Raw genomic sequence first — 72,089 nt, forward strand, 5'->3', positions numbered from 1 at the left:
TCTATATGGAATCTAAAAAATAATACAAATTAATCTAGATACAAATAGAGCATCATGAATTCCCAGGACTGGGGCAGTTCACAAATACAAAGCCCCTTGAATGATGAGAGCTTGATCCCCTGGAGGAAGGACCCTGTTAAACCATAACAATTTATACTGTGTTTCTTCCCCTTCAGTCTTCTCCAAAGGGGCTGTGGCCATTTACCAGAGTGACTGTGCATTGAGCAAGGGAATTACCGGACAACAGCTCTGAACTGGACACTAATTCCTGAAGACTCAAAATGCCCGTCTATAGGACACCAGTCAAAGTAGCGGCTTATGGAGGTCAGATGATCCACGAAGTCTGGGCTCAAGTTCAGACTACTGTGGATACAGAGTGATCTACAGTGATCCACAGTGACCCACATGCTCTCTACAACAAATGACATGTGTGTGTATGTGTGTGTGCGTGTGTGTGCATGAGCTAGTATGTGTTGTCAGCTGGTGAATGCATCCACATGTAGAGTGCATTTTTTTTAAAATAAGAAGAGTATAAAGCATCAAACACATGGTTAGTAGATAACATTATATTTAGTCAAGCACTCATGATTCCAAATTTCTAAATAATGAACTTGGTACTAGGAAAACCTTTTAGGTGTGATGCCCTGTATTTTTCACCCCCCAACCAAAACTTCTGGTGATGAGAAGCATCTGACTGATAGGAGATCCTTTTCAGGGTGCAAAGGGAAAGCAGCAGAAATCACAATTTCAGAGCTTCACCCATATTTCACTGTCACAAAGATACTGAAATATGCCAAGGATAGGAAATAAGATTCTAATTCTCTAACAAACTATAGTGTGAGAGATGAAACTTGCTCCCTCCTCTTCCATGACTGTACAGAAATACCATGCCTAACAGCAGTAGTGATGTTCAACGGTGATTCCCAAATCTATTGTTTATTTTAAGGCACAATTTGAAATTTTACTTTATTTCCTCAATTTTTTTCTCTTTATGGTAACTAGGATGCCTATATATCCTGGCATCCTGCATTATGCCTATGTCCTGACATCTCATCCAAACTGAGCACCCAACACTCTTATCAAAAGTATCTCTGTCTCAGGGGTAAACAGTCGCCCTGTATAACTCAGGGGAAACTTTATCCATGTGAATTTTCATGATCCTTTTTGAAAAAAGGAAAATAAGAAATGCAGAGTCTTTGCTTTGAGATTGATAAAAGATCAAATGTCTTTTCAGTCAAGTAAGATAAGGTGAAAGACCTACTCTTATCTTCATGCTTTTGAGCCCATAAAATCTGACACAGGATGCAACTCTCACCCCAGTTGTCCATAAGAGTGATTTCTTATTGCAAGAGATGGACTTCAACCTCATGGCAAATTAGAAAAAACAAATGCTAAAGTCTGTTTTTGCTCTCACTTTTAAACCAGCATGGCAATAAATTAATCCCATGCTTGGCCTTTTGGTAAGTTATCTCCAAGTCAGAAGAGTGAGGGCTCTTAAGTGCTGCAGAGGTGCCAGGGGTCCGTGTTCAAAGGTCTCCTTTTCGCTAATCTGTTGTAGGTATTGAAGTGGCATTACAGAGAACCCATCACTGCCCATGTCACAGACTCTCGTATATCAACATCTGGAGCAGAAGCAGTAAGGTCAGATGTTTCTGCTGGAAAGGCAGCTACCAGGTTCAGACTAGAACACTTGTCAGCTCAAACATTTCAATACATGAGATGGAGACCTTCAAACTGAGAGCAGCCGAAGGGTAGTCCTATCAAACTTGGCTTCGTTTTCCTTCTATAGTAATGTGTCTTTCTCCCCATCCATTTTCTCACTTACGTCAGTGTCAGGGTCTCACTTCCCATCCTTCAAGGCTCAGGAAGAAAGCTACCCATCCTGAAAGGCTTCCCCCATCTTCAGTTATGCCCCTGTAATATTTTATGCTTCTCTCCTAGCTCTTACCCTCTCTTCCTTAAATGATACTGAGTCCTGTGCACACCTGTTTCCCATGACCAACAAGTGTAAGCACCTTGAGAACAGGAGCATGTCCTATTCATCTCTGAATTACTTAACTCCTACAACCACGGCCTACTGTAAAAGTAAGTAGTTGATTTGACTGAATTGATGTTCACCATCTGACACTCTTCTTTTTATTAATTTCTCTTTCATTTTGTAAGTGGAACCAGTGTGCTCACAGTTAGGGAGTAGGTGCCAGCCTGCTGTCAAACCCTTTGGAAAGATTCTCTTAGGTACCTAGAGAGTCCTCAAGCTAAAGGCATATCTTAATGTGTAGAGCAGCTATTCCTAGATTTTCTTTACAGTGTATTATGCTCTTCTATACACAATCCACAAGACATCAGAAGAAGTAGAGTTATCAAAAGGTAACACCCAGTGCATTTAAAACATTGCTGTTGAGACAATTATGAAACCCTTGATTTAAACAGCATGATACATGATAAGTAAAATGATCAGGTTCTTCTCCATTCACTGCCTAGGGCAAACTATTGTTTTTGCCTTTTTCTATAATTGGCAATAGACGGTAGAATGCACTATCCTTAAGTGTGTAACTGGATGAACTTTTACATATGAATATACACATGTAACTATGACCCTAATCAAGATGGAGAATACTTCCAAGATTGTAGAAGGCCTTCTTATATTCCTTCACAGTCAGTAACCACCCCTCCCCTAGAAAGATAACCACTATTCTGACTCATCACCATAGATTAGATTTGTCTTTAATTTATATGAATGAATTAACAATATGTACTCTTTTTTACCTAGCTTCTTCCATTCAATGTTGTCTGTGAGATTCATTCATATTGTTGCATGTAGCTGTACTTAATTCATATATATATACATACACACACATATATATATATGCAGATACTACCAAGCAGTTTTTCAAAGTAATTTTTATCACTTTACACTCCCTCTAGCATTATATGAGAATCCCCTTGTTCTCCATCAACTTGCTAACTTGCTAACACTTGCTATTGTCAATTCTTTTGATTTTAGCCATTCTAATTAGTGATAGTTATCTCATTAAGATTTTAGTTTATATTTCTCTTAAATAATAAAATTTATCCATTTGCATTTGTAAATTATCGATATAGATAACTGTTTTTATGAAGTGCCTGTTCAAGAAATGTTGAGGGTTAGGGGACTTGAGGAAGGACAGGGAGGAGGGAAAGGGAATTCATGAAGCAGACAGCTGAGAGTACTGATCACTCACCTCACTGCACAAACTAAACAGAAGCAAATATCTGACTATTTAATTTAACCTGACTTTTGTAGGGGACCCTCATGACTGGGAATGTAAATTGGTACAGCTACTATGGAAAACAGTAAGGAGATTCCTCAAAAAATTAAAAATAAAGCTACAATATGATCCAGCAATTCTCCTTCTGGTTTTTATCCAAGGAAAGGAAAACACTAATTTGAAAATATATATGCACCCTTATGTTCATAGCACCACTATTTACAATAGCCGAGATAAGGAAACAACCTAAGTGTGCACTGATGGATGAATGCTTAAAGAAGATGTAGTATATATGCACAATGGAATACTATTCAGGTGTTAAAAATGAATGAAATTTTGTCATTTGTAACAACATGGATGGACCTTGAGGGAATTATGCTAAGCAAAATAAATCATATAAAGAAAGACAAATACTGTATGACTTCACTTATATGTGGAATCTAAAAAACAAACAAACAAACAAACAAAACAAAACAAAACTCATAGATACAGAGAACAAAATGGTGGTTGCCAAAAGGGAGGGGGATTGGGGAGTGGACAAAATGGGTGAATGGGGTCAAGAGGTACAAACTTACAGTTATAAAATAAGTTACAGGGATGTAATGTACAGCATGATGACTACAGTCAGCTTTTGTAGAACATACTTGAAAGTATGTTGAACATACTTGTATGTTCATACAAGTTCATACTTGTATGAACATACAAGTATGTAGAACATACTTGAAAGTTGCCCAGAGGATAAATCCTAAAAGCTAACTTTATATGGGGATGGATGGTATGTACAGTATGATGACTAGAGTTAGTTTTTGTGGAACATACTTGAAAGTATGTTGAACATACTTGTATGTTCATACAAGTTCATACTTGTATGAACATACAAGTATGTAGAACATACTTGAAAGTTGCCCAGAGGATAAATCCTAAAAGCTAACTTTATACGGGGATGGATGGTAATGTTCACCACAGACTTACTGTGGTGAAAATTTTGCAATGAATACAAATATCTAATCATTGTGTTGTATAACTGAAACCAATATAATGTCATATGTCAATTATCCCTCAATAAATTTTTTTAAACTCAACTTCTGCAAAGACAAACATGCATGACCACTTGTGCATAAAACTCCTGAAAAAGATGTTGTAACTGTTGCTGCTATTTCCAAAAAATTAAAAGAAAAAAATGTTCCTGGATTTGAACAGGTGGAGAAAGGAGAAGAATCTTTCAAGGAAAATATTGTGAATAAGCTTTTTAAAATAGTGGAGAAAGAGAGACTGGGACAAATATGGTATATGGAAGTTTGATGAGAGCAAATGAAAATGATTCTCCAGTGAGCCTTCCACCCAAGAAAATAAGTGAGGGTGGACACAGAATTTTACTGTGCAGTTTTTTTCCTGAACATCTCCTCTCTAACCCAATAATGGGTGTCTATGCTAATTAGAAACTCACTGGGTGTGATTTCTTACCAGTCATAACTGCCATTTAATAATTTCAGGCTGTAAGTGGGGTGTAGTAAAGAAATAAGCAGTATAGACTAGCAAACTGCTTTCCTAATTATTGAAGGAGAGAAAAATAATCTGTTCTGGGGAACAATAAGTTTGATTTCCAAGCTTGAGCTACATAAAAAGGAGCCTGCTTGAAATCTTGCTCTCTGGGTGTGTGGGCCTGTGTGTATATGTGTGTGTGTCTGTCCCTTGTACAGACTTGTCACCTCCTTGGCCATGACTTGCTCACAAGCTGCCTGAGCTGCCTCTTCTGATTAGATCTCCTCCCCAGAGTTCCACTGCTTGTCTGAAGGCAATGATGATTCCCTAGAGTCCAGCTGCCTGTCTAACGAGATGGTCACTTCCTCAGGCTCTGACACTCTCTGGGGTTAGCTACTTGTTCTCCTAGTTTCACTCATGAAAACAGACTTGTGTTTGAGGGAATGCTTGGTTGTAATCATTACCTGCTTTTATAGGATTGATCATTTCCCACAAAAATGTAGAATGTCATAGCCGGTAGGACCTGACTGCTCATCTGGTCCAAACCCTTCATTTAGGAAATGGAGAAACTGAGACCTGGAGAGGTGAAGCAAACTGCCTCAATGTTAGTGACAGAGCTAGGACTGGAGTCCATTTCTCCAGGTCCTCAGACCTCTGTATTTGCCTCTCACAACATGGTTACATTTATTTTTCTCTTAAATCCCTCCCACCCTTCCCAAGTCTTGTCCCAGCAACTTGTTTGCAGAAAGTAATGTGCATTGAAATAATCATTTTATGGTTTAGAGTCTGTTAGACAAACATGAGAAAGTATAACCCATGCTGGCAAATCTGAAAGTATCTCTGAAAATTTGCTTCCGATCTGGAGTGAGAGGTTTAGTTTCTTTATGTAGTTGCAGAAGAAAACACACTTTAAAACACTCATGTTTTATGCAAAAAATAGGATATATATTTTGCTAAGTTAGTTATTCCTTGAGTTTGCCTTGAATTTCTAGGCAGAGCAGTACTGCCTTTGAATTTCAAATTGGACAATTAATACAATTGGTAGCTCTGAAGGGGAAGTCTGAAGTACATCAGGATCATTTCAGTTGGTGGGGGAATTCAGCCTTTCTCTGAGATTCGATGCACACCAGCAAAGTGCACAGAGATAGTTGTCACCACTTTGTGTTTACTCATTGATTATTTACTCTGGTACTGAAGCTATTGCAGGGGAGGAAAATATGGCTTAGGGAATAGAGTTATTTTAATAGCTAAACTGGTTTTTAGATGCTCTAGCAAAATATTATAAGTCTGTATAATTAGAATCCAGCTATTACCTTCACTATGGTGAAGGTAATAGCTGAAGTGAGGAAGAACAGAGAGAAAGAAAGAGAATATTGAAACAAAATTCCATTCATCTCATTACCAAGCTTCAGTGTTACATGAGGTTTAAGTTTACACCTACAAACACTCCTGCCTCTCAATATTTTCTATAATATGACAAATAACTGCAGTTTGAAGGAGACAATGACCCGATTGGGAAAACATCTGCTGGCCTGTGTATGAGTAAGTAGGAGGATAACCTCCCTAAACAAAGACAAGAGGACACACTGAGTTCTCTAAGCCCAGGAATCTTGGGCCCAAAGGGTAACTATTAGCTTCCTTCACTGGCTAGATTTTATTTCCCACAGATGGCTCTGCATCTGGTTGCTCCCTAGTAGTTCAACACAGATATTAAATTAAGGCTGTTGGCGGCTATTTCTTGAAATGCTTTAAAGAGCTGTTCCCTAGTGAACAGGGCAAATGTCACCTATAGCAGATCAGGGTATAGGTTACTTTTTCTCCCTCAATTAAGCACAGACAATCTTTCCATTCCAGCTTCATAATGTACCTCGGGTAGTGGTACAGTCCAGGCCTCTCAAATAAAGGGATAAATAAATATCACTCTTGACTAAACTTCGAGTGCATTCATTGGATTTCTTTACCTGTATAAAAATATGTGATGTGTTAGTCACTTACAAGTATTGTTTCTATTTTCAAGATTATGGATTGCAACTTCAAAAATAAAGCAACTTCTCTCTCAAACAAATGAGACAGATCTCGTTGATTTTTTTTTCCTTAACACTCAAAGAAAATGAGAAAAAAATGCTAAGAAGCAAAGATGGCCACTATTGTTTTTTCTAAATATTGTTGTGATAGGCATAACTGATGTTCTGGTTTTCCCATGTGTGAAACTGCATTCCTGGTGCTGCATTAACACTCCCATCACATTTATCTAAGTGGCCAATCCATCAGAGAAAGGCTCCTCTACTCCATTCATTCCAGTGGACATATGTGCAGCTTTGTGCAGGACAGATTCTGATTGCTTCTATGGTTTTCTCCATTTAAGAACTGAGTCATTGGCATTTTGAATGTAAAACACAATCTCTGTTGTGGTATAGCTTGGAGCCCAGGAAAGAACATTGGATTGGGAAATAGAAGAATTTAAATCCCTGATCTCCTTACTACTACAGGAACATCAAATGTGATTCAAGGTCTCTGAGCCTCAGTTCCTTCATCTACGAAATGTGGATAAGAACATCTTTGAAGATTAAATATGTAGGTGACAATGCATTCTAAAGTTTAATAGTCTATAGAAAGGAAGAGTTAATATTATTTTTTTATTATTAATTATTTTTAGTACATTTCATTTTCCTAGTGATTATGATCTTCAAGTTCTCACTTTCATAAGTGGAAATAATGAAGTCCCAAGGTCAGTGATGTTTAGGGAGTTGATAAGTAACACTCAGGGATAAGTGCCCTGATCTTAATCTATAATTTTTCAGAAACCAGGCTGAATTAGAAAAAGGGAAAGGTTCAAGGTAAGGAAACCAGCTGGAAGTCTGCTGGGGTTGATCCAGAAGGTAGGCAATGGTTGTCTAAACTAGGAGAGTAGCAGTGAAGGTGAGGAAAAGGAGAGTACGCTAGAGTGGAAGGTAGAATTGACAGAAATTGTTGATCAACTGGATGTGAGTGTCGAGGAAAAGGAAAGAAGTGGGATATAGACTCTGCAGATCAATTTGGGGAGAACTGACATTTTTACAATAATTAGCTTTCTAATCCATGAATAGGGTATATCTTGCCATTTATTTAGGTTTTCCTTAATTTCTCTCAGCAGTATTCTGAAGTTTTCAGTGTAGAGGTCTTACACATATTTTGTTATAATTATACCTATTTCATATTTTTGATGCTGTTGTAAATGTACTTATTATTTCAATTTCTAATTTCTGTTACTAGTATATAGAAATATATTTGATTATTGTGTATTGCCCTTATATCCTGTGATCTTGTGTTATGTGTTGAATTGTGTCCCCAAAAAAGTTATGTTAAAATTTTCTCTGTCTGTATTTTGGATAGTTTCTATTGCTGTTTTAAAGTTCATAAAGTTTCCCTTTTCTCATGTGTTATCTGCTTGTTAATTTCCTCCAGTGCCTTTTTTTGAAATCAGGCATCGGGGGTTTTATCTTTCAACATTCTATATGGATCTTTTTTACATCTTTCATGTCTGTACTTAACATGTTCCATCTTGCCTCTAGTTACTTGATCATATGAAATATAGTTCTGGTAACTATTTTCATGTCCTTGAATATAATTTCATCATCTAAGTTATTTCTAGGATTTTTTTTATTGATTTCCTCTCCTCACTACGGGTTATATTTTCCTTTTCATTTGCATACCTGTTAATGTTTGATCGGAATGCAAACATTATGAATTTTACATTTTTAAGTGCTAGATATTTTTATGTTGCTATAAATATATTTGAAATTTATTCTGGGATACAGTGCAGTTTCTTGTAAACAGTTTGATCCTTTGAGATCTTGCTTTTAAACTTTGTCAAGCAGAACCAGAGTAGAGTTTAGTCTAAGACTAATTTTTCCTTCTGAGCATTCTCACTAATGCCTCATGAGTTGTGAAATTTTCTTTTCTGGCTCATGGGAATGGAATCAGAAACTATTGCTACCCCATATGCACTCTGAAGATTATTTCTTCTAGTCCTTCCAGCTGGTTCTTTTCCAAGCCTCAGGTAGTTTTGTGATCTGCACATGCTAACTAGTACTCAGCTAAAGATTTGATGGGGGCCCCCTTTAGATCTCCAGAACTCTTTCTCTGTAAAACTCCCTCCCCTTTGGTATTCTGTCTTATGACCTCTAGCTACCTTGGCCTACTTGGATTCCCAGCTACACCTTCTCAACTCAGAGAGATTACTGGGCTCCACCTAGGTCCCCTCTCCCTGAACTACAGCCTGGAAACATTCTCCAGGAAGTTAGCAGGGGAAATCATACAGCTTACCTCATTTGTTTTCCATCCTTCATGGATCCCTGTCCTTTGCTGCCTATGGGCTAATGTGTTGAAAACCACTATCTTTAATTTTTTCATGTAGAAGAGTAAATCCAGTCTCTACTAATTCATTCTGTCCAGTCAGAATATTAGGCAGCAAATGTGTTGAGTAAAACATCAATATCAAATTGAAGTCACCCAGAAAAACAGCAGGAAAGGGAGGGAGGAAAACGTCTGTAAGTTAGGTGCCCCTATTTTCAGTAAATAAGGAGTAATGGAATATTGGTAGGTGATAGTAATGGGAGACATAGAGAGTGGTTAAGCTGATAATACACATAACAATGAGCAGGGGTTTTTACCAGGAGGATGCTGAGCCTACCTCCTAATTCTGAGGCTCTTGGAGTGGGAGAAAAAGCAGCCTCTCCTTGAGAGGCTAATGGGACCCAAGTCCTCAAGGAGAAGCCAGGGTTTTGATGGGAAAGGAGGTGAGAGAAATGTTCAGTGAAGACGGCAAAGGAACTTCTTAATCAGAGAACAAGGTTCCTGAAATCACAGTGAAAAGATTGAGATGGAAGAAGATTGGATGCAGATGAAACATGGAAGGTGCTGGAGAAGATGGGTAGCCAGAAGACCTGTGCTCAGGGTAGCTACCTGTTATTCAGAAATGTGGAACATAGTGGGTGCAACCAGCTCAAGGTCGCCAACAGAATGAGTGCAGTCACCACATCTCTGGTGGACAGTGGGCATCCAGGCATCCCAGGAGTCATATGCAGATTGCAAATATTGTACTCTAAGAAGGGCTCAGGATCAGTGGGATAAAGTAACTTCAGTCTTTCTTCTAGGACCTGACTGAGTTCCAGCAAGAAAGCCTCAGCCTCACTCAGAGGAACTGACGTCTATTCACTAGTGACCATCCTGATCAGAGGGTAGAGTAAAGAGCTGAGTGGTCATAGTGGTCCAGGAACAGAGGGAGAGCACAGTCCAGCTAGTTGCTGAAAGCTGGCAAGAAACTTGACTCTAAGCTACCAGGGAGCAAAAGGGAAAAGGGAAACATCAATTACTAATTTACCTATAAGGACCAAAAAAAAGTTATTTAGGACAAACACAAATGTTCCTAATACTAAGACTGAAAAGAAGTATTTCACGTGTGTTTTCTCAAAATGAGAGACGTATATGATGACCAGGTATAGTCATGTATCTCATAGGACTCTTTATTAAATCATCTCATAATGTGGGTTGATTACTTGGCCCTTTAGGTCATACATATAAAGGGTACTTTCTAGTAATAAGAAATAAAGAGGACTCCATTATGAAGCAGTGAGTTCCCTATCAGAGACAGTTCATGTCAGCCTGTAGGGTCTGGCACACAGCGTGAGCTCTTCTATATATGTTTATTTATACATGTATAAACATACATAATACATATAAACATATATATCATATAACTATATATAAACACACCTAATATACAGATGATATAGATATTTACAGACCATTTCTTACCTATAAGGTTAGGAGGAAAAAACTTTAGCTAAAATCATAAAAGCCATTTCAATTCATCTTTGGAACAAGTGGAAAATATTATGAAAAAGTAGAATATATTAAATATAACTCAATTGACAATAAATTAGAATGAAAATGGTATTATAGCTCAAGTTAAAGGGAAAAAGGAATTTACCATATTTTATCAATTTAAATATGTGTATTTTTTTCAAACTTTATTATCTCTGACATCAGACTGCTTCTTAAAATCAACAAAGTCTTACAATACTGTCAGCATGGCAGTGGTTTGGTTGACATTGCTTATACCAACGGTTCTAAAAGTGTGTCCCACCAGCAACATCAGCATCACCTGGGAACCTGTTAGAAATGCAAATTCATAGGCCCCACCTCAGATTTAACTGCAGCAGAAAATTTGATTCAGGAATCTGTGTTTGAATAAGCCCTCCAGGTGATTCCAATGCACACTCAGGTTTTAGAACCACCGGCTTGCATGGTTGAAAGAACATAAAAGCACTAACACCAAACCTATAGAACAGGTATCAGAGCTTGGAAGAAAATCCAGGGGACAATAATAAGCACCCTAAAACCCAAATGGTTGTGTGGTGGGAAAGAGGATACATCAGACATGTTTAGGAGCATTCCCAAAGCTAAGCTAGCTCTACATAATTGCAAAGCCAGCCTAGAAGCCCTTAACAAATGGCTTTTATTTTATTTACGGATTTCCTTCAGAAATGCTATATCATCAATGTACTTGATGGCATAGAGTATGATATTGTATGGAAAAGCATAGTCATAGCTGACTGAGTAAAAAAAAGAAATTTAGGAGAGTAAGACTCTTAACTGTAAGCAAGTTTGAGACGTATCGACATTTTACAGTGTTTTTCTTTCCATGTATACATATGGATGATAAACTATAAAAATAATGTTCAGTGGAGTTTAAATAAGCTTTTTCAATAAGTTTAAAATTAAAATTCTAAGAGATAAGAAAACATAGTGTCAGTTTAATTGGCAGCCTTTTCTCCTTCCTAGTGTGAATGAAATAATGGTACATCACAAAATCGATGCTTCTTAGTTTGATGAAATACAATAATTCACATAAGTATTAGCCCCTGCTTGTCAGGTTCTTGTCTTTGCCAAGGACACTTTGTTTTTAGAAAAGGTTCAACTTTTACAGAACAGTAGCTTCCTGCTTTGGTCAGTTTCAAGGGGAAAATGCACAGGGTCAGAGAAGGAAAAATGAAAATTCTTAGAGAAGAAAAACAAATTTTCTAGGTTTCATAATGCTCCTATCACATTGCAGTATACTAGAAGAAAGTACAGCACATTGGCTGAAGGTATATGTTTTAGATTCTAATTAACCTCATTTCAAATCCTGGCCCTATCATTAGTTAGCTATGGGCTTTGGACAAATCATTGAACCTCTCTGAGACTCAATTTCTTTTCCTATAAAACAGGGATAATATTCATAGGGTTGGGGCAATAACTGAGGTAGATAATTCATATGAAGTGCTTACAGAACACCTGGAGCATAATAAATACTCAGGGATTGAGAGCTAATATAATTGCCTGCAATCTGCAATGTAACCCCACTCACAGGCTGTTTTCAGGGCAGCTGCCCAAAGGGGTTCTGCCCAAAAGAACAACAAAAGGAAGCCACTGGTGACTGGCTTAACTGTTTGAACCTGCACAGGAAGGGTCAACCCAGCTTTTATTTTGATGAATGAAATTTTCCTCTCTGAGAAAAATTTCAGAACCATTTCAAAACCTCCAGAAAGTAAGTCAATTAAAGAGTCTTTCTAATCACGTTACATTATCAAAATGAAAATACTTTTTCATTAGGGAAAAGCACTTCAGAGGTTGTAATTCTGATTGATGGTGAGGATCTTTGAAGAAAATGACTAGTAGTCAGAGACAGACATATTTCAAAGCGACTCATCCATCCCAGATTGAATCAACAAGGAAATTATTTTTCTTTCCTGAACCAGTGTCCAGATCATCACACATACAAAAAAAACTTGCATTGAATCCTCAGAGAGCCTTTCCATTGATAAATAATGTAGGTACAGAAAGATGAAGAGAGCAACTGGAAGGAGTGATGTCACACAGGTTTAGGATTTATTCTTCTTCTCTGTAGTATGTTGAATACTGTCATGAGGTTAAGAACTCAAGAGTTGTGGGCTCTGATCTGAAAGATAGGAAGCATATATCCCTTTATCCAAATAATATCTGCCTCTTGACTCTTTTGCTTTAGTTATTGATCTAGGAGACTCTGAACTATAATTTGAAGTCTATGAAGTCTAAAAGAAATGTGCTTAAATAAAGTACACTCAGGCACAGTAGACAATACATACACACAGGTACCCACTGTCCCTCACTGTGAGTGTTACTAGGTTTGTAGATTTTCTGGAATGAATTTTTATTTTAATACAATGTCCCCTGTTCTACCATTTCCTGTTTTGTTTCCTCATTCTCTCTGATTACTAATGAAATAATAGTCATTATGGAAAAGTAATTTCATTATAAATTTAAACCACGATGAAAAGTGAACTCCCCAGAATGTTATTATGTTCCAAAGTCAAATACAGATATATTTGAGAGAGAGAGTGTGTTTTGGGGTAATGACACCACTGAAGATGAAGCTGATTATGCTGTACTACAGTGATATTAAAGCGTGAGGTGACTTTCCTACTCTAAAGTGAGCTTTGGATGTGCCTATATCCTTCATAGGATCACCATGGGTTCAAGGTCTCACCTAGGCTTGTCAGGTTCAAAGACTTGTTTTAATTTGTTCCATTAGGAATGACCATATGCTCAATGCCTGACTCATGTTAACCAAACTCATAAGAGGTTGGTTTGTAAACCAACATGTCAAGTTGCTTACAATGTGGAACATCTTTCCAGTGTGGGGAACTGGAACAGTGTCCTATTTTCTGTGTTAAAGTACTCTACTGACCGAACAATTAACAGGAACGCTGTATCTACATTATGGAATCAGGGCAAGTATAATTGGATGGCACAAAGTTATTTTAATCCCTACAGTGCCTTGTCCAATATGAATAAATGTCTATTAAATTAAAGCTGTTGTATTTTATCCAATATATAGTCTATCTAAAAACACATTATCTATTGACCAGGACACACATTTCTGTGTCACATACACAGTTCCTTTACAAGTTTCAGGGCAGTGATTGGATACATGTTGGTTTCTGGTTCCATTAGGATCATATCTACAGTCTTCCAATGAAGGTCACCTCTGTTGACTCCTGATTTTCTTACCTACGTGTATATATTTTACTAGTTTCAAAATATTACCTTCTACCAATCTTGCCTCAAATTTTGATTCAGATATACTCTATCATACCTTGACTATATACAGAATCTTAGAATCAGGTCTGCTCTTGTTGGAAGAGACCTATTTTAAAGGCCAGTGGGTCCAACTTCTCATCTTATGCTTGAATCCTCTGTGTTATGTCAGCCTATTAGGTCATTTGGAGATTATTTATGTATACTTATGGAAAATCATCATTGAGATCTGATATTTCAACTGAACATAAAACCTAACAAAGATACAAACTCTCTTTTTTCCCAAATGACATCATTGTGAAGTCTCCCTCTCTTCTTTTTTTTTTTTTCCTCCTCTCTTCTTAAATGAGAGAGGAATCACAGTTTCTTTCCAGCTACCTGTCTTCATATGGTTTCCTGGTTTTGGTAGCTGTTCTAAAATGAAAAGTGTTCCGCTGCCAATATTTTCTCCCTGAAATTAACTGCTTTTGATGAGAAGGTGAGCACTGATGTTTGAACCCGCACTGACCTCCATCAGTCAGGCAGTCTGGTCAACTTATTATGTCCTGAGGGAAGTTTGGATTAGGGATAAGCAATACAGATAAACCAGAAGACAAGTCTTGTGTCCAGAGAGGAGGTAAAGTGATCATTTGCAAACAGCACACTACTAGAACTCCCTGCCTGAAGGGTCACCTAAGAGATCTTGGAAATGGAAAACATCAGTTCAAGGAAGAAGTACTTAGATGTTGGGCATACGGATTATTTAGAACCACTTTGATTTCTTAGATTGACATGCTATTACAGAAGACAGACACGAATGCAGATGAAAAGGCAGAAGAAAGTGTCAAAATCAGAAACCTATTGCTCAGTGGGAGATTAAAAAAAAGACAGAGGGTTTTAGGATGGGGAAATATTGCTTACTCTCTTGCTCTCTCTTTTTTCTTAGGTCCCAACAAAAGAAAGTACTTTGAAGAATCAAAAAGAGGATGATGTAACCATATTTAACATGTATCTGATTCTTTGGAATACTAACAAGGGAAACTATAAGTTACATAAAATATTTACATCAACTAATATTGAACAGTATGTTTCAATATAATATACACATATTGAGCAATTTTTATTAACAGAAGCAGTGCTGAGTACCAGGGATATAAAAATAAATATAGCCTGATTCCATTCTTGAAGGAGATGGTGGTCCAGTGGGGGAAGAAACAGATGATTATACCATGATAGAATACAGGAGAGAGCTGGATTAAGACCCAGGTGGTCTGCCAATCCAGAAGCTAACTGACTTAGCTTGGATGGGATCTGAGAAGGGGTTTATGGAAGATGTGATGTGCATCTTCCTCCTTCAACTTTTTAAAAAATAAACCTTATTCTTTAGAATAGTTTTAGATTCACAGAAAAGAAAATGCAAGCATAGGACAGAGAATTCTCACACATCTTGTACCTAGTATCCATTATTATTAACATCTTACATTAGCATGGTATATTTGTTACAATCAGTGATCTAATATTGATATACTATTAGTAAGTAAGGTCTATAATTTATTAAGATTTTCATAGTTTTTCCAAACATCCTTTTACTCTTCCAAGATTCCATCTAGGATACAGCATTACATTTAGTTGTTGTATCTCCTTAGGTTACACTTTTTAAAAAAAAAAAAAATGGGGGTTAATTTTTATTACATTTTGAAAATTTTTATATGTGTTTAAGTGGTAATAGAGCTTTTTTTTTTTTTTTTAACTTTTTTTTGCGGTACGCGGGCCTCTCACTGTTGTGGCCTCTCCCGTTGCGGAGCACAGGCTCCGGACGCGCAGGCCCAGCGGCCATGGCTCACGGGCCGAGCCACTCCACACGCAGCATGTGGGATCTTCCCGGACTGGGGCACGAACCCATGTCCCCTGTATCGGCAGGCGGACTCTCAACCACTGCGCCACCAGGGAAGCCCGGTAATAGAGCTTTTTAAAATTAATTTTTATTGGAGTATAGCTGCTTTACAATGTTGTGTTAGTTTCTGCTGTACAGCAAAGTAACTCAGTTATATACATACATATATCCACTCTTTTTTAGATTTCCTTCCCATTTAGGTCATCACGGAGCATTGAGTAGAGTTCCCTGTGCTATACAGCAGTTTCTCATTAGTTATCTATTTTATATATAGTAGTATATATATGTCAATCCCAATCTACCACTTCATCCTATCTCCTGCTTCCCCCCTTGGTAGCCATAAGTTTGTTTTCTACATCTGTGACTCTGTTTCTGCTTTAAATACAGCTTTTATACAAATTAAATTTAGCAATACCATCTGAAGGTAGAAAATAGCATATCTATAATGTACACATATAAACATATAAATAGACACAACCAGAGATCTCATAGTGTTCATTTTAAAACTTAAGTCTCAAATCAGGTACAATATAAAACTCACTAGTGTATAAATAACAGTTGGAATAAACTAAGTTTATTCGTTCAGATGGCTAAAGTCTTTTATTACTTGTGAAGGAGAGCTTTAAGACCTGTATTTGTCCTTGACAAGCAATTATTAAGGAGGCTGCAATTTAGAGTTTGGGCAAGAGAGTTCTTCTAGCAGTCTGTGTTTAAAAAGCCCTCTTTTCCTCTTTTTTTTAGTTTCAGATTGGTGACTGAGTTAATCCAGGCTCAGTCTCAGGTGATCGTGTAGGCTGTATTTACATTTCAAAGACATGATAAGATTCATAACTTTAAGGGACAGAGAAAAAAATTTGTCCTAGGAGTTTTGGAGTACATTTGTCTATTATCATAAGTCTTAAGGCGATTATTATTTAAATTTTGTTTCTTCTTAAGTACGGAACACTTTTGCTCCAATATCCTGATTTTTAAAATACCTACAAGTATTTCAGAGGAATAGGTGACATTTTGGGATTGGTAAAGATAAATGGGCATTGACTTATTTCTAGAGTTATATTTCTGGTTCTGTTCCTTCGGCTACTCTTTCCTCTGAGTTTCTTAGACTTTCCTTGTTTTTGATGGTCTTGAATGTTTCCAGATATATTGGTCATTTATAAAATGTCCCTCTATTGGGATTTGTTTAATGTTTTTCTTATTATTAGGCTGCTGTTATGGATTTTTGAAAGAAGGACCACTGAGTTAAAATGCCATTTTTATCACATCATACCAAATGTCTTACAATCAACATAATGTATCACTGTTAATGCTGACTTTGATCACCTGGCTGAGGTACTGTTTGTCAGGTTTCTCCAGTGTAAAGTGCCCCCCAACTCCCAGCCCCTTTCCATGCTGTGCTCTTTGAAAGGAAGTTACCTTGCACTGATTGTGCTTAAAGAACACAGAATTATGTTCCCCTTCTTAAGGGTGCAGTATCTACAATTATTTGAAATTTTTCTGCACAGGAGATTTATTCCTTCTCTTCCATATTTAATTATTCCATCATTTATTTATATCAGTATGAACTCATGAATATTTATTGTATACTTTGGGTTTTAATCTAATTCTATTTTCTGTATTTTCTTGCTCAAATTGTTCCAGCTTTGGTCATTGGGAACTCTTTCAATTGGCTCCTATGTCCCTTTAACGTAATCTCAGCATTGTGGAATATTTTCTTTTTTGAGCACTTTCTTATCTTCTAAAACTCCAAGATGCTCCAAGGCTCATTTTGTATATTTCCTTTCACTCTTCTATCTTTCGAAAGATAAGTATAGTCAGTTCTGCTATAAGGCTTACTTTGAAAACATGAATTTGTTTCAGCATGACTGATATATTTGGGAATAATTTGAGCATGACACCAATTTAGTACTTATGTATGCATGAGAACCACTAAGGAAACATACAAATCTGCTAACTCTACTAACATGAGCTACATAAAACTAACAAAATGAACAGGTGCAAATACTCAAACATCTAACAGCTTCCTCAGTTCACTGAGGGTGTTAAAAAACACATCCATCCACTTATGGTGTTACAACTTTCCTTCTGATTTCATGTAACCCTCCTTCCACCACTTCACAATAATTCACAGGCTGCAGTTCTGCTGCTGCCCACTTCCACAAGCAAGTTTCAGGTCTTTTTCAAGATGAAGTGCCATATCTATTGCAGCATTTGCCATTTAAGGTACATAAAACTGTGCCTCTGTTTTTATCAGGGTCCTATCTTGTTTTTACATGTGTCACTAACAAAGTTTTGGAGTTCTGTGCTCCTAACCCTATTTTGGTGGAAGTGAAGGGGAGGGGTTATTGTGCACTTTTGCACAGCATGGTGATTTTTAGGAATACACGTGTCATGTAATAGCAGAACAGACTGTGGGTGTTATTGATTGAAAAGAGGAGAAAAAGTATTTGGGCAGAGAAGGCATGCAACTATGAAAAAATATGATATGGGTGGTGCACTTTACCTCATTTTATGTTGGTAGAGCAGAAAAGGAAACGGTGAGTTGAGACCAAAGGAATAAATAGGAACAAAAACAACTGCAAAGCATTTGTTATGATAAAATTGGACACTAATTCTATAGTTGTTAGGACGTCCTCAAAAAGTCATGAGCATTGCAGTGACACATACAAATTGGCATTTTATGTAGACTTCCCTGTTCTGGCCACTAGGAAGAGGATGGATTGGAGAGCAGCAGGAATCTAGGCTGGAAGACCAGGAGGCTTTTGTCATATGACTAAGGCCCAGAATATGGCAGTAGTACCTAGAATGAACTGAAATAGAAAGACTAGTGGAATATTTAGGAGATACAGTTGACAGAGCTGGGTAATTTTTGAACATGGTGGGTGGGGTAAAATGTGGTTAGGGGTGGTGAGGAACAATAGAAACATCCTAGATTTCTGACTTGAACACAATGATGGATGGTCATACCACTAACTGCAATTGAGAATATGGCAAGAGAGAAAATCTGGCAGGGGTCTGGAGTGGAGGGTGGGATTGGTGGATTTGAGTTAATAAGCCTGGTATGGGACAACTTCCAACAAACAGGGATGTCTTACACACACCTATGCAAGTCTGAACTCAGAATTTATAATATCTGACTAATATCTTCCTAAGTTTGGAAAAGAACATTTAAGAAATAAATGCAACAAGGATTTGTTTTGCTTACTATGTTTTCTCATGACTAGCTCCTTCTCATCTTTCACATGTTAGCTTAAATTCACCTCTTCAGAGAGAGCTTCCTTGACTAAGTCTTCATCAGCTGACGCTAAGACAAGGATATGCAAGCAATTATTCAGAAAATTATTTATAAAGGGAGTGAGGGAGTTGGAACAGAGATGGGGGTAAACCAAGCAAAGCTGTCATCTCAGGCAAAAGGTCCTGAGGAGGGTTGATTCCCCCAGGGGAACTCAGTGTAAGTTTTATCTCAGACTGTTCCATCCTGAGGCAAGAAGTCTGGCCTTTCATAATCCCCAACTTGACAGTTATTGGTTAACCATTCCCCTGGGATGAAAACTTGCAGGCACTTTTGGCTCTAAACTGTGCCCAGAGCAAGGCAGCTCCATAGCCCAAGGACAGGCCTCCAAAGTTAGCTGCAAGTACACTGCTCACACACTGAAGGGGAGCAAAGCCAGAAACAAAAGGTAAAAACTGCATTCGAAGGGATGTGGGTAGAGCACAGACATTGTAGACCAGGGGTCAGCAAACTGGACTCTCAAAACAAATCCAGCTCGGTGCTTTTTGTTAACTTTATTGTGGTATAATTTACATACTGTAAAAGGCACCTATTTAAAGTGTAAAATTTTTAGCATATTTACAGAGCTGTGTAGCCATAACCATAATCTAATTTTAGAGCATTTTCATCACACTAAAAAGAGAGTTGCACCCATTAGCTGTCACTCTTCACTGCCTCCTCATCTGCCCCCAGCCCAAGGCAACCACTAATCTACTTTCTGTCTCTATGGATTTGCTTATTCTGAACATTTTATATAAATTAGATGATGCGTTACGTGGTCTTTCATCCATGTTGCAGCATATATAAGTATTTTATTTCTTTTTATGGCTGAATAATATTCCTTTGCATGAATATATCACCTTTTGTTTATCTATTCACCAGTTGATGGGCATTTAGGTTATGTCCACTTTTTGGATAGAAATAATGATGCTATGAACAGTTGTGCTCAAGTTTTTGCATGGACATATGTGTTCTTTCCTTTTTTCCCTAGCTTTATTTAGATATAATTGATGTATAATATTGGGTAAGTTTAAGGTGTACAATATGTTGATTGAATACAAATATATTGCAAAATTATTATCACAGTAGTGTTAGCCAACACCTCCATCACATCACATAATTATCATTTCTTTTTTGTGGTGAGAATATTCACGATCTACTCTCTTAGCAACTGTCAAGAGTATAATACAGCATTATTAACTATACTCATCATGCTGTACATTAGATCCCCATAATTTATTTGTTGTATAACTAGAAGTTATAAGACAATGCCAGATTTCCCCTACCCCCAGCCCTTGATAGCTACCATTCTACTTGTTGTTTCTACGATTTTGGCTTTTTTAGATTACGCATGTAAGTGATATGATATAGTTTTTCTCTTTCTCTGCCACACTTATTTCACTTAGCATAATGTCCTCAAATGGCAGGATCTTTCTTTCTCATGGCTGAATAATATCCCATTGTATACATATACCACAACTCCTTTATCCATTGAAGATATGGGCATTTCATTTGTTGACGAACATTTGATGGACATTTCATTTGTTGTTTCCATATCTTGGGCATTTTTAATAATGCTGCAATGAATATGGGAATACAGGTATTTCTTTGAGATCCTGTGTTCATTTCCCTTGGATGTATATATCCAGAAGTGGATTGCTGGATCATATAGTAGTTTTATTTAAACTTTTTGAGGAACCTCCATACTGTTTTCCATAGAAGCTGTACCAATTTCATGGACATATGTTTTTATTTCTCTTGGGTAGATACCTTGGAGTAGAATTGCTGGTTCATATGGTAATTCTATGTTTAACATTTTGAGGAATTTCCAGACTATTTTTCAAATTGGCTGCATAATTTTACATTCCCACCAGCAAGACATGAAGATTCTAATTTCTCCACTTCCTTGACAACGCTTGTTATTGTCTGTCTTTTTTATTACAGCCATTCTAGTGAGTGTGAAGTGATAACTCATTGTGGTTTTGGTTTTCATTTTCCTAATGACTAATGATGTTGATCATCAGTTCATGTGCTTATTAGCCATTTGTATGTCTTCTTTGGAGATTCGTCTATTTAAATCCTTCACCTACTTTTATTTTTTTGTTTTTATTTTTTTGGCAGTACGCGGGCCTCTCACTGCTGTGGCCTCTCCCGTTGCAGAGCACAGGCTCCGGACGCGCAGGCTCAGCGGCCATGGCTCATGGGCCCAGCTGCTCCGTGGCATGTGGGATCCTCCCGGACTGGGGCACGAACCCGTGTCCCCTGCATCGGCAGGCGGACTCTCAACCACTGCACCACCAGGGAAGCCCCTTCACCTACTTTTTAACTAGGTTATCTGCTGCTTGTTTTTGTAAATAAAATTCTACTGGAACACAACTATAATCATTTGTATACTTATTGTCTATGACTGTTTTTGTGCTACAATGGCAGAGCTGAATAGTTGCAACTGTACCATATGGCCCACAAACCTAAAATATTTACTATCTGGCCCTTTATGGCAATAAGCCCCATCTACCCTGCCCCCATCCTAGGAATGAATGTTTATGTGTGTGGGAGGTGAGGAGGGGACTGTCCTTTCACCTCTTGCCCTGTGAAGAAGTTTCCATGGAAATACTTGGAACTGCTTTCCCAGAATTCGCTAGGGCATGGTGTATGAGAGTGTTTCCTAAGGTGCAAATGTGGGGTGAACTAATTCTCACTCAAGAAAGTCACCTACATGAGGTGAGTTGGCTTCAGTAGGAAAAAGGGAGAAAATAGCACCAGATTCCCAGGGGCTGAGAAAGGAGCCACCAGCCTGGAACAGAGCTGCATCTACCAGAGTCAGAAACTGTGAGAGAGTAAACAGGGCATCTTCAAGAGCCTACCATCACTCCTGCCAAAGAGAGTCAGCTTCAATCACCTCCCCGGCCCAGAAGGTGAGAAGTCATCTAGCCTTGTACAAACTCTCCCACCCAGTTCTTCTCCCTGCCCATCCCCTCTGTCCACACAGACAGGGTGCAAAATATGACCAGCTAGAGCTAGGAACAAAGTGAGCAGAGTGGGGAGCCCACTCTCTCCTCACCCACTTCAGGTGCTCAGGCTGCAGCTGACCCCTGTGCAGGGACCATAACTTGCATTAGGAGATATTATTACTACATGGTTCTGGACATCTAATTTTCTGAATTGAGGCAGTGTTTGTGACTTGAAGGGACTCTGGGTCTCTCTATTACTTTAGACTGAGCTTCAAAATTTAGACACTGCCTGGGTTTCTTTTGGGGGCAGGGACTGGCTCCTCACATTGAGTTAAGTATACATGATACAGTGGGAAAAGAAAGCAGTAATCTTTTGATTACATCAGAAATTACGCTGTTCAACATACTGTCACACATGTATGTGAGACTCTGGCTTGAGATGACATACAAATGTTTGTCAAATAGGTTAAAGACCATTTGATAGTTAAAAAAAATAAAATTCAAGAGTTTCCCCATGGTGTATAACTTTTGTTTCATGTAGGGAGTCCATGGCTCAGTAGGTGTCCTAATGGTATATAACCTCTCCCCATATTTTGTTAAATCAGGTGTCACCTCTCTCAGGAAGTCTTCCCTGAGCACCCCTCAACCCTTACCCTGCTCCAAGGCAGGTCACAGTTCCTCCTCAGTGTTACTGAAGCACCTAGAACTTCCCCTTATCAAAGCTCCCACATTTTATAATGTAATCTATTTTCTTGTTTATCTTTGCTGCCAGTCCCAGAATTCCTTGAGGGCAGAGAGCATATCTCCTTCACTGATATATCATAGCATAGTGCTGACAAAGAGTAAGTGTACTCAATCAGTATTATTTAAATCAAATACTGCTTAATAAACTCATTTATGTCAAATGAGGTATGACTAAGTACAGCCACTCACCATAATGCAGCCCAAGGAGGAAAGAGTGAGGAATGGGGACCAAGTAGCAAAAATCCACTCCTTTTCCTAGTAAGTCAGAAAGTGGCTCATTAGAATCCTCTTCATAGTGAATTGACAGATGATGGATCAGCATACTTCATATTCTGTTGAAAGTCACACAAAAACCTTTTCCCGCTTTAGCTGCTCCTATATTTCTGATGTGAAGTTGGATAAAGCAACTTCTCTCTGTACCTTTGAGAGGCTTTAATAGATGTGGATCACTGAATGATAGATGTGGATGCAGCCATCAGTATCAATTGGACGGCAGCTGAAGTAAGAGGATCAGCCATCCTGCAGTCTGGTTTGCCAACCCCACATAGCTAGAGCCTGGACAATTGATCTTTGCTGCTTTAGGTGATCAAACTGCAACCTATTCAAGATGCATATGGTTTCAAAGGCTCCCGAATGCTGATGCTGGACACTGCTAAAAGGGGAATAATGAGCCTAGCACCATTAAAGTTGGAGTCAATTACCAGAGTCAGGAGACTGACATTGTGTGTTTCTAAGTATAATTTGCATCCTTTGTATCTATAATAAAACCTTAATGATTTTCCTGTAGCTTGATCATTCCCTGAGGAGTCACATTTACAGCTTGGTCGAGTAGTGTAGGATGACATGAGCAACACAGTACCATGAAGTTACTGCCCCCTGAGGTTTAATGCCATCCCTACATTTCTACCATTCAAGCTTCCAAGCTAAGGATTGCTTTCTCTGAGCCAGCTTTCCCAGGGTGTATTTGTACCATATTATTTCCATAGGAAGTGATATATTATTTGAGAAAAAAAGTTCACATGGCCAAATAAATGTGGGAAATCCTCTACTAGATGAAGTCTCTTGACATCAGGACATTTCTGAGTTAAGTATGTACCATAAATTATGTGTATAGATATTAGGAATTTCTAAGGGAGGAATAATGTTAACCAAACATTTCACCACTGACCATTTGGTCATGAAGCTACTAGTGGATTATATTCTGACAACATCCTTTGGGAAATGCTGACTTAGGGAACACTCCAGGGATGGCTTCACATCGTGTCCCCAAATCCTTACTGCGAAGCAGTTTGCAAAGTGCTTTCCACCCATATTTTTTAGCTTTTAAAGTTTCTTTAATTAACTTTTCATGTTAGAATAGTTTTTTTAATATCTTTATTGGAGTATAATTGCTTTACAATGCTGTGTTAGTTTCTGCTTTATAACAAAGTGAACCAGCTATTCATATACATATGTCCCCATATCTCCTCCTTCTTGTGTGCCCCTCCCACCCTCCCTATCCCAACCCTCTAGGTGGTCACAAAGCACCGAGCTAATCTCCCTGTGCTATGTGGCTGCTTCCCACTAGCTATCTATTTTACATTTGGTAGTATATACAAGTCCATGCCACTCTCTCACTTCACCCCAGCTTACCCTTCCCCCTCCGCATGTCCTCAAGTCCATTCTCTATGTCCACGTCTTTATTCCTGTCCTGCTCCTAGGTTCTTCATAACCAATTTTTTAAAATTCCATATATATGTATTAGCATACAGTATTTGTTTTTCTCTTTCTGACTTATTTCTCTCTGTATGACAGACTCTAGGTCCATCCACCTCACTACAAATAACTCAATTTCGTTTCTTTTTATGGCTGAGTAATATTCCATTGTATATATGTGCCACATCGTCTTTATCCATTCATCTGTTGATGGACACTTAGGTTGCTTCCATGTCCTGGCTATTGTAAATAGAGCTGCAATGAACATTGTGGTACATGACTCTTTTTGAATTATGGTTTTCTCAGGGTATATGCCCAGTAGTGGGATTGCTGGGTCATATGGTAGTTCTATTTGTAGTTTTTTAAGGAATCTCCATACTGTTCTCCATAGTGGCTGTATCAATTTACATTCCCACCAACAGTGCAAAAGGGTTCCCTTTTCTCCACATCCTCTCCAGCATTTCTTGTTTCTAGATTTTTTGATGATGGCTATTCTGACTGGTGTGAGATGATATCTCATTGTAGTTTTGATTTGCATTTCTCTAATGATTAGTGGTGTTGAGCATTCTTTCATGTGTTTGTTGGCAGTCTGTATATCTTCTTTGGAGAAACGTCTATTTAGGTCTTCTGACCATTTTGGATTGGGTTGTTTGCTTTTTTGATATTGAGCTACATGAGCTGCTTGTAAGTTTTGGAGATTAATTTTTTAAAAATTTACAAAGATATTACAGAGTTCTCCTAGAGCCCACAACCAGTTTCTCCTATTGGTAACATCATACATTCCTGTGATACATTTGTCACCTCTAAGAAACCAATACTAATTCATTACTATTAACTCAACTCCACACATTTTTTGGACTTCACTAGTTTTTCTTTAATGTCCTTTTCCTATATCACATCTAGGATACCATTTAGTCATCATGTCTCTTTAGTTTCCTCTGGGCTGCAACAATTTCTCAGACTTTCCTTGTTTTTGATGACCTTGATAGTTTTGAGGAAGGTGCTTTTTAACAGCAAGAGAGAACAGGGAAGCAATGAAACCAGAAATCTTCTGGAGAGAAAGAAGATGAAGAAAGTTTGAAAGGGCAGAAAAATGTAAGAAAATAAAAAGGCAGGAGAAAAAGTGTATTGACTGTTCAGTTTTACAAGATCAACCCTGACCATAAACTAATTTTGTGGAATATATGTATGGAAAAGATGGATGCAAACCACATTTTAAAAATTTACATCACTCATATATATCAAATCATATCATTTTCTCCTAAACTGATGCCTGGAATAGTTCAAAAGAAAAAAAAGGCAAATATCAAGTCAAAAGATAAAACTCAATAAAATTTAGGACTAAGAAAGACAAAAGTGACTTGAGATGACCAACAGGAAAGAGTCTGAAGGTTACAAGTGCCAAAAGATTGTTCATCAGGATGACAGCCCTTTGATTGAGCTGGTAGCTGTTGACGCACTATCTTTTGTTCCCTCCTCTTTCTTCTCAGTAAAGGATAGTTTTGAAAGTAGGAAACAAGAAATCTCTTAGAAGGCTTGTCTCCTTGTTTCCTGCACTCAGGCTGGAGGTTGGGGCAGGGGGTGGGAGGAACAATGGCTCCTAGTGACTATTTTCCTCTTCCCCAAACCAAGAAAGTACATTTTCCCTTAAACTGGCCAGACTGAAAGAAACCCATGTGTAAGACTAGAGAGGTGGTTATCTGTTGGGTCCAGCGTAATCACTGGCCACAGAAGCCATGGTGAACAGCGTGAGCAGAGAGATCATGACCTGAGCAAGTGGCCAGGGTAGAATTTCTCAGGGCAATGAGAATGCAATGGAATGAGATCTGGTGTGGATCTAGGTAAGAGCACAGCCAATCATTTTATGAGCAAGACCTGAACAAAGCACACATCATTTCTACCCAAACACCACCAGCCTGAACTTAGTCACATGGCCACACCTAGCTGCAAGAGAAGCTGGAAAATATAGTCTTTTGTTGGGTGGCCATATGCCCAAGTAATATTCTATTACCATGGCAGACAGCAAGAACAGATACTGTGAAATAGCTTTCTACATACCCAAACTGTTTGCCCATTCTGCATTCCCCCTTTGTAGTTAATAGAAGCCTGATATTGTTTAGAGAAGCAATGTGACCAGCTGATGCTTGTTTTGCAGCTTCCACTGTAGTTAGGAGATGCCATATGGCATAGTTTTGGCCAAGAAGAACAAAAACAGCAGTTGTCTGGAGGTTTTAGATAAAGCTTTTATTTCACTGATAAAGGAAGATAGGTACAGCTAGTGCTGCCTTTCCTAATTCTTCTTGCCTGGAATGCAGATGTGATAGTTGAAGCTGTATGTCCATGAGTAAAGGACAAAAGAATGGCAGAAAAATCTATCCTGACATTCATGGCCTGCTGGACCAATATTAACAGTTACTACCTTTGGACTTGTGGCATGTAAGAGAACACCCCACCCCCTTTTTAAGCTTTAGCTAGTTAGATTTTCTATTTCTTGTAGCTTATTGCATTATGATACTGAGAATAAGTGGTCAGAACCAAGGATATCCTAACAGCAAATAAGCAGATGACTCAGCCTGAGAAAGAACCATGTAAGAAGATTTGCCTGATTCAGTGTGATATTACACACAGAGAGGTTAAATTCAAAGACTAAAAATGAACAAAGAAGAAAAATAGGCTAACAGATGCATTAATAGATGTAAATACCCTATCAGAGTATTTATAGATAGGGTAGTGAGAACCCTAAATGTAATTATGGGGTATTAAGAAAGTGCAGACAGAATCTGTAAATCCCTCAGAACATATATATGAGAGTGAAGAAGTAAACAGAAGTAAACAGCAAACTTATATATAAAGGAACAGAAATAGAGCCACACATGTGACTAGAAAATTATTAATATAACTAGAAGAAGTTAGCGAACAATGAATATAATAGCAAAAATCATGACCACAAAATGAAACTTTCATTAAATATCTGTAATTAGCTGAAATGCTTACCGTAAAAATCTCGGAAATTTTGTTCAATATTTATCCTTGGTATTCTGAGTGTTTTTCTAAATAATATCTTTGCTTCTAAACTCACATTTTAAAACATCATTCAGATAACATCTGTCATAGGACTGTAAACTATAGTAGTTATAAACCCAGATTTAGGCATTAGAATATCTGCGTTTGAGTCCTGGCCTGATCATTTACTCTTTGTATGTTAGTGAGTAAACTACTAACCTTTCTGTACTTCAACTTAATTATCTGAAGAATTATGATGACAGTAGTATCAACCTTATAGGGTTATTGTTGGAATCAATGACATGGTGCGTATTAAGTAACAGGAACATCATGAGTTCTCAGTAAGTGTTACCACTGTTGTTGTAGAAATACCTAAATCTAAATCAACTACTCAGTCTCTACAATGACTGGATGTCACGCATACAGAGTAACAGCCTTGAAGTTCCAGAAGCACATGCAACACAGTGAACGCCCTGAAGTCCAACCTGTCTGACGATAGTGGGGAGCAGAGGTCCAGAGGAGCACCTGGGCATAGATGCCATTGCTACTCAGAAAGGGTCATCTCATTTTCAAACCCTTCAGATTGGAGACTTGATTTATGCTTTCCTTTAGCTGATATTTCCATGCCCTTCCAGCCCTTTCCTTCTATAGATCCTGGGTCTTTAGAGGCTTTATCATTTGAGCACCTAGAGGTGATGGTTGAAATACTGAAGATAAGTAAGGGGAAAGGTTGATAGATAGATTTTCTTAACAACTGAAAAAAATACATATTTCACTGTTCTCTGTTGTCAGGAAATGATCATAATTGTCCCTGTCTATAAAAGAGGCTCTGAGATTTTCTTGTGGATTTCCCTCTTCCCCCATTTCTAGAAAAGAAGCCAAGATAGTGAACCAGGTACGGCAGATCATGCTAGGCAAGCTAAGTCAGAGATAAAATTAATATGATTGGTTCAAATGTATCCATTTCTTCATAACAGATGAGATTTAAATAAACTGGTGGTGCCATTAGTTTCCTCCCTCCCTTCAAATCAATTGAAATATACTCAGATCCTGTAACTTTTGCCTTCATGCATCCTTGTACATACCTCAAGAAGATTGGTATATGCCATCCCGTTGCCTGAATATGTCCATGTTGTGTAAAGTTATATAAAATTCTTTGGAGAACTGAATCACATAAGAACAACAAATATTCCAAGGGGAAAAAAATCCAACAAAAGCTATACTTTTTATAAGTGTATTGTTCTGTTCTGAAATTTAAATTCTTTGAAAAGAATCTAAAGAAATAATGCCACTGAATACCCAGAATCCTTCAATTCACTGTATCACTGAAAGATTTCTCACTTCCACCCAAAGGACTCATTCATTTTTCCTATCCAGAAAATGAGCATCATTATAGTAAAATTCTCCACAAATTTGCTTTGACCCTCCATTACCCTGTACTCAGTTCTCCCTTGCATCCAAGGGAATGATGTTCTCAAGGAATCTGTAGTCTTTCTATGTCAAGAAGACATTAATATTACACATAAGAGAATGCAAATTCTCTGCTGAGTCAAAGTTGTGTAATCTGGTATTCCTTAAAAGTCCCAAAGCAAAAAATTGTAAGTTCTGAAATAATTACATTTATGCCTTATTAATAGTTAATTGGGAAACTTGTATGTTACAAAACTGCTTTAATGAATATTTACCGACGATCAATTGTAGAGTGCTATATCTCCTCATGTAAATCGAGAGACATGTCTGACAGCAGAAAAACCACTTTTAGTCTAGCCAGGTTGCAGTGAGGCCTAGGTAGTGTGGCAGCTCCACATTCCAGAGATGATGGTTGAGGCCCAGCTCCAAAGTCAAAGAACTGGTTTTCAATCCTACTCTGTGACTTGGGATAGATATTTGGCAACTCAGATATCTCAAGTGGAAAATGCAGTGCCTGCCTCATAAAGTTGTTCTGAGGAGTAAATGCATTAATCCACATGCTGAGCAGTGTTGGGATATTGTCAGTACCTGAGAAACGGTGTTGTGGTTAGGTTATCATTCAGGGTCACACCTGGCCTAGATGGAAGGTACACTTAGCGCCAACATCTGTACCCAGGGAGATGGGCCTCAGGCTTCTACTATGGGCAGCTGCTAAGTCTTTGGTCAGGGACCAATGCAAGAGGGATGGGAGCAGTTCCCACATCCCATGAACACAGAGGGAAGAAAGCCTTCCTTCCAAGGGAAAGAGGAATGAAGGAAGAGAACACATCTGGAGGAAGATACAGCATAGAGAGAATTTATGCTCTGGAATGAATTCCTAGAACTCTTAGACAGTTGTGGCTTTTGGGAAAAACAATGGATTTATCATCAAAAGTTTGAAATGTAAGCTCCATGGGGGCAGAGAATTTGTTGGTCTTGTTTACTACTATATCCCCTAAAATAGAGTCTGGTGTACAGAAGGTATTCAATACTGTACATATTTATGTATTGAATAAATGAATCAATCAATTAAATCATCACCCTGTCTGTTATTAGCTGTGTGATCTTAGATAAGTTATACAGCTTCTCTGAACCTTATTTTATGACCTATAAAGCAAGAATAAAAATAATATGTACATACTTCACAGGACTATTCAAGCATTAAAAGAAGTAGTGTTTTATTGCAATGTTTTGTATGATCAGGAAGACTGTCAAAAATGTACACCACAAGTTCAAAAAGAGTTATTGCAGTTGTGTCATAAAAGTGACAGAATGCCTTAGCCCTAAGAAGGCTCCCCCTAGCAACTCAGCAGTGCCTTAGAAGCCACAGCAGACTGGCAGTCAGAGGGCATGGCCAAACTCTCTTGAAGATCACAGGCTGCCTTCCTTCTCTGAATTGCAGGTTCAACCATGATCTTCTCCCCTTCCAGGATGAAATTCGGAAGGGAACCCCCCACACATCTGCAAGTGAACTTTCCAGTGTTTGCTTTAAAACCTGCCTTATTATAGTTTCATTACGCATTATATACTGAGTCAAACAGAGAAACACCTAACCCAGTTCCTCATCTAATTTTCCTCTGACCTTCTCCTTTTTCCTCATTTTAACCTCCTCTGTTGCCCCCAATCCATGTCTTCTCTCCCAAGCCACCCTGGTCTGGTAGACTAGAAAGAGCACCAGATTAGTATTTAGAATTTCTGGGTTCTTGACTTGGCTTTGCTAAATCCAATCAACACCTGTCTGAGCAAGTCATTGTACCGCTTGGAATTTTAGTTTTCCCACATTCGAAGTTGTGATATTTGGTCTTTGTCCCTGATCCTTGCACAGAGTTCTAAAACCCTTGTAACTTCCTCAGTGGTAAGAGTGAGAAAAGCATCTTTGATATTCATCATGAGCCCCTTTCACCATACTTGAGTTTTTGTTAATTAAGTGACACTTGGAGGATGGAGGCTGGTTGCCAGAGAAACCAACCATTGAGAAGAGTTAAAATTTTCAGTCCCACCACCAGACCTCTGAGGAGAGAGGAGCTGAAATTGACATTGTTCACCAACAGTCAGTGATTTAATCAATCACATCTGTGTAACAAAGCCTCCATTAAAACCCCTAAATGACGGGGTTCGGAGAGCATTCAGGTTGGTGAACACATCAAGGTGCTGAAAGAGTGGTATGCTTGAAGAGGGCCTGGAAGTTCTGAGAGCCTTCCCACATACCTTGCCCTATGCATTTCTTCCATTTGGCTGCTCCCAAGTTGTATCTTTCACCATAAAAAAGTAATTGTAAGTAAAGAGCTTTCCTGAGCCATCATTCTAACAAGTTATTAAGGAAGGGGGCATGGGAACCCCTGATTTATAGCTGGTTTGTCAAAAATGCCGGGGATAGCCTGGGACTTGAAATTGGCATCTGAAGTGGGGCAGTCTTGTGCGACTGAGTCCTTAAACTGTGGGATTTGCATTAACTCCATGTAGCTAGTGTCAGAATTGCTTAGTGTGGATAACCCATACATTTGGTGTCAGAAGTGTTGAGAGTAGAAGAAATAGGAATTTACCTTTAAAAGTGAAGATATTGATACCAAACTCATCAGCTAAAAGTCTCAGCTAAGTTAATATATGTAAATTCTGGAAATTACAAGCATTTGATACATTTAATCCATTAATTTGTTCACTTATTAATTCATTCATTCACTTTTGGTGCTTTTAAGCACCAGCTATAAGGGATAATTATTATTAATATTCTAACTGGTCTCCACCTACTTTGGCTGATGAGAAAGGTAAACTCAAAGTGATCCACAAGTCATAGAAGAAAAAAAGTCCAGAGCACAGGAGGTGAAAACTAGGAAATTCTCACTGAAGGAATTTGTGCCTGTGGGTCTGTGGTCTTCTGCAGCCATGTGATTTTCAAAACTCTCCTTGGCTCCACCGCATCATGCCATTTTGACAATGGCACTATCAACGCCCAGACCTCTCTGCCAGAGCCACCACTAATCAATCTCACACCGCCCTGTTATCAAGGCTGCAGGGCCCTGCGCTCTTGTGAATTACGTGTCAGAGTAATTAATCTTCTCCGTCCTGAAGCCCTTACATGTGGTCAACTGCCACCAAAGCCAAGAGTGATGGTGCAGATTAGTTGTTTAAATGCAGCCTGGAAGCTACCTTCTGAGTGAAGTGGTGCTAATCAAACCCTGCACCCTCACCATAATGGGTCTCTCACAGAAGCAAGTAGCTAATTATGGTCTGGCACTATTTTGGAATTTGGTGATTAACTCCCATAGGGTGGATTAGTTCTTAACACAGAAACATCTGTTTATTTGGGGGAAGCCCATTTATTAAGAATTCTCTTGATCCTGGGTCTTTTTATACTAATTGAATCATAAGAAGATTACTTGAAGTTACATAAAGAATTCCCAACCATTAAGCAAATTGACATTTTTCAACAGCAGTTGTTATTTTTATCATTACTGTTGAAAACTCAGACAAAGGGAATAAAAAGAATATAGCAAAATTATTTTACATTAGAAACAGAGGCATATTTCTACTAACAAAGTTTCAGATATTAATTTTATCCTTTTAAAATTAGAATAGAAAATAAATGAAATGGTTTTACTTAAATATGATATTTTTCCTATCTCAACATATTTAATATAATTTAACTACCTTTGCGGTGACAACATCTATAGTAAATGTCCTAGTTATGCAAAACCATTTCATTATGACCTGAACAGGGGCCAAGACTTTAGGTGGGGTCATTGTTTGAGTTCTTGTGAAAGTTCCATTACAATTTTTTTCCTGTACCAAATTTACTACTGTTAACTTTCAAAATCAAATGAAATGAAGAAACAAGTGCCATGAGACAGGAAAAAATAATATGCCTGGTAAGCGAATATTTTAACAATGTCTATTGTCTGTTTCTACATGTGTCCATTGGCCAGTTTTTAATCTATTTATTTATTTTGGGCAAATTTATTGACCAAATTCAGAAGAATCATTGTCATTGAAATAGCTCTAAATTTGGGGTGTGTCTGTGTGTGTTTGCGTGTATGTATGCATGAGAAGTTTACTTTCTAACCCCTGCCCCAATTATCCATTATTCAATAACATGTTTACTGTAAAAAGTGTTGGAAATACAGAGAAGCAAAAAGAAAAAAGCAAGGTAAAACAAATCATTGCAGTCTGATCAAAGTCCAGCTTCATAAGGTTTAAGCTGCTAAGACTGAAAGGAAAAAATAAGTGTAGTGGGAATCCTGCTCCTTGATCTAGATCAAAATAGAAAAATTTTGAAACAACCCAAAGGAAAAATCCTATAAATGGTCATTTCAGGCAATTTATATTGAATAATGATAATTTATATTTAGTGGTACTTACTAAGTGTCAGGCACTTTATGGATATTTATTTTATCTTCCCAACCAGCCTATAATATAGGGACTCTTATTCTCACCATTTTAGAGCTGAGAATACGCAGGCTTATAGATGCTAAGGCAATTTGTCTACAAATCACTTCTAGAAAGTGGGAAAGGCAGAATACAAACTCATCACTTTAATTAAAGGCACTGTATTATCAACTACCACACTGCTTGCCTCTTTCCTAGTTTTAGACATTCAAAGATGACTGCAAAATTCCATGCAAAAATTATGAAGTAGAAATTCTATAGGTTGATATGGCTCTTAGTTGTATGTAGTAATGTGTGAAAACATTTTCTCAGGTAACGTCTCAGACTTGCATTTAAAATGCCAAAAAGGCAAAAAAAAAAAAAAAAGACATACTCTTTGTACATCACCAAAGATGACTTGGAATGACCTTGAAGTATTTTAAAGAATTGGTGAGGAGATGAAGATGTTGGGCTGAAATCACAAAACACTGGTTTCATTGGTCATGGTATTATTGTTATACTTGAAAATGCAGTCTTCATTCATGTGAGATAAGTAGTCTTAGCAGGATGTCACCAGTCAAATAGGACATATCTTATTTCCTCAATTCTAAGATGCATTTTTTTCTCAATTTAACATTTCTGATTTGGTGGCTTATCTTATAATCACTGCCTACTGTTAATTGGAATTTTCCTTCAAAAGCTGTTAAAAACCTACTGGTTAGTTTGCAATCCAGGAAATATTGTGTTCTTTGGCTCCTGCTGCCAGAATGTCATCCCCAATGTTAACTCTTATGGCAAAGTAAGCCAGTGTCAGACAATCATGAAGTGTAGTCTGTATAAAACTGAATAAAACATACATATTAATATATATTAAAACATATATATTAATCACCAATCTGAGGGCAGGAGAAAACCTCTCAGTAAATATCAGAAATAAATATCCTTACAAGCAGTTTCCAAGTTAAGATACAAAAGCTGCCACAGCAAACTATGTGTCACAGAATGGATTACAAATACTCTGAATTGCATACGTCATTATGAGCTTTGATTATCTGAGCTATACCTATACAGCTATTTGTTTGTAAGATGGGTATATAACAGTATAGACAGTAACCTGCAAATTATGTACAAGTACAATATAACATTGTATAATGTCACTAATATTCCTAAGATTCCAAAGTATTTGTACCAGTTGTAGTCCATTCTACAAAGCAAACACATTTCTTGTGTGATCACAGGTACTGCCAAGTACAGTCGATTTAAAACTAAAATGGCTTACTAGTTTCTAAATAATCCCCTAGGAAACAGTTTAGTCTAGACCATTATCTTGATAGTTCATAATTAGGTTCAATAATAAAGCTTGTTTTGCTGACCTAGGTCAGATTGGCATGTCCACAGCATCTGGGCGCAGTGACCTTGCTTTGAGAGGGTATTGTTAAAAAATCCATTATTATCATCACATACACTTCAGAGAAGTGACTGTTTTGTGAACTGATGGTGTGATGTTGCCACTTTAGATAAAAGAGTCCATGAATTATTGACTTAATGAGTTAATGTTGCTTCATTTCACAACAAAGTCTTCATAGTCTCCATGCTATTTACTGAACACACAATCACAGCATATGAAGGAAGCACAGGCTGTGTTGTGCATTTATAAGCCATATCAAATCTGAAAAAGGCATAACTTCACAGAAGTATCACTCTCTCATGAAGGCATGGCACCTTGGTCAGTGTGTCTCAGGCCAACTCATGGACAGTCACTTGAGATGGCTTTCTTCCCATTATTTTTGCCCTGTAGACACAAAGCAGTTAATTGTTTTTCCTCTCCCCCAGAGTTTGTTTTGGGTCTTGGGTGAGGCCTTCGGATCAGTCCTGTGTAATCATCCAGGCTGTGTGGTATGGTTGTTCCTGGGTAAAAGTTCAGAGAGCCCGAAGAGAAAGCTTACCGCAGAGAACACACAATACCCTGATGCTCACCATGGCAAAACAGAAGCAAAATCTTCTGATGTGATGGTGGTTTTCCTCAGAGTATGCCAAACATGCGGAAGATTATAAAAACCCAGGCACAAAACAGTTAACAGGTTTTCCAGAGAAACTGACGAGTGAGTCACACATATCAATTCAATGGGCTGTTCCTAAGTTTGGTTTTGCTACCTTTAATTGATGCTTATTATCTACTAAGAGATGTATACATAGTATTTCATTCTGTCCTCCCAACAAACCTAAAGGGAGGTATAATTGTTTTCCATTTTACAAGTGTAAAAACTGAGTGCCAGAGAGAAGAAATAACTTGCTCACAGCTGCAGAACTAGCAGGGAAGGTCAAGATTCAGACTGGGGTCTGGCTGACTCCCAAGCTCGCTTAAATGCTCACTCTGCTCCCGGTACCGTGGCCTCCTGACTGTCCTTCTTTCCATGCTTTTCATCTGTATGCCATTTATCAGTCTATAACTCTCTTAGCCTGAGAGGTCTCGTTTGCAAATACCTCCAGCTATCCTCCAAGTCAAAAGTCCACCATACTTAAGATTTCAGTTCCAGCACGACTTCCCATCCTCACCTCTCTCCATCCCTATTGGAATATCTTTACTCTCAGCTTTCCAGCACACCTTTTGCTTTTTAATTAAGACCTTGGTTTAGACCTTTCCTTCCTGTCTCTGTTGAAATTTGATCTATTTTTCAAAACAGGTTTTTGGTGGTTTTATTTTCATGAAGTCTTTTTAGATCCCCCACCTCCATTAAAAATTATCTCTTCTTCCCCTCTTCAAATCCCCTAATACTTTGCTTGTGCCTGCCTCTCTGAGGGTATTTCATCACATTCTGATTTGTGATAATTACGTGTGGGTCTGACCAGCTTCCTCTTGGGAGAAGTGCGAGCCCTTTGAGGGCAGGAACCATGTCTTAATCATCACTGTATCTCCAGGGTTTAGCATCATTTTTAGAACATGAGATACTCAATAAATGTTTGTCAGATGAGTAATTAGGTAACTAAATTGTCATGAAGAAATAGCCAGGTGAAATAAATTAGGTAATGGTTCAAAGGTACTTCATGCAATTTCTTGGTGAAAAGACTACTGTGAAAAAGTAGAGAAAGTTAGCCTTGCCCATTTGTCTTTTGCCCCAGTCAACCATTTTGTTTGCAAGTTAGAATTCAAGTATGGGATGGAAGAAAACTGACTGATGTGCATCAGATCCTCTGCCCCATCTCACTTGCCCTATTTCCATCACCTGCAAGGACCTTTAGACAAACTGGGAAAAATCCCTGCTCCATCTTCGGCAAGTTACTTCAGCACCATTGTTCAGTTTCCTCATCTGTATAATGGGAGTATAATATTACCTATCATTGTTTACCTCATTTCTGGACACATTTTATGTGATTTTTTTCTTTCATGCCTTCACATATAATGGGCTACTCTGTCAGCAAGCTCATCCTGTGTTCCTCTACAATCTGTCCCCTTTCAATGCCATCCATTAATCCAAGGTCTATCTGTTGAATAGCTCAGAATAAGTCGACTCCCTCTTCTACGTAACACTTTTTTGGGTGACAAGAATTCCCACTGGAGATACACATATACAGTTTGTTTGAGGCATAGCTAAGCTGATGGGCACTTGGAACCACAGCAGGAACCATTTTGGGAACTTAAGGGTGAAGAAGCCCAATTCACGTCTCCAACCATGACGAGATGTCTTCTGCTGTGAGAGTGAGTGTGATATCATGGAAGGAAGATAGATTCTCAAGTCAGATGTTCCTGGACTCCATTCCTGACCCTACTGCTGGATTTGGAGGAAGTCACTTAACTTTCCTGAGCCTCATACTTGCCCTACCTTCAAGGATTGTTTGAAGATTGAAAAATATTAATAGAGGCAAAGTGCCCAACACATAGAAGGTATTCTAAATATGGTCATTTCTGTTATCCCTCAGTTTCCTATAACCCCTTTTTCTTTAAAAAAGAAAAAATGACCAGGGGCTCCAGTTGAAAGAAAGCAGTAACAATAACTGTTTTGGTTTTAGACTCCAATTCTGTTCTCCTCTCCCCTCCTCTGCACCACAAAACCACTCTGGGAGGGTGAATGGACTTGCTCTTCCACCTCCTTCCTCCCCACCTTGCCGCACACCCCTTTGCATTCTACCTACCCAGGTGTGTCTCCTACCTGTGATGAAACCCAGCTCTTAAAGGCATACCATGACCTCAAAATCTACATATGTGCCAAGGAGTTCTGTGCTAAATTTGTTATATTATTATTATTTATTATGTTTATTATTATTATATGTGTGCAGCTTCGGTACTTACCGCACCCCTAGTGCCTCCTTCTGGTTGGCTTTTGAGTTGTCTTCTTAAAACACCTATTTCATTTGTACTGTTTGAAGTGTGTCCTAATGTTTTAAGTTTCTTCAAATGCCTTTTGAAAGAAGGCAGGGAAGAAATCCCAGTTACTAAGGTCACCAAGACCTATGGCTTCTTAGCTCTTACCCACCTCAGCTCTTCTCTGATTTCTGAGGCTCTTAGTTCTGTCACCCAGAGACGCCCTCCTCGGCCCTGTCTCTCTCATCTCTCTGTCTCCAACTCCTTTGCAGCCTCCTTGTCCTGCCCCGAAACAGATACATTTTCTAGCACTTGCTCTGACCTCTCCTCCCCTTTCTCTTTCCCTTGGTGGACCCAATCACTGCTATGACTTCAACTTGGACTACAGTGTCAATGATCCTAACTCTGGGTATTAGTCCAGACCCAAGCCAGAGGCCAGCGCTGCCAGAAGCTTTATCATTTCCAGTTCTTCTTGGAAATGCTGTGGGTACCCCAGACTCAAGAAATCTAAAACTAACTCACTTTTACTGATTTCCTCCATCCTCATTTCTGTTAATGACATAATTAAATCCCTAGTCCCCTATACTTGGAACCTCAGAACTTTTTTATGCTCCTTGCTGTCCTTTACTCCACAATCCATCAAAAGCCAAACCCTGCCACATTGGCCTCCTTAGTGTCCCACATTTGGCCCCTTGTTTCCATCCCCACTGCCACTGTCCTAACTCAGGTCCTCATTAGTGCTTGCCTGGACCACTGCCATGTCTACCAGTTGGCCTCCCTGCTTCTGGTCTTTCCCCACTCCAACATAGTTTTCACACTGTGCCACACTCATCTTCCTGAAATACCTCTCTGCTCGTGTCACTCCCTGTTCTGATATCTCTAATATATCCTCAGTGCCCTCAGAACAATGGCCAGATGACTTAGCATGCCAGTCAGGACCCTCTGGGATTTGAGTCCTGTGCCCATCGTGCTTACTCCCCTCCATTCCACCTGCCTTCCAGTCCCACAATCCTCCTTGTCTTTTCTCTCTCCCTTGCCTTGATGCATTCCCTTTCCGTCTCTTCATCAAAACCTAACCTAGTTTTCAAATGCTTCCCCACCTAAGAAGTCTTTCCCAAGCTCTCTGGACAGAACTCATCTTCCTACTCTGTATTTTGCTAACACTTTGGTTATTATTTGATAGAGGTCATAGAAGGAACTGATTTTTTAAAACATCACTATATGCTGAACTAAGTGGTTTATATGTTTGTCCTTTTTAATTTTCATAGTAATTCTATAAAATGCGTTTTTACAGATGGGAAAACTGAGGATCATATAGATTAATTAACTTGGCCAAGATCATACAGGTAATGAGGAACAGTATCTCTTCAGACCTCACTACCTGTACTCTTTTCACTATACATAAAGAGGATAAAGAGCCACAGAAATCTAAGGCAACTGATATGACCATTTAACAGTGATAAAGCAGCTCTGACTTTGGACTGTCCTAGTCCTAGTTTTTTACTTGGCTTTCCTCCTTTCAGACCCTCTTCTGATATTTGGTTACTATTGCCTTTTAAAAGTTTCAGTGTTATGTATAATACATTCATTGAAGGACAGCATTTCCTGTAATTTATGTCTCTTCATTTTACTACTCAGCAATTCCTCAGTATTTAACCTCATAAATTTCCAGTTATTGTCCTATATTTACACATCGCATCTGCCGGAGGAGTCTGTGCAATTTAATACTGTGTGGAATCCGGAGGGGTACTTACAAAGAGGGCGAGCCCACAGCTTATGCCTCTCCTAACAAAGTCAGATTGCTCATGATCAAAAGCAAATAATCGCACCTTTTCTCCTCCTCTTGTATTTATCTTATTAAATAACAGAAGGGCCTCATTCCCTTGACTTTCTGATATCATCCCCAGCCCATTCCTGGGAGCATGGGCTGCTGGCCTCAAAGTCCCTTTGCGGCTGCGATGCATTTTGCACGTTGTACCTCTCCATCAGCCTACCGGACTGCCTGTTCCTCCCGCTCTGAAAAGCCAAACAGTACTAAAACCCCACCTCATCTGGCTCTCAGCTTCTTTGTTCCTCTTAGATTGTTCTGCCACTGCCCTAAGGCCAACAGATCTTTGGGGCAGTGGCCCAGGTTGGTGTTTGGCACAATTTCATTTACTGAACATCTCTATGTACATTTATGATGCCATATAACTAATAACAAAAACAGGACAGCCTCGGGCCTCGTTTTTTTATTGTCAGCACCACGGCAGCTGTGGGGGATGGGAAGGCGAAGGACAGAGAGGGCAGGAAGGTTCAGAACTCGTAAATAGAGGCTGGCCCTTGCTGAGCCGGGTCTGCTGAGGCATATCCCCTTCCAAAGGGAGGCAATAATGATCCGAGCCTTGTCCAGACCCTCTCACAGAGCCACAATAGAACAGACCAGAACAGAGGATTCTGTGTGCTGTTGGGGAGCTGCCTGGGTTGTGTACCCCGCTGTTTTTCAAATGGCAGGTTTGCCCATCTCTAGGCATGTGCAAAATGGACAGCGGCAGAGCTCACACTGTTCATCACTGCCCATTGCTAACTTGATGCGGCTCTCCTTGGACGCCATAAGCTGTGCAGTAATCCATATTGATGGCTGGGCTTTAGAGCAGCCATTTGTATGCTCTGCATCCCTCTGTGACTGTCTGCTTTTTGTGGACGTGGCCTGGGTAGTATATGCCCCCAGATCCTCTGACTCGGACTTCAGAATGTTGGAAAGGATTTTAGAGGCAAAAATTCCTTCCAGGAAGGCATTCTCAGGAGGCAGCACAGAAAAATGGAAAAAGCCCTGACTGAAATTAAGTGGCCTGATTTCATGTTTTAGGTCTGCCCTTTACTATCTGTGTAGCCTTGGGTAAATCATTCAACCTCTCTGGGCCTCAGTTTTCCTTTTTGCAAGTAGGGAAAAAAGAATAAATCTCTATCTCTCAAGATTATTTAAAAAATCCTATGTAATTTATGTGCCAAAAAGTGCTATATAAGAGGTCATTAGTATTGGTACTATAGTCAAATATTTTATAAAGGAAAGAAAGGCACAGAAGAAAATCTCTATGCTACATACATTACTATAAAGGTGTAGAAAGGTGAATATAAATGTTGAAATCTGTACTAAAGAGTAAGGGAAAAACAAACTGCTCATTTCCATTCTAGATAATTCCTGCTATTTGAGATGCCTTGGTTGATCTGGAATACTTGGCACGGTTCTGCCACAAGTATAATTATTGGCAGCATCCACTTCAGAAAGAGCAAGTGAACCCTCTCTAAGCATCAAATAAAAAAAAATCAATGCTGATTTTTACATCTATTCAGAGTGTGTGGTTTGTAAACAGTTAAAGGAGCTTGTTCTGTGGGGATCCATGGATTAAAAACTGGAGCGCACATGGGTGGGATGTAGTGGAAAAATGGATTCTGTCCACCTGATTGGCACTGACCATGGTAACACGAGGTTAGCTGGAAGCAGCCTCTGAATTTGCCACACCCAGAAGGGACTGGATCTGGCTTACAAAACGTGTGTCAGTGAAAAGCAGATTTATTTTGGTGGTGGGCTATTTAGTCAAGGTGTCCAAGCAAAGACAAACTCAACACACAAAGGAAAGTGGACTGACTGCCTGGGATGAGGACCAGCTTGCATCCTCTTCTGAAATTTCTTTAATGATCTCAGCTGTTTCCACCCTACATACTGTTTGTGAAGGGACTAATTCCCATCATCCTTTAAAAGGGTCTCTTCGCTGTATGTTAGCCCTCATCAGCACATCGTGTATGTTATTTTAGGGGTTATTGCAGATGAGTTAACCTTTATCTCTGAGCTGCACATGCTAAATGCTGCACATGGCCCTGCAGAGGAAAGAGGTCAATTCCCCTTGTATATTCTAAGGACCTAACAGACATTTTCAGAAAGAGGTTAATAAAGAAGATCGAGATGGTCTGTTCTAGGGGAATATTTTCTTTAATTCAACAAAAAAGTACGCCCTGTAGTACTCTTTTGACTTGCCGATCTGCTAACTTTAACAAAAAAGTTGGGCAAGCAACATATATCTCTACCTTTCTCTATAACTGAGAAATCCATTTAGCCTATAAAAGTGATAAGACCATAAGGAGGTGTTTCCTTAACTGAAGGCAAAGGAAGAGGAGGCAGCTGCTTCAGGTTTGCTTTTGCTTCTTCTCTGTTGATTTTGACTCCTCACTTCTGTGTATTAGAAGGTGTGTCTACCCACTGGTCCCAAAACCCAGTATTTCAGGTTTTTTCCCCTTATTAGAAAGAAGGAAGGGATCAGGGCAGACATTCACAGCCATTTATCTTGTTCTTCAAGTGCCACCTTCTTTGTAAATGAAAGAGTCCAATCAATAGGGCAATAAGGAAGGAGGATAAGTAGCTGGGAGGGCCCCACTATACGGTGAGGTCTAGTCACAGCCAGGGCCCTATGCACACTCCATCCCAGAGGTGTGACTCATTAGTACTCCGGAGAGGAAAACCAGCAGTTTGTTTTTCAAATTAGCTCTCCATTAAAAAGAACAGTGAGTATTTTCATGCTAGCATCTGCAGAGTAAAATGAACACATCAGATTAACATCTGGTGTTACTGAAATCAGAACTGGTGTACAGCAGCCCTCTAGCAGGAGGCAGTGCTGTGGAGGGCGAAGTCACAGATCAGGAGTCAGGCAGATTGGGGTTCCAGCCTGGCCTTTGCCTCTTACTAGCTCTCCCAAATTGTACAGTCCCTTTGCTTCTCTGTCCTTCAGTTTCCTCATCTGCACATTGGGATAAGAACAGACTCATAGAGCGTGTTGGGAGAATGACAAAGGACCATTCACATTAAACACAGACACAGAGAGTAAGTGCTCAAAAATGTGAGCTCTTGTTAGTGTTATTGTATGGAACCTGAGCTGCTATAAGTTAGGGGAAAGGAAACGGGCCACTCTATGAGAACGGATAGGCTCTGTCATATTAGTGTATGTATCTGCACTTTCTTTGAGGAAGCACCATTTCCTGAATTGTGAGGCTTCCCTCTTCATGAAGAGTGAAGTATAATCAGGAGCTGGATGGAAATGACATGCCAGTATGTGAAGAGCTAAATATCACCATGGTGAATCTCCAGTGTTTTCATCACATAATTTTTGACGGGAACAGAACTGTAGAGCACACACAGCCTCACCTACTCATTTTATGGAAACTCTAAGGGAGGTTAAGTGACTTGTCCAAGGTCACATGTTGAGTTAGTGGATTGAGTCCTATCTCTCTTTCACTCTAGGTAATTTTCCAGAACTCTTTACAAAAAAGTATATAAATATTAAGAAGGAATTACATGGTATTTCAAGCAACTACAGGAATATTCAAATATCTTAAAGAAAAATTATATAGTCTGTGGTTCCTCATTTGAGAAATACAACCAAGAACCTATTAGAATTCTCCCCTAACACTCAAGCTTGTGTTCCTTATTCAGGTCCCTGCAGTTTATCCTTTGGCCAGGCTGCAGCCTCAGGATTCCCTGGCTTGTCCCACAGTGATCTCTGTTGCCTTTACATCCAGTGAAGTGACTGTGGGGTTCAATCAGAATGACACTCTCTGCCACATACCCCAAGTTCCCTGTGCGTAAGAGCTCTGTGGGTCACCCATAGAAACCCTGGTCAACTCTAAGTATTGGATTTCCTTTCCCCAGCAGAATGTCCACACAACAGTTAGTATTCTAGAAGAAAAAAATTCTTCAGCAAGCAATATCCATGTGGGAGTTGTGTATCAGAAGGAGGGATGTCATTTACAGCCCTACTCTTGGTGATGACAAAATTGCACAATTACCTCCTATTGCCCCTCCCTACTTGCAACCTCTTACTAACAGGGTATGGGTTCTTTAGGAGGCCCCAGCCCAGGATTCTCTCTATAACATATCGTATACATAAAAATTGCAATGGAAACACAGGCATAAATACACCCTGAGTCTATTTTTACCGTAATTACTATTTATAACATAATTTGTAAGACATATGGTTCCAGAAATGTATGACACAACTTCCAATGTGGTAAAGAGGCAGTTTAATGTATTGTAATGAAAAGACTATGGGCTTGGGGACCTAAGAGACAAGGATTCAAATTGGTTCTGCCCTTACCAGCTCTGAGTCCTCAGGCAAATGACTTAACATCACCAAGCTTTAGTTCCTCCATACTTTCCTTATAGACTTGTGTGAGTTTTAGAGGTCTATCTGGTACACAGGACCTAAAATTGGATGCTAAATAAATGCCAGTGATAATTTAAGTTGGGGCTTTCTACTGGGATAACATTCTAATGAAAAATATCTATCACTGACATTTTTGAATATTGACATAACTGGCAACATGGAAATACTTTGGATAAGCCATGTATTGATAGACATGGAAATGAGGTCCTGGCTCAAAGTTTTTTACTTACGTACTAACTGGTTAAAGACATTAAAAGGGGTTGATAAGAGACAGATCTTCAAATACAATAAACCTGATTTTCCCATCTTCCTTGTATTCTAAAATGTAAGTGATAGATTTTGTTTTATTACTATTATATCACTAGAAATTACTGGGTCTAATTTTTGCAGACTTAAACTTTGCACATTAAGATTCTCTCCATAATTTCATTTGCATATGGCTCCCCATTATAGCTGCATGTACACAAAGAGAAATACTGTTTTCCTTCCAACCTTGCTTCCAGCAATGGCACACATTTGTTCTTCCCCCTTTCCTCCCTCATCTGTACTAGGTCCCAGAGACCAGGCCTTGACCACCAAAGATTGCAGAATTGACTCTACACACTGAGACTTGGCTACAGGACCCTTGTGCAGATGAAGACGTCAAAAGGCAATCTGCAGTGAGAATGACAGCGTGATTAACCAGAATGAGGCCTAAGTCAGAAGTAGCACGGACCACTGGGAAATTAAGGCACCAATTTTCACCGTCAAGATCAGCTGCGATAGGGAGGTATATCCTAGCAACAGCAGAAGTCTTTACCTTGTCATCACAGAAAAAACTAATTTTGTAGTGTTATCTGTTTATATCTTTTAATCCAAAAAGTCTTTAAACAGAAAGTAAATACTCACACATTTCGTTTCCTAGACCTGGCTTTTGCCTCTAATTGAGAAATCCTTAATTCAAGCTAATCAAAAGGTTACTGAGTCTTAACACAAATTTCATTTGCTTTCATTGATGCAACTGTGGGAAACCTCATAGGAGAGATGGAAAGGGATGGTAATAGTTAACGTTAACAGCATTCATGGAGAAAATGATACTTAACATCACCCTGGTGTATCTTAAACTGAACATACCGTATTTTATTATCCAGCTGAAGAACAGTGTTATAACATGCCCCGTTATTATGTTGATTCAGATTTACCATAAGGCAGCACCATCTCTTAAAACATAACTTCATATAAAGTGGTCACCAATAAGGATGGAGGCTTTTTGTCCCTTGACACCAGTGCTTTAAAGTGACTTGACTGATATATTCATATTTATAAAAATAAGCACCGTAGGCCTTTTGCTGCCAGATCTGTTCTCACAACAAGATAAATCAGCGATTTCATACACTGTATCAAACTGTCAGAACATGCAGTTTCTTTCGAAAAAAAAAAGCAAAAGTAAAATTGTTCCTCAACGAGGCTGATCCCCCAATTAAAAGTAAAATTCTGCTAGAGGCCAAAATTATTCTGCATGTTGCTGTATTTCTGGTTAGGAGGCGCCTTCCCCAATTCTCTGCTCCAGATACTGAGAAACCCTCCTTGAAGCAGGCTATTTTGCTCAGTGCTTCAAAGCAGGGCCCAGCACTCACCTGAGAGCTAGGCCTTGTGTGTGGTAAGGAGAAGGGCATAGGGAAGGGAGAGCGGCCACGGCCAAGGACAAAAGAGAAAAACCTTGACCAAGTGGAATTACGGATGCCAAGGGGGAAGACAGTTTAAGGAAGAGCTGGTGGGGAACTGTGGTGAATGCAGCCTGGATATTGTGAGGCATGTGGATTAAGGGGAGGAAGATGGATTGGGAGGTCACCAGTGATCTTGAGGCAATCTCTTCCTGCGGCTGGATAAAGGCAAAGTACAGGGATTAAAGAATGAAAAGGCTGGTGGTAAAAGAAAAGAAAAGAACCACAGTAGCTCATGCAACTATTCAAAACTTCATCCACCAGGGAGAACAGGGACCCCTACATGGTGTTTTTGCAGGATGTTAGAAAGCTAACCAATTTCCTGTCCAGTGGGCCTAGCAGAATCCCTAATTCAGGAGAAGAGTAAGGCCTTATATTAAGGGATGAGAAATCCTTCTTATCCCAGAAATCCATTCTTGGGATAGAATGATAGATAGTCAGTCTACAGTCCAACTCCCATGCCAATTCCCTCAGCTGAGAGAAAAGATTGGCAGGGAAACCCCAAAGCAGCAACAGAATGAAGGATCCATTTGCATGTTTCCCTCAAATTCAGGCAAAGGATTAGATTCAATTAAAGCATGGACACTGAATACAGGAGAAGGCTTTATGCCCTGTGTGGGTACCTGGGGCAGGCACTGTACTGTCAAGGGGTGACGTGGATTTTGCACACTAGTGGCTTTTATCCTCTATGGTCTTTGTGGCACACATTTGCCTTGGTGAGGACTCAGGGCTTGCTCAGAGCTCTCTAGAAAGTCTTAGGATTTTACACAGGAATACCAGTGCAAGATTACTGGTGTCTCCAATTTGGTGATGCTGCTGTGGTCATTGCTGTTACGTGTGTGAAGCTGTGTCTTGAAAATCTGAAACTTGCCCAGAGGCCCTCTAACTTCCAGACACCCATGATCTCAGCCTGTCACTCCACCAACTGTGTGTAGATCTCATGTCTGAGGATCAACTTTAGCATTTCTCAGGCTGTCTGTGCTGCTGCTGAGCTGTTCTTGCTAAAAATAAGCTGCACTTCTTCACTCTGCTGCCTGCCAAATTGGACTGGCAGCTGCCCTGGTCTTCCACAGCTTCCTGCCACAGTGCTCAGAGCTTCACATCACAGTACCTTCTGCACAAAATACTTTTTTTCTCCTTGCCCCACTCAGAGCCTGACAATCACCCACCTTACTTTCACCTTCTTTCCTTCTCTCACACAGAGGCAGTTTGGGTATTGTGTGACTTCAGATAAGTCACTTAATCTCTCTGTGCCTTTTTCAGACCAGTCTTTAGGAACAACTTCCTGCATGACTGTTTTAATCACAGTTTTGGTGTCTGAACTGTAGCAAACCAAGTAAAAAATATCTTCAACAGAATGATCTCTTTATATGACTTAATTCTATCTGGCTGTGCTACCCATAATGGCCATTACCACTGTTTTGTTTATTTGCTTGCTTATTTGCCAGTCTTTTGATGAGTTTCTTCATCAATCTACTATTGTTCAATTGACTGTTTTATAATTTATGTTTCTGTAGCATCTCAGCATATGCTATTTGCTGTTTGCCAAGAGTGCTTTTACACACAGTAAGTATTTCATCAGAACCTCAACAACCCTATGAGGTGAAAATCACGATAGGTATTATTATCTGCATTTTCCTAATTAACAATTCAGTTCAGAGGGAATCCTCTTTCCCCAAGGTCAAACGAATAGCAAGTGGCAGTTGGCACTCCACACATTGCAACGGCTATCACATTAAAATAATAGAGATTTCACTCCCACTTACAACGTGAAATGTCTGTGGCTCTTACTAATCCTCTCAATGATTTTGCAATCAAGTTTGGTTGTATTTTGATTCATTCTTTGGAAAGTTTCCAACAAGGAAGGTAAACGTCAGCCCTTGTCAAAAGAATGGCCAGCTTGATGCAAAGTGATGTTTGAGCACCAAGAGGATGCTGTTAATTGATTTGTCAATACCCCTAAGTGTGAACAGGTGTGATGAAGTGTAAAGAAGTATGGGATGTGGATGTGGCAGAGCTGTCACATAGAGAAGACTTTGACTATCAGAGGAAATGACTCCTCAACTACTGTCTATCTTCCTGTCCAAACACCTGTCCCAAACCATCCTGTCTGGGCAACTTCAGGGGCCTTAGGACATGTGCAAAGAAGCATGTCCCATCTTGAGGCACACCTGAGTAGGGTGAACATATATGAATACACTGGGACATGGGGGTGGTTTTTCCTAGAGGAAAGGCATCAATCATCTCTGACTTATAGTTAGGAAGACAAAGATCGCTTCTAGGAGTAGGAATGAAAAAGTACATCCAAACCAAAATCTATTTTTAAATTAAGAAACCTGCACCTAGAAAGCCCTTCAGTCAGTTAAAAAACATCTACACTAAAATGCAACCACAATTAAACAGGCAGCTGAGGCCAGACAGTAATAAGAACATGTCTGCAAAGGGAAGGAGGAATAGTTGTATAAATGTTTGAGCAAATTGGTGTTGCCCATCATCCCTTACACTCTTCCAGATGTCTCTGGTTACCTGCAGGCTGTTTCCTCCTCTCTCCTAACCAATGAAAGCTGAGCAAGTCAGAATATCATCAGCCTGGTCCTGTGTACTTTGACTTTTGCAATTGGATAGTCTCTGTGTCTGACAGTGGAAATATCAGATCCTCTACTTCAATGCCCTCCCACGTATGGTACCCATTTGTGTCTGGGGCTTTGGCTAGCTGGGGTTCTCCTGTATTCCTCCAAGGCACTGATGCTCTGTGGCTGTAGGAGTTTGCAGGGGGGTCTCCAGGAGCAAAGGCTAAGAATCTGATGTGCAAGATGCTTATCAAAGATCAACACCTATGGAAGGCAGGGGAAGAAACAGATTGGACAGTTGGAAAAATAGAACCACGATGCAGGTCAGAGGTCAGATAAAGCCTTGGCCAACCCAGTAGGGAACTCTGGAGTCAATACTGTCCGTCAGTATTGTCATAGGGTGATCAGTTTGTCCTGGCCTGCACAAGACTTTCCCGTTTTCAGCACTATAAGATCCCACATTCAGGGAGCCCGTAACTGTTCATTAGTTATGTGGCCTTGGGCAAGTCAACCTCTGAAACCTGTTTCCCATCTCGTGAAATTACTGGAAAGATTCAATGAGATGATACATTTGTATTATCAGCACAGAGTACGTATTTGGTAGGGATGAATCAACATTATCTTTGGTGGATAAGTCTCCCACCTTGGTAATTGGGAGAGAAGACTACCTCAAGCAGCCCCCCACTCTGGTTAGCCTCCTGCCTCCTTACACCTGCCCTTAATCCCCTTTTTAAAGGTGCCATCTCACCTTTACCTGCTCACTGGACAGCTTCCATGTCTGTGCAATCAGATGAAAGCAACAGGCTCTGACAGCCCAAAATTCTGAAATACTCAGTGGCAGCCAGAAGAGAATGGCTTTTACGTGGGGGCTGTCTGCTCTTGTGAAAATCTAAGAGTCAAAGAGGGTCTGCAAGGCATCAACAGTCTGTGTTCACCGAGCACCCTGCAATTCTGAACTGTGGGCAAAGAAAGGGTAGTGCCGACTGTGCTTGAAAAAGTACAGTGGAAGGCAAACAAATAAATGATTTAAGGTTTTGGAAGAAAGACATTTGAAGAAAGCTTGACCTTAACCTCTGGAGCTTAGAGCAAAGCTCTACTGAGTGAAGGTGGGTTGCAGTGGTAAATTGGTCTGGACAAAACACATAGAGAGTCATTATGAGAGAAGGAAACCCTCCTCACCTTGTTGGGCCAGGGGCTGCTGATAAGACAGCATCCTTAAAGGGAAGCCTGCTGGGAGGAATTGGGCTAAATTCAAGGACAATAGCAATCCTCATTAGGGCCAGAAAGCCGGGGACTATGATATGGAGGCCAGCTTACCAGGCTGTTTCACAAGCTGCTTGCCTATGGCTGGTTGGCTCTGTTGGATAGAGTAGGGCATTAATGAGGCCCGGGAGGCTGAATTCCTGCACAGACCAGCTAGATTTACACTTTTCCACGGCTGTGGATTCCACCACTAAGCTGGACGATGCAGCTCACACACGTGTGTTTGCTTGTTACCTCAAGTTTACTCTCTGGAGATTTCACTGAATCCTTAGCAAATGTAGAGATATGCTATTTTTTTGGAGTCTCAAGCAGTGGTCTGGCCTAGCAATAAGACATTATTCATTCACACCTTTATTCATTCTGTCAGTCAACAAAGATTTGAATGCTTCCTCGGTGGAGGTATTGGGCTAGGTGCTCTGGATACAGTGGCCATAAGGAAAAGGAACATCTATTCCTGAAGAAACAGGGAATTCAACAGAAGAAACAGTGGGAGTACCAGGTTGATGTGAATGCAAGTCCCAAGATAACAACTGACAGCTGTGCAGCAGTTCTAGAAAAAAAATGATCCCTGATTAGGAGAAAAGGCAGAAATCTGTAGAAAAAGACCTCCAAGAAAAATAAAATTAAACTAAACTGTTGGGGAAGCAAGCTAAGTGTCCAAAGATGGATGAATAATGAAATAATATTTCATTGAAAAATAATATATTATTGGGATGTCCAAAGAGTTTGAAAATATAGAAATAAGATTTTCACTTCTGTTGATATATTTGGGGTGAATAAGTGATATATACATGGAAAATTAAGAAAATGAAAAAACAAGGTAATAATTCAGAGAAAATAATAAATTGCATGAGAAAAATGCGATCATAGTACAGGTAAAGGATTTGAAGGAAATTGCATATGGGGAGTTGAAATTGGGAACGTAGACTGGGGAGGGGCAAGGGACTGCTCTCTTTTGTTATAAATCTCATAGCGCTATTTGATACTTTAAACTGTACACTTATGACAGAAAATAATTTTAATTTTTGAAAATACTATGGGTCTGAAAGCAAGGGTAAGAAGGCATTTAAAATTTTTTTAAATACATAGATAGATATAAGACTATTCACCGAAGAACAAAATCTGTAACAGGGAAAACTATTAAACATTTAAATGTTCATCAATAGGGGACTGGTTAAATAAATATCAGTAAATCCATAAAATAAATGGACTATATTGCCGCCTTTGAAAATAAAGGGTAGGTTGATGTGTATTGACATAGAAAGATCTCTCCATATATTTTTAAGTGAAAAGGTCAAGTTGCAGAAAACTGTGTACCAAAGTGTGCATGTATATATACATGTGTGTGCATGTGTTTGTACATACATAGGAAAATGTATGGAAGGACACAAAATAAACTATTAACTGTGGTTACCTCTAGGGAATGATTGGAGCCAGGTCACAAGGACTTTCACTTTTTCTCTCTAAATATTTATTGTCTATATTTTTACAATGAGCAGGTACAACCTCTATTATTAAAGATAAAATACACAAAGAAAATATTTTTTAAATTACAGAAAAGGGCTTGATCCAATTGCATCTGATTTTAGGAAGCTCACAAGCAGGCAGGGTGGAGGAAGAGAGGAAGGCATGTGGACCATTGGGAGACGGCTCAGCCCAGGCAAGGGATGTGAGGACCTCAAACAGGACATTGGTGAGAAGGATGGAAAAAGAGGAACACTTCTGAATTAGAAATGGTGTGTCATAGGCTTTGTGTTGATTTCCTAATAATAAAGAGGGATTTGTCTTGATAGTTCATGTTTCATGGTAGAAAGAAATGGAGAGATGGCCAGGATCCAGAATTCTCCAAACTGTGAACACCACTGTTTAAGTCCCTAGGGCGTCCGTGTCCAGAGAATAAGGAGAATAAGTCCAGCCAAACTGACCAAGTTTGGTATCAAGCCAGCTCTGGTTCCCCTACTCCAATGGGAAGCCTTTGTACAGCAACTATACATTAGCCCTGGTGGTCTATGGTCTTTATGAGAGCCAGGCTCCTTGGCCCCTTTTTCTCTTGGTCAGCACCTTCAAGATTTTCCATACTTATGGTGAGAAGAAGCAAAGAAAGGCAATACAAACTCCAAAGCAAGTGCATGTGGAAGAGGGCAGGCATTTAAAACTCAAATTGGCTATACCTGCTTTTGTATTCTGAAGGTGCCTAGTGATGGATGGGGCTTTAGAAAAGGGTATGGGGGTGAGCTGACTCAAGCCATGTTTATGTGGAACATCAGCTCCCTTTCCACTGCCGAGACAGGTGGAGGAGGAGAAGTGAAGGCACAGAGAATTTGTCCCCCCATCTAACACAGTCATTAAACAATCTTTGATTATACAAAGAGAGGCCCAGAGCTGGGTTTGGAAGGAGGGGCAGAGGAAAGAAAAGGATGAGCAAGTTTATGAAGGTAGAAAGAATCGGTAGAAAGAACAAAGGACAATAACTTGAATATGTGCTACTTAATTCTAAATTGTTTGTCTGTGACATACACTGTCTCCTTCTTCTCCAAATATTTAGTAAAGTCTGATACACACCCCAAGGCCTTATGATGGTGGGTTTGGGAATGGGCATAGATAAATGGAACGGATAACTCCCATATCTGGGAGAAAAAATATGAAATAATGATGGCCCATACTGAACAGCAAGACAGACAATCCATGAAGCTGGGGATTAGGTCAATTTCATCATTAAATCTTAAAAGAGGGGACAGCTTACTCTAATTTGTAGGGTAAATGGTGACAAAATCGTTAAGGCACCTGGAACATGCAGTTCACAGGGATCAACCCTCTGGAGCATGGAGCAGAGCAGAAAAAGGTAGGGAAAATACCTAATGGGCAAACAGAGAATTCCCAGCACACACAGGCACCCCATCTTCAAAGAGGAGCCGGGAAATGCAATTCTCTTGTATGCCCTGAAGGGGAGAAACAGAAACATTTGGTGAATAGCCAAAGTGACAACCACAATAGGTTCACTGACTGAGGAAATTTCTTGGACTGTCTAGAAACCAGTGCAGAAACCACGGGGATTATGTGAGTTGGGGGCTACTATTACAAAATCCTCCTTAACCAAACACTGTACATTTCTCAGCATATTATTCATTCCTCCAAAATGCCCTGTGAAGTGGGATTCCCATTCCTTCATGGCCTTGTACCCTGACTGCCATGGAAGCAGGATAATTTAACTATCTGGGTATCTTTGAGAGGTGGTGATAAAAAAGGAGCTTTCTTATTATCTTTCACATTTATATAATGCTTTGAAGTTTAACAAGCTTACTTATAAGTATTGTCTCATTTTGTACTTGAAATGATCTCATGAGGTGTTATTACTATCTTTTATATATTGGAAATGTCTCTGAGAGATGTGAAATGCCCATAGAGACAGAGTGAGTTAGCAACTTCCACAAGTTTTTACTGTTAGTCAGACCCCATACCAGGTGCCAGTGGCACAGCTATGAAAAACATCAGATGCTCTGCCATCTGAGCTTCCCTGTTTTGTGGTCATAGTGGCTGCTTTCCTTTTGGGGTGAGAAAATCTGGCACAACTTGCATAGCCTCAAACAGTGATAAAGCTGATGGGTTTCTGGAGCAGCTGCTATCTGGGTGCTTGTGGATGTTCCATGTTGGGGTCTACTGAGGAGGGTCTTGGTGCCTGAAAGCCTGAGTCCAAGTAGGTCTTGTCTGAGCTTGTTTTGACTTGGCTCTCCAGGTGGGAGGACTCCTGGGAGCAACTGATTCCAAAATACAAGCATAGTGGTTTCTCTGGGAAAATACCCTACCAGATCCACCAACGAAACCTCCCTCCAATATGAAAAACTGCATAGGAAACGATTGCAAAGTTCAGGAGGTCACATGTGGCTCACTGAGATATAGAAGCAAACAGAGAAAACTTTTTGCTCTTCTCTTTTTTTAAAATCTTGGGTGGGCTGTAAATGGAGAACTCCTAGTTTTCTGTCTTCTAGGCTTTAGCCAGAGGTATTCACAGACCGAAGAGAGCCAGAAGAAAAACCATCCCCTAAAGAAAAACTGCAAGGGTAGAAGAATCTCTCTTCTAACTTTTATTAATCTTTGTGCTCCCCGCTTCCCCAGGGAGAGTCAGAGGGGAGTACCACCAAGATGGAATTCATTCCTGTTGTATAGGTGGGACTCCAGCCGAGGCTCAGGAGCTTCAGGGGGCCATGCTGTTTGGCCATGCTGGCCAGTTGTCTGCGGAGTTGGGGCTCCACCCTGATAGCCTTGCCCAGGGAACTTGCTGAGAGCATGCCCTTTGGATGATCTGGATGTGAATCCTGGATCTGCCTCTAGCATCCATGTGACCTTGGCAAATTTCTCATCTTTTCTCTGATTCAACTCGGGTAGGAACCAAAATAGGGATAATAATAATAGAACTTACATGCCAGGTAATACGTGGTAATCTATCAGTAAATGTTAACTACAACTATTATTGCTGTTGCTGCTGTTGTTGTTATTTTATTGCACAGAGCCCATCTCAGCCCCAGGTTTCCAAAATAAAAGTATTCTCATTTCTGAAAGATGTTCCACCTCCAGAGAAAGCATAGAGAGCCACAAAAAGAACTCAGCTGTTTTCCCTGGCTGGTAGTAGACAGATCATTTCAGGATACAACTGTCCCACAGGAGAGGCAGCCCCTAGGGGAAGAACTTGGTATTTTGTGCCCAAGCTCTGAATCCAGGCTCTGCTCCTCACCACTTTTGTGAGCTTGTCAGGATTTCAAATCTCTCCAAGCCTGATTTCCTCATCTATAGGCCAGGGACATAATATAACCCCAAGTATATTTATGTGGATGAGAAATAATATATGCAAAAAGCCTTGTATGGTGCCTGGCTCATGGTAGGCTCTAAATAAATTGTAGGCTAGTATTTCGGTTCTTACCATTCCATCGGATCAATGGCTAATCTGTGTGATTCATGACATAGAAGCTCAGATGAATGCACACACACACACTTAAGACATTCCCCTCTTGGACCTAGAATGGCCATGCTTTTGGGTGTGGTCTTCTTTTCTTGACAGGAATTGGTCCAGATATTTACTTTAAAAGCAATGAGGGATAGATGAAGGAACAGACATGGAAGAGTAAAACAGAAGAATAACTATAATGCCTAATGATTGCATTGCACTCTGCAATTTACAAAGCGTAAATTTCACCAAAATTGCCTCAAGTCACATTTTAAGCAGTGATTTAAATCAACACCTCAGATAAGACTATATTTCAAGCCAGCAGCCCTCACTGTAGAGCACAAGCAATTTCACAAATAATCCGTCTTTGTCCCTTGGTTAATTGTGTCCCTTGATAGTTGGGCAAGGATTACAGTTTGTACCACTGGACTTCCATCCAAGTATCAACCTTGCCCAGTAAATCCTAAACTAAACCACAACCTCAAAGCCTCTTAAGTAAATAGACAGCGGCCAATCACCCAACCATAACCTATTGGTGTTCTACCTTATTTCTAACCTTGTTATAGAGCTGATCTCAGATACAAATACATTAGACATTAAAAAAATAAAACCAGTAAAAATTGATTCCTAATCATTATACTCTCTCCTAGACTATTATCTTTCTTTTAAAGTAAATTCAGATTAAGACTAATTTACATTGATTTTTAAAACCTAAACTGCATGTTCCTCTAACTACATTCAAAACACGGGACCAAGTTTTATATGATTATTTAAGCCTGTTGGAGAGCTAAAGTGAACAGCATTTATGGGTGACCCTAGTCTGCACTGAGAAGGTGTTATTACTTCTAATGCTTTATGTCATTTGATGTGGTGCCCTAGGAACTAAACGGCCCCTTTACATATGTATTACTTGAGACCCTGCCTTCCCTCACCCCCTACACCACACTAAAACAAAAGGCTAGGGTGGGGGTGGGGGGAATCTTAAGTGTTTGGGCAAGATTAAGGATGAGAAATTGTTCATAGGCAAGTTCTGATTATTACCATTGTGCCTAGAACAGAGTTCAGCACAAGATAATAGACACAATAAATATTGATTAGTAATATTTATATACACTCATGGAGGGAACTGTGATGCAGTTAACCAAAGTTTATGAGTATTTGACATTGCCACATTAGATGTTCCTATCCTATCTCCAAGTAACTTCCTCTAGCATTTGGGGAATTCTCCCAGTACCATGCACGTGCCTCAAGGAAAGGTGGCCCGTCATCCTCATCTGCAGAGACAGATTCTGATTAGTCTAGACTAGGAGTTGGCAAACTTTTTCTTACAGGACCAGATAGTAAATATTTTTGACTTTGTAGGCCAAGGGGCAAAATCAAAGGTTTTACTGAAATTCTTATATAACCATTTAAAAAGGTAAAAATCATCTTTATTTCCTAGGCCACAATTAAAAAGGTGGCTGGCTGGATTTGGCCTGCAGGGCAAAGTTTTGCATGCCCTTGGTTTAGGCCATCATGACAATCACATGCTCTTTACCAATGATGGTCAGAAGTCTTGGCTTCAGCCCATAGAACACAGCATTTCCCTAAGGACAGGTATTGGTCTGGGAGTGGCTACATGAGTTGAGGCGACCCAATAAGACCAACGAGAAGAACATGATTCTATGGTTAGGAGAACAGTTTTCTTGCTTTTGCTTTCTCTCATCCTCTTTCCCTTCCTCCCTTTCCTTCCCCTTACTGGAGATGAACATAAACATATTGCAACACTTGCTGCTGAGAGCCAACTTGTGATGATTAGAAAAGCCAACCTGAGAAAAAAAGCATCCACATGGAGAATGACAGAGCTGAGAGAATCACAGAGAAGAGAGACATAGAGCCTTGATCATACATGACCTGGAGCACATCCCACTTTAGTGGTTTCTTATATAAAATAATAATAATAACAAATTGCACATATTGTTTAGGCAAATTTAACTCAAGCTGACGGCTTTTTGCAGCTCAAAGCATTCTGATACAAAGTGAAAATTAGGTGTCATTAAGAAATATTAATATTGAGAATTTTGTAGCTAATAGACTTAGGCTGCTTATGTAGGAACAAACTGTTCTCCCTGCACCCTTAATTATTGCCCATCTATTTCTAAGAGTCTCCAAGAGAGTCTCATCTGTGCTAAAAGCATGTAGGCTCATATTTTTCTGTTCCAGCCTCTTTGTTGATGTCTGCTGCCAGCAAGTCCTGATGTCTGGAGATCCTGCCATGACTGGATGGAGATGCCTGCCAATGACTTCTGTGAAGAAGCTACTTGGCCATCTTGAATGCCACCTCTAATACTCTCCCCTGCCCAATCACCATATAACAAAACCATGTTGTGTTCTGAGCAGAAATGTGGGAAATGTTCTGCTCCCTGTTTTAGAGTAGGCTAAGCTACTGCACCAGAGACACTCCAGCATTCAGTGACTTAAAAGAATAAAGAAGCTTATTTCTCTCATACATAATAGTCAAAATGAATGTCCAGTTCAGTGTGAAAAATTTGGGGGTAGGAGGCTCAGATCTTAACAATCTTTCAGGGACCCAAGCTGGTGGTGGCTCTGTCATCTTCAATGAGTAGCTTCTAGACCACTCTGTTGGTCTCCCTTCCAGGGAGAAGGGAAGAGCATAGAAGAATGAATGTGAGGGAGTTCATGGGACAACCTGAAAGTGGCACACACCACTTCTGCTCACATTCCTCTGGAGAGAATGTACTCAGCTCACATGTCCACACCCAGCAAGGGAGGCTGGGAAATAGTGTCTCTGGATAGCCATATGCCAAATTATAATTCGAATGCTATGAAAAAATGGAGGAATGGAATTGGTGGCTAAACAGCAATCTCTGCCACGTTCTTCTATGTGTTGTTACCCAGATCCCCAAGCCACACCACTTGTGCACCAAGAATCACAGTCTCCGGTAAACAGTCCCTTTAGCTTCCTCTCTAGCCTCAGAGCTTCTCTCCTCACATTGATTTTGAAGCTTGCTTTTAACTATTATTCTGTTTGATTCTTAAACCCTGATGAGAAAGATTGGACAAATGTTACTGACTCAATTTTACAGATAAAATACCAGACTTTGAGAGATTAAATGATTGCCTACGTTTACCCAAGTTTTTGGCAGAGCTGAGACCTGACAAAGACTCTTTCCTTGACTAAGCTCAGACAGGCTTCTCTGAGCCTGACCAGACCTCATTCTTGGGCATGTCCTCAAGAGTCCTGTTTAGCAAGCACAGTGTAGCCAGAATCCCCTACCCTCAATATCCAACCTAATTCCTCATCCTCCACCACCCCGAGTCATGTCTTATCACCATGCCCTGCCTTCAGCAAGAATCCTGTTAGGTCAGTTTAGCCAGAATTCCCCCACACCCCTGAGGTTTCCTCTCAGTAATTATCCATCCATCAACTCTCTCACCCTGCTCCTTGGCTATAAATGCCCACTGTTTCTTGCTGTATTCAGAGCTGAGCTCACTCTCCCTCCCCTACTACAAAATCCTATTGCAGTAGTCTTGAATAAAATCTGCCTTAACATTTTAACAAGTGTCATGAATAATTTTTTCTTTAACAGTCCAGAATTCAGGTATCTTGGTTCAAACTGGGTACTTTTTCATTACAACCCACAGACTAGGCAAAAACAACACACATTTGCCCTCACTCACACATGCTCATCCACAAAACAATACATTGCATGCCAAAGGAACTAGAAAAATATCCAGTCAAAGAGGAATCAGAGCAAAAGCTCCAGAGGAAAAGGGTACTTGTTCTCTATTCTCCCTGCAACCTCTCATCCATTCTCTGGCCCCTCTCTGCTCTGCCTTGTTCTATGGAAACACTTCTTGGGCTCCCTGGTTGGCTGGTTTCCAACAGGCTGTAACCAATGGGAAGCACCACAAGCAATCAGAGGGCAGGAGAATCAGGAGATAGAGTCTCTTCCTTGTTCCTTCCCTGGAAATAGCTGCATCCCTCCATAACTGCCCTTTGCCACACAGCCCTCTTCCTTGGCCCCAGTTCTCTCTGGGCTCTAGTCACACTCCTTCCTTCCCTTGACCCTTTAGTCCTAGTGGTGATAATAGTTTCCACCATTTCTACTGTCTGGAACGTCTTTTAACCTTACCTTACCCTTGCTTCCTCCATATATTAATGTTTCTTCACTTCAACTATTTGGGGTAAATTATTTCCTTTTAGAACAAATAATGATACAGAATACATGTGGGTCATCAGATTTCAAGCTAGAACAAGTGTGGCTGAGAGTCATCCCCACATCTGCAATGAACATGCTTCTCTCCTAACCTACCCATCACAGTAACTTTCCCTTCCACTAATTCAGCCTGTAGACACCACCAGGGAAACCTAGCCAAGCCCTGTGGTTGCAAAGTTGAGAGTTTTTTCTTTAATTCCCCTTCTTTTTCTGCAGACGCAGATTTTGGTCAGTGCTGTGTGGTTTGTGGTTCCCTTGTTGGTGATGCAGTCAGCAGCAGTAGGGAGGTTAATCAATCCCTCTGAAGGCAGAGAGAACATTGGGATGATATTTTATACTGATTAGAATCTCTTTCCAGTGCTACTTATGCTCAAAAAATTCTCACAAGGGAACATGAGGGACTACTATCCATAAAAAAGGATTAATTATTGTGGGCTTTTACCCTGTCTAAGAGGCTTTTGGTAATATTAGTGACAACAATATAATAACTAACGTTCATTGAGGATGTATTTTGTGCCCAGCTGTGTCCTCAGGACTTTACGTGCAATTACTCATCTAATCTTCATAAAGGAGGAAGGGACTATACCTTGGAGAAAAGAGATAAAACTTTTTATTCTGACTTCAGAATCAAAGAACATTGGAGTACAGGGAAACTTACAGTTCACTGAATTTACCTTTCTTTCTATAGATAAGGACAATGGGACTCAGAGACACGATGTGGCTTCTCCACATCATGGAGAGCTGGCTAATTGGTAGCAGAGCCAAGATGCCACCCCAGAATCCTCTTTCTTCTCCTTCAAGCATATTAAATCTATAAATCAACATGAACCCTTAAGTTATCACCTCAGCAATTCATGAGACAGGTTGACACACAGAAAGGGGGAAGAGTCTCAGTTAAAGATACCCCACATGCTGACTCATTGTACATTAGCTGCATAGGAGAATGAAGAGAAAATAGACATGGTAGGTGAGCCCTGGGGTTCATGAAGTTCAGAGGCACTTCTGAGGCCAGGCGGTTCTCTATCACCAAGATAAAGGACACCCTCCCCAGAACAAACTAAGACTTCTGAGAAGTACTTACCACTATGCCCATTCTGGTCTCGTGGAGGGGTCAAAATAAACTCTCTAGACAAGGCAAACTCTTTCCGTAACAGGCCAGATAGTAAATACTTCAGACTTCCCAGGCCATATGGTCTCTGTTACTAATCAATTTTAACATCCGTCCAAGTTCCAGTTTGCTATGTTTTTATTTAATTTAACATTCATTAGTCACAGTTTGGATGTCATCGATTTAGGTGCTGAGGAGAGGGATAAATTAGACACTCTTTCAATATCTGACTTCTGTTTCTGGCAATATTGCAACCTAAATTAAGAGAATCCCCTGCTGATATGACACATTTAAAAATATTGAAGAAAATATTTTTTTAAGTAAAATATGGCTGTGCTAATGGAAAAGTAAGAGAATTTCTTGTAGATCAGAAAGGAAAATATCGAAAGTGCTAATTCACTGGGGTCAGTGTTGGAACCAGTATTTGCCCTAGAGAAAAATCTCCATTCTGGCAGTCTATAATCTGAGTTTTAATAGACTGCTACAGGGAACAGAAGACAAAGCTTAGGGCCTGAATAAAGAACTTGGATTGAAGCCTCAACTGAAGCCAGGATCTTCAAGGGATAATACCTTCAGTGAAGAAAACAGAAGAAAAAAAAAATCACCCCAGAAAGCAATATGGTTGGGATATATGATTGTCTTAGTCTTGACTCTGGATGATTGGGAAAAAAAGGAAGTTTCCTTTGTAAGCTGCACTTGTGCTGCTCTAGGCTGAAAGGTGTACTAACCATCTGGACCAAAAAATATAAAATTTTACTTTAAACTAGTTCTGGGTTGGTAGTATCAGTAAAACCTGGGAGAAGTACAAGTCTTTTATGGAAGAACACACTTAAATACCAAGCAATTTCCACAGATAAAGTGTGTAGTAGGCTGAACAATTACCCCTCAAAATGTCCATATTCTAATCCCTGGAGTTTGTGAATGTTACCTAATACAGCAAAAGAGACTTTGCAGATGTGATTAAGCTAAGAATCTTGTGGGGAGATTATCCTAAATTAGCTGAGTGGGCCTTAAATGTAATCACAAGCATACTTATAAGAGGGAGAGAGAGGGAGATTTGACACAGAGGAGAACATGATGTTAAGAAATTGCAGAGAGAGATTTGAAGATACTACACTGCAAGCTGAAGATGGAGGAAGGGGTCATGAATCAAGAAATGCAAGCAATGTAGCTCTAGAAGCTGGAAAAAACAAAGAAATATTTTATTTTCCAGAGCCTCTAGAGGCTCTGCCCAATGAAATCCTTTTTGGACTTCTGACCTCCAAAACTATAGGAGAATAAAAGTGTGTTGTTTTAAGTCACCAAGTTTATTGTAATTTGTTACAGCAATAACAGGAAAGTCCAAGGAATATGAGTTCACAATTTTTAAAAAAACCACTAACCATACAAGGAAATAAACTCTAATGAGAAAGAATCTGCAAAAACAACATACTACAGAATTATATCTGCAAATATAGCAGATATTGAGATTGAAAGATGCAGAATATTAAATAAGATTAATTAATATATTTGAAGAAATAAAAGAAAGAATTAAAAGTACAATAAAATAATGGTAAAATATATAAGGCAGATTAAAAAAAACAGAATTTCTAATGTAAAAAGTATAATAACTGAAATTAGAAACTTAATATATGTGCTAAACAGATCAGACATAGCTAAAGAAAATAATTGGTGTCCTGGAAGACAGACATGAAGAAATTACCTAGAAATTATATAGCACAGTGCAACATAGATGAAAAACATGAGAGAAAAGTTGAGACATAGGGGATAGAGAGAGATGGTCCAATATATGTCTAACTGAAGACCCAGAATAAGACAATAGAGAGAATGAGAAAGGGGCAATAAAATATTCAATGAGATAATGACTGAAAATTGTCCAGATATGATGAAAGTTACCAAATTGTCCAGATATGATGAAAGTTACCAAACCCTCAAATTTAAGGATCTTATTATATCCAAAGCAGAATAAATAAAAAATAATCCATACCTAAACACAGTGTGTGATGAAACTACAGAATACTGAAGATAAAAATCAGCTTCAGCTTGGGGCAAAAAGGATAGGGGCAGATAATCTACAAAGAAAAACAGATTAACAACTGACTTAGTAATATAGAAATCCAAATTCAGTAATATCATATATTCAAAGAGCTTAGAGAAAACTGCTTTCAACTTATAATTCTATAACCAGAAAAACTGTTTAAAATGAGGGAGGAGTAAAATTTTAAAAAAATTCCTAGATCAACAAAAACAGAATTTTTACCTCTCCCCAAATGTAAGTATTAGAAATTCTAAAAGCAAAAGTAAGATGATACAAAAGTTTGAGAAAAAGGAGTGATGAGTAAATAAATTGATAAATATGTGGAAATTTGTGAGGCTAAAAAGGACAATAGCAAATAGCAAGAGAAGAGTGGGCTAACCTCGTTCACATTCCTTACATTATTTGGGAGAAAGGTAAAGACATGATACATGTTAGACTTTTAAATATGAATATTAAACTTCCTAGGAAATGACTAAAATAATAATACAGATAGAATTAAGGCTTTCAAATTAATAGAGAAAAAATGTAGTGAGCGAGAAAATATCTCAATTTGAAAAACTTTAAAAAAAAGGGGAATAAAACTCTAGAAAAGTCAGGGCAAAGATATAGTGTAAAATATGTTAGAAATGAATAAAATATATCTGTAATTATAAACATTATAAAATGATGAAACTATTCAGGCAAAAGACAAGGATTCACAGAACAAATTTTTTTTAAATATATAAAATCCTGCATTATGTTATTTTCAAAAGACACAAAGCATTATGGCACAGCAAAGTTGAAAGCGAAGGAATGTAAAAGGATAGCAGTAAAATTCTAACACAACACACAGTTGGGTTCTATCAACATCAGAGAAAATTTATTACTATGTAAAAATAAGCATTACTAGAGGTAAAAATCATTGCATATTGATTAAAGGTCCAGTTCATCAGGAAGATATAACAATTCTAAATTTTATGTACTTAATAATATTGATTCAAAATATGTAAAGTTAAGTGACAGAACTGTTAAAATAAGAAATTAACATCTCTACTATCATAACAGGAGACTTTAACATACCTCTGTAAATAATTGATAAATCGAGCAAGGAATAAAAGAAACAGTAGGGGGTATAGATTTGAATCCTGCAATTAAAAACCTGCACACAGCTGCTTCAGATCTCACCATGTTTCCAAGCGTAAACGGAACATTTACATAAATTGGTCATGTTCCAAGCAGTAAAGGAAGTCTCAATAAAGTCCAAAGTATCAATATAGACGCCACATTCTTCAACCATAATTAGACTAAGTTAGATTCAATTATGGAATGGTAACTAAATAAGACAATATTCCTGGCCCCAAGAAGTTTATACTCTAAAAGCACAGACATAGAAGAAGCAACTAATTCATACAAAAGGCAGGATAAGTTCTAATAGAAATGCAGAAAACAATTTTGAGGGGATTATAAAGGAAGATCAATTGATTGTGACTAGAAGGATCAGGATCAATCAAATGGATGTGGTAACACTAGGCTGCACCTTGAAGGATGAGGATGGAGCACAGGAGTAACAGCCTTCCAGGCAAAGGCATAGGATTAAAACTGAATGCCCAGCAGTTTGGGAATGATCATTAAGGTCAGTTTTTCTAAAGATTGTTAACCTTTCTTTTGCTAAAGGCCTCTTTGGCAGTCTGGTGATGCCAATGGACAATCTCTCCAAATTTGTTTTTAATGCACAAAATGAAATTAGAATTACAAAGGAAACAAAGTATAGTGAAATACAGTTATAAAAATATTCAGAAATATAATTTGCGTTGTGTTGTAAAAATAGATGTGTGGGTCTAATAACAATTATAATTTTAAAGTCACAGTGAGATATAAACAATACATTTGTTGGATTGTTTGTACTGTATTGTTGCAGAGACTGCAACAACTGTAATGTGATATGGAAATATCTGCAATTTCTACTAGTGACGAAGTCACAACACTGCTAACACCACTGTGATTGGTTTCCTACATTCATTATCAAAGGAAATGCTAAACTTCACTTAAAGATTAGTGAAAATAAAGATGCAATTCTCTCGCAGAATTTGGTCCATAAAAGATATTATAGGAAATATAAGCCTGATCATGAATTACTTTAGGCGTTAAATTATGAAAGAAAGTTGAACTTTTTGTGTGGGCAATGAATATCATGAAGATTTTGACTCAATATTTAAAGTTTGTGTTATTTTATTGTGTTTTTTTCTCCTGCATTAATAAAGTGTTAAGTGAGACTGAAACTCTCCCCCTACCCTAAATATTTTGAAAAATATCCTTTAAAAAGGCATACTCTTAGAATGTATGCTTGTCAAAAAATACATACCCTTAGAATAAAAATGACAAAGATGGTTCTTAGCTGAAAGTTGCAAATATAGAACTATCTAAATTTCAAAGTGTTGAAAGGTCCTAAAATTCAGGGTGTTTCTGTTATCCCCTACTGCATATTATGGAGGCCAAACTGTTACCACCTTCAGAATACCACATCCAAGTCTTCCTCTACTCCCCTCATGTTTGCATAGTAAGTCTGTTTTAGTTGCCTGAAGTGCACATGCCTCATTTTGGTAATCTACTTTAGTCTATTTCTGTGCACTGGAAGACAGTCCAATTCAGTATTCCATACTTCAATATTAATTTGTCTTTTCAGCTATTTCAACAGAGGATGTGTGTCCTCTGCTACAATTTGGCTCAAATCCATCCGTCATTTTATTGACCTACTGAAAACAATGTCGAATGCATTCCGGCTTGCAGATAGAGTTTGCTTTAGCCACACGTGAAACCAGGACACTGTTAAGTGTCTGTTTTTAAAAAGAACATTCACAATGACAGAGATCTTCCACATGAGAATGAATATACGTCTAAAAACTAACATATGGAACAACGAATGGGAGCTTTCTAAATTTAAAGGTTAAGCAGATCACTAGAAATTACAGTCATAAGTGGATGATGTATGCATCCACTGTTGACCCAGAAACATTCTCAAACATTTCCTTTAAATACTGATTTATAAAGGGTATTTTCCCCAGTAGTTTTAGGAGAAGCACTGAGTAACCTAGGTAGATCATTAAAGCAGGCTACTTTAGAGAGAAAGGAGCAAATTATTTCCTAGTATAAAATTTTCCTTCAGTAAACACATTTATGAGACCAAGAAATGAGGATGAAAGATTTTTTTTAAATTTTCTTAAGGGCTTGTGATCCTTAATAAAATTGTACATAAAAAAATCCAATGTAAGTATAAGTTTAATGCCCCTTATCTGTGGTGCAGTTCTCTGCATTGTAAGAGAGGGTTGCTGTTATTTATTTTGTGATTCACATGGCCCCAAACACATAGGAAAATGGCAAGTAATCATTGCATAAATGTGAAGTGGGCAGGACTAATGGGTTTTTTCTTAAATCCCCAACCAGGATGAATGCAGTGCTTTATTTATCAGGCAAAGGGGGACTTCACTGACAGGACAAACAGAAAAGCCCCATTGGAATTAGGCTCTGTTCTTCATACTCTGCTTACAAATGCCTCTATCTCTAGCCACGAAGCAAATTATTCAACATGATTCCCAGGGTTGATCTGCCTACAAAAGCTACATAACACCTTCTCTGTTACCTTGAGTTGTTATTTTATTTAAAATGACATTATTTGCTAGATTCAAAAAAAGGAAATAATTTGCAAAGTGGATCTCTTCCAAAGAATTCTAAGAATAGAAGATTCCCTACCTCTTCACTCAAATATTAATATACATTTTGGAAAACAGTCTTTTTGAAAATCCATACTTCACAGACTGCCACATGGATTTTCAATCGTGTTTCAATTTCAAAGCAATTCCTACCTTTGCCAAAAACATTGGTCCTAAAAATAGATTCATTTTTCCTGTTAATTCAAAAGTGCATGTGTGTGTGTGTGTGTGTGTGTGTGTGTGTGTGTGTGTATATATATATATATATATGAAACTTATAATCACAGAACATTTAAAACATTAGTTTTAAAAACTGAACAGGGCTTCCCTGGTGGCGCAGTGGTTGGGAGTCCGCCTGCCGATGCAGGGGACACGGGTTAGTGCACCGGTCCGGGAAGATCCCACATGCCGCGGAGCGGCTGGGCCCGTGAGCCATGGCCACTGAGCCTGCGCGTCTGGAGCCTGTGCTCCGCAACGGGAGAGGCAGCAGCGGTGAGAGGCCCGAGTACTGAAAAAAAAAAAAAAAACTGAACAAATTTAGCTAATTGTGAAGAATATGGGTATAATTTAAGAGAAATACAAAGCAACATTTTGACAACAATTATCTCTAGAAATGAATAGATTTCTAAGCTTTAATTACTGGCTATGATTCATTTCTACAAAATGAAGATGTCTTTTCATGCACAAATTAACCAGCAAATTTTTTCTGTCACATAGATTGCTAATCCAGGTTCAAGTCTTAGCTCTTCCACTTCCTAGCTGCCTAACCTTGTAAATCACAATCACTCAGAAACAGTAAAATGAGGATAAAATTATCTTCCTCTTAGGTTTTGAGGAGTAAATCAAATAATGAATAAGAACATGCTTTGTACTATAAAGTGTTATTGAAGGATTAAGTATCACCAGTGCTTTTTAAAGTACAAGCTGAGATATCATTACTCATATTTGATATATTATAAAATGTCTCTCTCAACCCTTTTGTCTTCCTGAACCCCTCTTCCCTCTCTGAATTGGCATGAAAACTTATTGTTTCTGCCAAATGAGTCTGGATGTGAACAGCCATTTATGTGAAGACCTGTGTGAACATTAGTTGCAAAAAGAGAGGTGCCAGTATATGGCATTACAAAAATCACTAGGCATTGTTATTACCTCAATATTTGGTACAGAAAGTAAGTCAAATGCATGAAAATGCCATTTTTTTTGTACATCAGAAAAGCCAAAAATTTGGCAATTTCATACATTCTACCTGTTATCTATTGAAAAAAAGAATGAAAAGACTTCATTGTTTTCTTCAACTGTACAGAACATATTTAAATGAAATAAAGGATTACTAACTGCCTTGAACACACACACACACACACGCACAAAAAGAACAAACAAAAAAAGAATGATCTTCATAGGCTGAAACATCAGCCACTAGTATTATTTCCCCTCATTCATTTGCTATGTCTTATAGTCTAAGCTAATTTAGGTCTTTTAGATAATGAAATTACCTAACAAGTCACACTATTACTGAAAGAGTCCTGCTTAATAATATTGCACTGATCTATTATAAACCTTTAAAATTTTAGATAGTTTACTTTTCTGCTTATAAAAATAATAAATGCTCATTGTAAGAGATTTGAAAAATACATAAAAAATATAAAGAAGGAAAAAAGAACTTAACCTCTGTTTCACAGTCCACTGATAGCTAATATAAACTTCCTGGTATATTTCATTTCAAATTTTTTCTCTACAGTTATTTTTGGCATAGTTGAAATAAAACTATACATAAAATTTTGTACCCTGCCTTTTTACACTTGGAAACTGTATAAGATGTTAAGTCACCCTTGGTAAACGTGAATTTATAGAGAAGTTAATTTCTTATTACATAGGTATGTCATATTTTACAGAATCGTTCCACAATTGTTAGACACAGAGTTGTATATCCAATACTTCAATGAACATCATTATGCATACTATTTTTCTCCATTACATATTTTCCTTATGATGAATCTCAGAAATAGAATTATTGCGTATAAAAAGGGACTCTTTTTAATGTTCTTGATACGTATTAGTAAAGTGCTTTCCCAAATGTATACTATCACCAATGGTGATTGAGAAGGCCTATTCAGTTTGAAATATTACCACCTCAAAATGCTATTAAATGTTTCAGTTCTTACTTGTGAGTGTCCTCCTGCAACTCTACACTGTACTGCAGATTATAAACATGCAGTTTGGTTATTTTAGTTCCACAATAGGAAGTCTTTTCTTCCCTGAAGAAGTTGGTTTTACTTTAATGTTATTTGTGTTATTTTGACAAATAAAAAACACTTTGACTCTGTCACTACAGTACCAATCAATTAATGGCAAATATGTTTTCAGTTATTCATGTAGTTACTTACTTTATTCAACAAATAGTTACTAAGCACCTACCCAGATACTTAGTACCAAATATTTGAACCTGGACACACAAAAGTGGAAATTAGAGATGATAAACAAGTAAACAAATGCAAAAAGTAATTTCAAATAGGGATTGCTAAAGAGGACAGAAGTTTATTATAGAGAAGAATGGTAGGGATGTAATATTAGATGGGATGGTCAGGTCAACCTTCTCTGATAAGCTGGCATTTGAGCAGGGACATACATAAAAACAAGTCTCTAGGGCTTCCCTGGTGGTGCAGTGGTTGAGAGTCCGCCTGCCGATGCAGGGGACACAGGTTCGTGCCCGGGTCCGGGAGGATCCCACATGCCGCGGAGCGGCTGGGCCCGTGAGCCATGGCCGCTGAGCCTGCGCGTCCGGAGCCTGTGCTCCGCAACGGGAGAGGCCACAACAGTGAGAGGCCTGCGTACCGCAAAAAAATTTTTTAAAAATTAAAAAATAAGTCTCTAGTCTTATGAAGTTCGGTAAGAACCAAGTCCCTGATGTTGGAATAAGTGGATAAAATGAAGAGGAAATGATGGCAGATTGCTTAAATTCTTGTAATGTGAGAACCAAGATCACAGCTTAGAAATTAAGCGCAACAGAAGCTTGAGCCAAGACTGAAGTGCAAATGACATTTCCTAGCTTCATTAGGTACAGTTCTTTTTTTTTCATCTTAATCATATTTTAATGAGAAAAGTCACATGCAAATTAAGTAAACTACAATTAGGCTAAGTAGCTACAGTTTGGGAAAGAGCTCGGGATGTGTTTGTGCAATATACAAAGTATAAGATCTTAAGAAAATAGTCTTCAGGGGCTGATATTGGAGCTGGGGCCTTTGCTTGGGGCCTGCGGAGAGGGGGAGGGGTGGTGCTGGGTGGTGGCCGGTGGCGGGAGGGAGGCCTCTGGAGTGTGGAGTTCCGGAGTTTGGAGGCGCCTACCTCCGGGCTCTGGAACTCCACACTCCGGAGGCTCTCCTTTCCATGTGCTGCCTCTCCCCTTCTGCGCTGGTCCTGGGTGGACACCCTGCCCCACGCTTGAATGTTGCCCGGCCTAGGCCCCGCCCCAAGCTCAAACGTCACCACCCCCGCCTGCCTAGGCCCCGCCCCACCCAAAACCCCACCCCTGCCTAAGTTCCACCCCATATAAACTCCGCCCCCATAGCAAAGGCTTTTTTTTTTTTTTCTTTTTTCCTCTTTTAGATTGGGGTCCTGTTTTACCTTCTTGATTCATTGTTATTAATTCTTTTATATTTTTAATTTTCCTAATAAATCTTTTATTTTCTAATTTTATTTTATTCTTTATACTTTGTTAGTGATCTCTCCTTTTGGCTTGTTCCCCCCACCTTTTTGTTTTTTATTTATTTACTTTTCCTTTTTTCTGTGGTGGTTTTATTTTACCTTGTTGCAGTTGTTTTGAATATAGTTTTATTTTTCCTAATATTTTTTATCTTTCTAATTTTATTTAGTTTTTATTCTTTGATATTGTATTACTCCTTTCTTTCTCTCTTTCTTTTTTCCTTTTTTTTTTTTTTTAACCGTTCCACAAAGCCTGTGGTATCTTGGTTCCAAGGTTGGAGGTCAGGGCCAAGCTTCTACGGTGGGAGCAGTGAGTCCAAACTACTGGAATAACAAAGAACCTCAGACCCCAGGGAATATCAATTGAAGTGAGGTCTCCCAGAGGTCCTAATCTCAGCACCAAGACCCAGCTCTATTCAACTGTCTTCAAACTCCAGTGCTGGACGTCTCAGACCAAACAACCAGTAAGACAGGAATACAGCACCACCCATCAAAAAAATAAAAAATGAAAAGAAAAAAACATTTGTTACAGATGAAGGAGCAAGGTAAAAACCTACAAGACCAAATAAATGAAGAGGAAATAGGCAACCTACCTGAAAAAGAATTCAGAGTAATGACAGTAAACATGATCCAAAATCTCAGAAACAGACTGAAGAAAATAAAGAAACATCTAACAAGGTTCTAAGAATTAAAGAACAAAAAAACAGCGATGAACAACACAATTACTGAAATTAAAAACACTCTAGAAGGAATCAAAATAACTAAGGCAGAAGAACGGATAAGTGAGCTGGAAGATAAAATGGTGGAAATAACTGCCAGGGAGCAGAATAAAGAAAAAAGAATGAAAAGAATTGAGGACAGTCTCAGAGACCTCTGGGGCAACATTAAATGCACCAACATTCGAATTATAGGGGTTCCAGAAGAAGAAGAGAAAAACAAAGTGTCTGACAAAATATTTGAAGAGATTATAGTCAAAAACTTCCCTAACATGGGAAAGGAAATAATCAAGTTCAGGAAGCACAGAGTATACCATAAAGGATAAACCCAAAGAGAAACATGCCAAGACACATATTAATCAAATATTCAAAAATTAAATTCAAAAAAAAATATTAAAAGCAAGGGAAAAGCAAAAAAAAATACAGGGGAATCCCCATAAGGTTAACAACTAATTTTTCAGCAGAAACTCTGCAAGCCAGAAGGGAGTGGGAAGACATATTTAAAGTGATGAAAGGGAAAAACCACAACCAAGATTACTCTACCCAGCAAGGATCTCATTTAGATTTGACAGAGAAATTAAACCTTTACAGAGAAGCAAAAGTTAAGAGAATTCAGCACCACCAAACCAGCTTTAAAACAAATGCTAAAGGAACTTCTCTAGGTAGGAAACACAAGAGAAGGAAAAGACCTATAAAAGCACACCCAAAACAATTAAGAAAATGGGAATAGGAACATACATATCGATAACTGCCTTAAATCTAAATGAATTAAATGCTCCAACCAAAAGACAAAGCCTGGCTGAATGGACACAAAAACAAGATCCATAAATATGCTGTCTACAAGAGACCCACATCAGACCTAGGGACACATACAGACTGAAAGTGAGGGGAGGTAAGAAGATATTCTATGCAAATGGAGAAAAACAGAAAGCTGGAGTAGCAATTTTCATATCAGAAAAAATAGACTTTAAAATAAAGATTATTATAAGAGACAAAGAAGGACACTACATAGTGATCAATGGATCAATCCAAGAAGAAGATATAACAATTGTAAATATTTATACACCTAAAGTAGGAGCACCTCAACATATAAGGAAAATGCTAATAGCCATAAAAGGGGAAATCAACAGTAGCACAAAAATAGTAGGGGACTTTAACACCCCACTTTCATCAATGGACAGATCATCCAAAATGAAAATAAATAAGAAAACACAAGCTTTAAATGACACTTTTAAAAAGATGGACTTAATTGATATTTATAGGACATTCCATCCAAAAACAACACAATACACTTTCTTCTCAAGTGCTCATTGGACATTCTCCAGGATAGATCATATCTTGGGTCACAAATCAAGCCTTGGTAAATCTAAGAAAATTAAAATCATATCAAGTATGTTTCCAACCACAATACTTTGAGACTAGATATCGATTACAAGAAAAAAACTGTAAAAAATACAAACCTATGGAGGCTAAATAATATGCTACTAAATAACCAAAAGATCACTGATGAAATCAAAGAGGAAATCAAAAACTACCAAGAAACAAATGACAATGAAAACACGATGACCCAAAACCTATGGGGCGCAGTAAAAGCAGTTCTAAGAGGGAAGTTTATAGCCATATAATCCTACCTCAAGAAACAATAAAAATCTCAAACAAACAACCTAAACTTACACCTATAGCAATTAGAGAAAGAAGAACAAAAAAACCCCAAAGTTAGCAGAAGGAAAGAAATCATAACGATCAGATCAGAAATAAATGAAAAAGTGATGAGAGAAACAATAGCAATGACCAATAAATCTAAAAGCTGGTTCGTTGAGAAGATAAACAAAATTGATAAACCATTAGCCAGACTCATCAAGAAAAAAAGTAAGAAGACTCAAATCAACACAGTTAGAAATGAAAAAGGAAAATTAACAGCTGACACTGCAAAAATACAAAGGATCATGAGAGATTAGTACAAGCACCTCTATGCCAATAAAATGGACAACCACAAAGAAATGATTAAATAATTGGAAAGGTACAATTTTCCAAGACTGAACCAAGAAGAAATAGAAAATATAAACAGACCAATCACAAGCACTGAAATTGAAACTGTATTAAAAATCTTCCAACAAACAAAAGCTCAGGACCACATAGCTTGACAGGCAAATTCTATCAAACATTTAGAGAATAGCTAACACCTATCCTTCTCAAACTCTTCCAAAATATAGCAGAGGAAGGAACACTCCCAAACTCATTCTACAAAGCCACCATCACCCTGATACCAAAACCACACAAAGATGTCACACAAAAAAGAAAACTACGGGTCAATATCTCTGATGAACATAGATACAAAAATCCTCAACAAAATACTAGCAAACAATATCCAATGGCACATTAAAAGGATCATACACTATGAGCAAGTAGGGTTTATCCCAGCAATGCAAGGATTCTTCAATATACACAAACCCATCAATGTGATAGACCATATTAACGA

The sequence above is a fragment of the Phocoena sinus genome, chromosome 2 (genome assembly GCF_008692025.1).
Source record: "Phocoena sinus isolate mPhoSin1 chromosome 2, mPhoSin1.pri, whole genome shotgun sequence".
Lineage (NCBI taxonomy): Eukaryota > Metazoa > Chordata > Mammalia > Artiodactyla > Phocoenidae > Phocoena > Phocoena sinus.